Source organism: Ictidomys tridecemlineatus, chromosome 7 (assembly GCF_052094955.1).
Source record: "Ictidomys tridecemlineatus isolate mIctTri1 chromosome 7, mIctTri1.hap1, whole genome shotgun sequence".
NCBI classification, from domain to species: Eukaryota; Metazoa; Chordata; class Mammalia; order Rodentia; family Sciuridae; genus Ictidomys; species Ictidomys tridecemlineatus.
Genome location: NC_135483.1, coordinates 14,032,372 through 14,104,460, shown reverse-complemented (window position 1 = coordinate 14,104,460; position 72,089 = coordinate 14,032,372). Strand labels below are relative to the sequence as shown.

General features: G+C 43.0%; 1 protein-coding gene and 1 long non-coding RNA gene across 5 annotated transcripts; one reads left to right on the top strand and one right to left on the bottom strand.

Annotated features, from left to right (window-relative positions):
- The first annotated feature begins 35,586 nt into the window (after positions 1-35,586).
- Positions 35,587-38,186, top strand: LOC144365410 (uncharacterized). The gene is made up of 3 exons (XR_013423814.1): positions 35,587-35,800; positions 36,085-36,427; positions 36,702-38,186. It is a non-coding gene; the product is annotated as an uncharacterized LOC144365410 (long non-coding RNA).
- Positions 38,187-53,649: 15,463 nt separating this feature from the next.
- Lratd2 (LRAT domain containing 2) lies at positions 53,650-71,832 on the bottom strand. Of its 4 annotated transcripts, none has more exons than XR_001229667.4 (3): positions 58,834-59,276; positions 57,069-58,301; positions 53,650-54,629 (listed from the first exon to the last, which is right to left on the bottom strand). XR_001229667.4 is itself a non-coding variant. In XM_040293668.2 (3 exons), the coding sequence occupies exon 3, from the start codon at positions 58,203-58,205 to the stop codon at positions 57,273-57,275; it is 933 nt and encodes a 310-aa protein (XP_040149602.1). In that variant the 5' UTR covers positions 58,206-58,301; positions 58,393-58,561; positions 58,834-59,276; the 3' UTR covers positions 53,650-57,272. The 4 variants fall into 4 exon arrangements, 3 of the variants coding, with proteins under 3 accessions (XP_040149602.1, XP_013212611.1, XP_077872848.1); XM_040293668.2 differs by adding an exon at positions 58,393-58,561 and having other exon boundaries at positions 53,650-58,301; XM_013357157.4 differs by adding an exon at positions 58,393-58,503 and having other exon boundaries at positions 53,650-58,301.
- Between the last annotated feature and the right edge of the window lie 257 nt (positions 71,833-72,089).

Below are 72,089 nucleotides of genomic sequence, written 5' to 3'. Positions count from 1 at the left end.
AGGTCTCTTCATCATTGGCTTCCACTGTCCTTAATTTTCCATAGGAATCCAGACAAGGAGACAATTCCAGTGAAGACTTGATAAACCAAAGGAAGGGACTGAATGGGAGAGGTCTGGGCTGTTAGGTCCATGGTGAGGCCACGCACTAAGCAAAGAGAAGTTTCCAGAGATAGGAGGAGTTGGGGGGTGGGGGTGGGGACAAACCCTGTGGTCAAGGCCTACCATCAACTGCCAGGAAGTTCATGAAGAGTATTTGTGTCACTGCTACATGCCACAGTCACCTATTGATTGAACACTAGTGATTTTAAAGTCAAACCAGTATGGACCTGCCTCTGACAGTCATCAGGAGTGTGCCAGTGGACCATTCTCCTACCCTTTGGGGTCTATATTTCTTCCTCTATATAATGGCATAGCGGTGTGTACTCTGTGTGGGCTCATGCAATGAGGATTAATGAAGTGAGATAAATGTGGAAAGCACCAAGCACAATTCCTGGGACAAAAGCATGCTGGACTCCTACTACTTCCGCTTCAACCTGTGTGCTTCACGCCGGCCTCTTGCTAAGGACAGATGCCTCGGTCCATCTACTTCCTCTGCTACAAAGTGGACAGGAACCTGAAACCCAGGCCCGTTATGATATAAGGGAATTCCTGGCTATGGCGCTGCCTGGGTGTGACTGGGGACAGAGTCCTGGGTCAGGATACTGAGCAGAGCTTGTTAAAGTAAAACTGAGAAGAACAGGGCCTGTCTCTAAGAACTGCCAAGGGAGCCAGGAACTGCCCATCCCCTGCAGGAAGGATCCGCTAATTGTGTCATTAATAATACTTAGCATTGTCCCAGGGCTTTTCCAAACTAATTAATTCTGCTCCAAATCCTGGAAAACAAATGACTGCGTGTGTGGGAGACAGACCTGTTTCTGAAATAGGAAGGTAGAGATGGGTGTCCTCCACATGATTGGGAAAGAGAAAAACTGCCTTGTCACTACAGCCAAGTTACCCAGGGCAGAGAGAGACCATTGATCCCTGGTGTCACTTACCCCCAACCCCGAGATCGCCTTCAAACAGGAACAATTACCCAAGCAAGCAAAGATACAAGAAGGATCACCTTTGCATTTTCACTCTCGTCAGAAGCCCTGGGACTGGTTGCCCAGAGGTAGCAGGTCTGCTAAATTGGTACCACCACGGACTGGACCTGAAAGCTTATCTGTCGCTTTCCCTGAAACAGCATAATGCTCATGTGCCAGAACATGATCTGGAGTCTGCAGGTCAATTCTGCAGTCATTTCAACTCAGGCTGCTTTCAGGCCAGAATCAGAGACTCGCAAAAATCTATCCATTTTCTTTCTTCACAGCAGTGCAGAGCCAAGTGTGAGATAGAAATGGCGGGTGAACAAAGAGCCATCGTGTAAGAAGAGGCACTCGGAGAAGGAGAGCACCGAGGACCTGTGGGACTTGAAGGGTGAGGAAAGGGCTCTCAGAGAAGAATATATTCAAGTTGTTTGAAAAGATGGTTTAGAGACAACGAAAAAAGGGATGGGGAGATGGTTCAAGTGCAGAGTAGATGTGCAATGTTTAGAATCAAGAAAAAGCAAAGTGTACTCAGGAACTTGAACTCGGTTCCTGAGGATGCTGGGAATTTCAATTTGACTGTGCCTCATTATCACAAGAGAAAGAAAGGCTAGCTTCAGGGAAGGAAGTCTAGTGCAGAGACACACGAGGGTGCAGAATGTGCAATACACCAGAAGGATGCAGAGGATTAAAGGACAGGGGAGCCTGCTCTTCCTTGCAGGGTAACAGCAGGGCGGTGGCTGGCGTACAGAGGAGGTGTTGCTTAGGGAAGGTCAAGGTAAGCGTTTCTCAGGCATGTCCTCACTCGAGCCTCCTACCCCATGAAGTTCTGATTTGGTTAGAGCTCAAGAACCTACACTCTAGCAGGCATCCCAGATGGCATAGGTGGACGTGGGACATCCGTGGATGTGGGACATCCGTGGACCTCATTTTGAGAAGTGCAATAGGAAGGTGCTAAGGCCTAGGCTGGCCTCACCTGCACACACTGTTATGGTTTTGATCTGGACTGTCCCTTACAAGGCCCATGTGCTGAAGGCTGGATCTCCAGTGCAGCAGCGTTCAGAGGTGGGGATGTGAGGAAGTGACTGACCAGGAGGGCTCTCACCTCATCAGTGGATTGATGATTTGATGGTATTATGGGGAGGTGGGATCTGGTTGAAGGAGTGGGTCCTTGGGGATTGCCCTTGGCACTCCATCTATTCTCTGGCCCCTTCCACTCTCTCTCTCTCTCCTTCCTGGTAGCCATGAGTTGAACAGTTCTGCTCTGCCATGCCCTCTCCACCCTGATGGTCTGCCTCACCACACGCCCATAGCAATGGAGTCAGGAAACCGAGCACTGAAACCATGAGCCAGAATAAATCCTTCTACCTGTAAGTCATTTTTGCAGACACCATGTCACCATAGCACAAACACTGACTCCGGTATCTTCTGTCTGAAAAGAAATCCCAGAAACTATAGCATACATTACGAGATGGGTGCGGCATTGCAGGGAAGGTCTTCTTATCTTTAACTATCCCACCTTCTCAAATCCAGGAAAGAAACAATTTTTGAAGATCCTGCCCCTTAGAGCAGCAAGTTCCTACAGGAAAGACACATCTTAAGAAGGCGTATCCCAACTCCTAGCACCAAATAACCGGGTGGGTAACATGTTCCTGTTTATGGAGGAAATTGACCTCCATTTCTTTACTGATGAGGTTCCTATGCAAATGTTAGCAACAGCCATGGTTTTTGTATGGATACAATCTGCCTAAGAGCTTCCCCATCCTTGATCCTCTCTTAAAATAGAAGAACCTGGTCTCTAGATATTCCAGGGTCACAGCTGCATGAGACCAATGACTTCATGTGTTTGTGGTGTTATGTTGCCTGTGTGGGGTCCGTGAGGTCACCGCAAAGTGTAATGGACAGCAGGAAAACTCATAAGTGACTTTGCTACTTGTTATAGAACCCTGGGAATGTGACCATTCCACTCCCTGCTTCAACAACTTCTTTAACAAAGTGGGGGAATCAGACTGTTTATTCATTGGCTCACTCAATAACTATTAATCAGGCACATAGAGTGTACCAAGCCCTGTCCTCGTTGTGGGGAGTGATGGTCATTAAGACACACTCCATCCTCTCCCTGATGAGTAAATGATGAATAATGAGACCATCTACTATCTAGTCACCTGCATCCAAATTTGGGAAGCATCTTGGAACTGCTCTCTTCCTCCCATTCTATGAATCACTGGGTCTAGATAATTCTATTGCCTAAATAACTCTGTAATTAATTCCTTTTTCTCTACCCTGACGGCACAAATGGTGCATCCACCTCCTAAGTGGGTCCTGCCTCTCCTATGACTCATAAATGTTCTTACTCTCCCACCAGCCCCTGCTGAGGTTTCTCAAATGTAAATCTGATTGTTATTAATGTTTATGCCCCTTTCCCTGAAGTCATTAGACATTAGTAATAATAGTTAACAGCGATTGTTTACAATGTACCAGGCACTGTTCTATGGCTTCACCAACTCGGCCTGTTGATCATCTCACAGCCACTACACAAGGTGAGTTTCATTGTTGTCTCCACTGAGGCTGGTTGTTTGTCTGTCAGCTGTCAGTTCCATTAATGTCCTCCGTGTTCTCTCTTCCACTGCAGGGGTGTGGAAGCCTGCAAGCTACATTCCCCGGCTCCTGGGTCAGCTGCCTTCCGGTGAGGCTGTCCAAGTGGGAGGCACTGGGAAGAGGCTGGAAAGCTGGAGGAAGGGAGAAGTTAGTTTCTGGATTGTTTTGCTATTCCTGTGGAGCCTCCACCCAGGACAGCAGTCTGAGCCAGAGTGCAAGTCCTGGCAGGCACAGGGGCCTCCTGAGAGCAGTAGCAGCAAGACTCCTTCCTGGAGAGCAGACTGTGCTTCTGCCAAAAGTGGGTAAGAGCTCCTTGGCTTCTGAGTGTCTCTCTTCTCCCTTTGACTTTAGTAACCCCTTCCAAAAATTACCCGATTACCTGCACTAATCCCTCTCTGCTGGATGTATCTGAAGTGCTCTCTACTTTCTTGACTGGGTATTTGATGGATTCACCATCTAATACATGGGGAAATCGAGGCCCAGAGAGGTTAAGTAACTTGCCCCAAGCTAAATTGCTAGGAAGTAGCAATAAGCACAAATAAAGATACTAAATCCAGTCAAGGCTACTTAAATATGTTGTACAAAGACCTTCATAATTGTTTTCCAATCTCTGTACATCCCATAGCCTAGTTGGAGGGTTATACCTTGCAGGGGATTGGGTTGGTGGCCGGTATTGTCAATGAATGAATGAATGAATGAATGAATACCAAATGCCCCACCCCGGAGTCAAACCCCCAAAAATCTGTGGGTACAGCAGATGTTAGATGAATCTGTGAGAGAATAAATATTAAACAAATAAGCTCCAAGGACAAAATAAATCCACCCGGGGAGCAATCCCCTGTCTCTGTATTCTTCCTACTGTCTGAACCAGAGCCCAGTTTGCATGCAAGAAAAGGACCATTCATATCCTTTGTATACAGCAAGCCCACAATAAGTGCATATTTGTTCAAAGATTAAATCAAATAATAAAATGTGCAATCAGTCAGGTCACTGCCAATGATGTTGAAAATTCTAGACAATTGAAAAATACAAAACTTTCCAGGAATAGGGCACAGAAGAAAATATTTCCTAAAAACAAAAGCATTCAATGTAACAGCCAGCAAATAATTAGGCATCAATGACTGTAACTTAAAAAAAAAAAATGTAACCCAGGTAATCTCAGGGGACGACGTCCTGAATGGAGAGGGAAAAACAATGAGTCATCGATTCTAACCTCCTATTTATAACCCAGCCCGAAGATGATCTGTTGCCAAAGGAGAAAAAAGCCATTAATCTCCCAACTCAGGGAGCAATTTTATATTTTGAATAAAAAACAAAATAAACAGCATCAAGGAGGGAAATAAATCAGATCTGCAGTAATTAGTCTGAGAGAGCCTGATTTGCCAGCACAACCCTCACTTTGGAACTCGGGCCTCATCCTTCAAGGTAAAGCATCTCTGATGCCGTGGAGATCTCACCACCCCTGCAGGTGGAATCCTCAGTTGATCTGAAGGGTGATTTGACAGGACACCAAGGGAGAGCCAAAGGGACAGAATCATGATAAACTGCTCAACAGGGCTTGACCTCGCCCTGGTCTTGGACGGGTACCCTCCTCCATACTGCGTAACCCTTCAGTTGTCCCTTCCTCTCCAGGAACTCCTAGAAGGCTCAAGATTTCTCTCAACAGAGTCTGAGAGGGACAATTTTATTTTCTAACCATCAGCACAGAGACGGTCACTGTCTTGCTGAAGTCTATCCACCAAAATCAGCTGCAGCTCCAAGACCAGATTTCTGGCCCCGTGTGCCCAATCCTGTGCCACAAGACAGCGGTGACATCACAGACAGACACTGGTGGCACTTTCTGGCTCCGTCCCTGTGCGCGCTCTGCTCTCTGCTGCTGCTTGGACACTTTCTCCTCCACTCAGAACACCCTCCAGACTCCTGTTCACTTATTTGTACCTCCTGTTTTCTCTCCCAGTTCCTTAGAATGTCCTGCAAGGAGATGATTTCGGGAACACTTCAGTAACTGATGCAATAGAGGCACAGGTGCAGTAAGTCTCTCCAGATATATTGACGAATTTTTTATTTGTTCTAATTAGTTATGCATGACTGTAGAGTGCACTTGGGCACATCATACATGAATGGAGTATAATTTCTCATTCTTCTGGTTGTACATGATGTAGAGTTCCACCGGTTATATAGTTACATATGTATGTGGGATAATAACGTCTGATTCATTCTAGTATATCCTTCCTATCCCCAAGACCTCTCCCCTCCCTTCACTCCCTTATACCTGAAGTACCTTTATTCTTCCCTAGGACTGCCCCCACCATTGTGAATTAGCATCCACATAACAGAGAAACACTGACCTTTGGTTTGGGGGGGATTGGCTTATTTCGCCTAGCATGATATCCTCCAGCTCCATCCATTTACCTGCAAATGACATAATTTCATTCTTCTTTAAGGCTGAGTAATATTCTATTATGTATATGTACCATATTTTCTTTATCCGTTCATCTGTTGAAGGGTACCTAAGTTGGTTCCATAGTTTAGCTATTGTGAGTTGCGTTGCTAGAAATTTGATGTGGCTGCATCACAGTAAGTTACTGATTTAAAGTTCTTTGTGTATAAATTGAGGAGTGGGATAGCTGGGTCAAATGGTGGTTCCATTCCAAGTTTTCTGAGGAATCCCCATACTGCTTTTCATAATGATTGCACCAATTTGCAGTTCCCCTTTATTATTGCAAGTAAGTTGCAGGTGAACATAGGAAATATATTCCAAAATGGCACTTATTATATGATTCTACTTTTTTTTTAAAAAAAAAAATGCCAATGGTAACAGGTTTTTACTTAAAAAGTAAATAATGATATTTCCAAATATTGTATATTATGTGTGAGATATTATATAATTTTTATATTTTATTTTATAAACAATACATGTATTCCCTTATCAGAAAAGCAACATAAATGTCATTATTATTATATAAAGTAAAACTACACAAGGATTCATCCTTCCTAATTGGAGAAAGAAAGTAAGAAATTATGAGAGGAGTCTCTGTAAATATGTAAATATTGTACTGTTTGTGGCCTCTTCGTTTTCACATATGAGGTTGTGTTGATCAGAACTTTCCAAGGCCAGTGTGGGTATCCTTTGTGCTGTTTTCTTTTTTGATGACTGAGATCTGTCCTTGCCTATGAATGTTCTTCTATTGTGGACAAAAGGAGGAACCAATCATTATTGAGGGTCATTGACATCTCCTGTGTTGTCCTGGGACTTTTTCAAATGCTGTCCTGTGTACCTGCCATCATAGCTTTGAAAAGTACTTGTGGCCCCTGCTTACTTCGGAGTCTCTCAGAGGTGGTGACCTGTCCCCAAGCTCATGCAGGTGGACAATGGCGGTCTGAGATCCACGAGAAACAAGCCCTGTCTTCTCCCAAGCTCACTCTCCATGGGCTGCAAGCTTGGCTGGGGTTGCAGGTTCAACTCTGTACAGGCCCATAATCCCAGCATGGGATTAGTTTAGCTATTGTGAGTTGAGTTGCTAGAAATTTGATGTGGCTGCATCACAGTAAGTTACAGATTTAAAATTTGGAAATCGAGTCCTTACAGTAGTGAGCAAGTGAAAATGAAGCCAGTGAGTGGGCCCTGATCTCATCTAACTGGTATCCTTGAAGAAGAGGAGATTTAGACACAAAGAGAGGGAAGATGAAGACACAGGAAGCCGATGGTCATTACAAGCTGAGGAGAGAGTCTGAGGCAGATTCGGCCTTCCTGGCTCTCAGAAGGAACCTACCCTGGACCTCAGGCTTGTAGCTTTAACCTCTGTGGTTAAAACTCTTCAGGATTTGGTGTTTTGTTATGGCTGGCCCAGCAAACTGTTGGTCTCCTGGTGAATATGTGGAATGTCAGTTTTGATGGTGGGAGGAGGTGCCTTAGGAGCAGAGGGAAATTGTGGTACTGGGTAGAGGCTATGGCTGCAGTGAGGTTGATGGAGAAGAAAGAAATACCCAATAGAGAGAGACCCCACCAAGCTACGCCTTTCTGTCCATGCCCCTGCTCTCAGGAAGAGATCCACAGAAGCAAATTACTCAGAATCATGTGTGTTGAGACTAAAAAATGCATTATTTAATTTTTTGCAGCAGCAGCAGATATACCTTTTTAATTCAGTCTTGTTTTAGGCTAAAATTACAATATTAAATTTTAATATTCAAACATAAGCATGAGTTTGCATTCCTTGCACACCCACCCACCTCTTTCCTTCAGTGTAGGCAGAATGGCAAGAAGGAAGGGGTGGAAAGGGGTCCAGGGTGTAGCTGCTGCTCCTATCTCTGCACCCTAGTGGCCCTGTGACCTTGAACCCATCACCTCCCTCTGAGTCTCTGTTTTTTCAAGGGTGAAGAGAACACAGCTGTTCTTTCAGGTTCCTCTGGCTCAATGTGGTCTCAAGTCTGTGTATCTTTCCATGTTGGAGGGAACCCAGTGGAGGTGAATGGGTGGCTAAGCAGGAATTCACTTGGTGCCGTTGTCTCTATCAGACCTGGGAGGGGCCTGGGAGCTTTGAAACTGAGCATCTCCAAGCACTGATAGGTGTGCAGTCTGTGGTCTCTCTAGATATTTAGGGATCCTAAGCTAAAAAGAGTTCATAGTTTCTGCCCATTATCCTCTTTTGTAAATGATCAAGTGTAAAAATTGCATGTATGCTAAAAGTAAAAGATTTTCTGACTGCAAAATCTTGGATTATTGGTTGAAGCCTCTGTGACTTGATTACTACCGGCATCTATGGAATATCCACTGTTTTTTGGCACTGTCCTAAATATTTGTTTTGTCCAGTTCATAATGGCAGTCGAAGTGCTGGAGAGAATGTAGAGAAAAAGGAACACTTTTATATTATTGGTGGAAATGTAAATTAGTGCAACCACTTCGGAAATTAGTATGAAAGTTCCTCTGTGACTGCTTGTGTCTGATTCTATGGGTGTGCATGCCTATGTGTGAAACTTGCACATGTGCCTTGGTTTCCCTGGTGTCCCAAGCAAGTTCCAAGTCTTCTTTGGGATAGTGTTTAGGACTCCCTTCTCTTCCCCACTCTAAGAACTGCCTCTTAATTTCTCTGTTGGTGAGAGTTCAGGTGGGTGAACTTGGATCTTCCCTACCACCCCCCAAATTGACACAGTCTTTTTGCTGTGTCGGATGTCCTTACTCTAGTCTACCTAAGAGGTGTTCTTTGCCAGAACTTGGAATGAAACTCATAGAGTTCACTAATTTCTCTCCTGGACCCCTTTTTGATCAGCCCCACTAATAAAATCCAGCTGTATACTGCAAAGATACTAAAACTCAGTTCTTTTTGAAGACACGGGTAATGTCCAAGGAGTGTTGTAGCACAGCAAGAGAGAAGGATGTCTTTTCAGCCACATCTACAGTTCCCTGGAAAGCACTCCTGTTGTTAAGCTCTGGGGAGGGACAGCCTTTGCCAGCAAACACAGCCTAACCAAGAGTGTGACCTTCTGTTCCTCTTTGTATTCTAAAGTGAAAAGCAAGTCAGAGTTCTTCACATCTAGGTCTCCCTGAGGGCACGGCTATGACACCAGTCTTCCCAAAAAGACTGGAAGACTTTTGGTGCAGAGCTCAATCTTGCAATGATTTTGAGCCTTTTTCCCAGGTGGTTACCTCCCTGCTACCTCCTTCTACACCATAGAAGCTAAATACTGACCTCCTGGCAGAAAGAAGAGGAAATGCATGAGCAGCGCCTGGCTTTCCACCTCCTAGTTCAACAGCCTCATGGAACCAGGACTTTCTGAAGCAAAGTGAGCAGCTAAAAGAATAATAGACCAGACCTTAAACCATACTACAGTGCTATAGGAACAAAACCAACATGGTATTGGCATCAAAATAGACTTATAGACCAATGGTACAGAATAGAGGACACAGAGACAAACCCACATAAATACAGTTATCTTATATTAGACAAAGGTGCCAAAAACATCTATTGGAGAAAAGACAGCCTCTTCAACAAATGGTCCAGGGAAAACTGGAAATCCATATGCAACAAAATGAAATTAAACCCCTATCTCTCACCATGCACAAAACTTAACTCAAAGTGGATCAAGGACCTAGGAATTAAACCAGAGACCCTGCGTCTAATAGAAGAAAAAGTAGGTCCAAATCTCCTTCATGTCAGATTAGGCCCCAACTTTCTTAATAAAACTCCTATAGTGCAAGAATTAAAATCAAGAATCAATAAATGGGATGGATTCAAACTAAAAAGTTTCTTCTCAGCAAAAAAAAACAATCAGTGAGGTGAATAGAGAGCCCACAGAATGGGAGCAAATTTTTACCCCTCATACATCAGATAGAGCACTAATCTCTAGGATATATAAAGAACTCAAAAATCTTAATACCAAAAAAAAAACCCAAATGATACAATCAACAAATGGGCCAAGAAACTGAACAGACACTTCTCAGAAGATGATATACAATCAATGAACAAATATATAAAAAACACCTCTAGTAATTAGAGAAGTGCAAACCAAAACTACTCTTAAGATTTCATCTCACTCCAGTCAGAATGGTAGCTATTAAGAATACAAACAATAATAAGTATTGATGAGGATGTGGGGGAAAAGGTACACTCCTACACTGCTGGTGGGACTGCAAATTGGTACAACCATTATGAAAAACAGTATGGAGATTCCTTGAAAACCGTGAATGGAACCACCTTTGACCCAGCTATCCCACTTCTAGGTCTATACTCAAAGGACTTAAAAACAGCATACTCTAGGGATGCAGGCATATTTATGTTTATAGCAGCACAATTCACAATAGCTAAATTGTGGAACCAACCTAGATACCTTCAGTAGATGAGTATATAAAGAAAATGTGGTATATATACATAGTGGAATATTACTCAGCATTAAAAGAGAATAAAATCATGGCATTTGCAGGTAAATGGACGGAGGTGGAGAATATAATACTAAGAGAAATAAGCCAATTCCAAAAAAACAAATGCCAAATCTTTTCTCTGATATTAGGATACTGACTCATAATGGGGATTGTGGGGAGCATGGGAGGAACAGATGAACTATAGATAGTGCAAAGGGGAGGGAGGGAATGGATGGGTAATGGGGTAGGAAAGACAGTGGAATGAGATGGACATCATTACCCTAGGAACATGTATGTAAACACAATGATATGACTCTTCTTCGTGTACAACCAAAGATATGAAAAAGTGTGTTCCGTTTGTCCAATATGAATTGAATTGCATCCTGCTTTCATATATAACAAATTCAAATAAATAAAATAAAGAAAAACAATAGAATGATTACCACCTGAACCTATAGAATATTATTGTTTTCTAAGAACTGTATTAAATATTTGTCGTGTCCAGCTTACAATGGCAGTCATTAAGGATGCAAATGATAATAAATGTTGGAGAAAATGTAGAGAAAAAGGAACACTTTTACACTATTGGTGGAAATGTAAATTAGTACTACCACTATGGAAATCAGAATAAAATTTCCTCAAAAAACTAGAAATGAAACCACCAGCTGTAATACTCCTTGGTATTTAACCTAAAGTGTCAAAGTCATCATACTAGGGTGATAAATGCATACCTATGTTTGTAGCAGCACAGTTCACAATATTAACTTTGGTACCAGTCTAATCAATGGATGAATGGATAAAGAAAATGTGGCATATATACACAAAATAGAATTTTATTCAGTCATAAAGAGAAATGAAATTATGCCATTTGCAAGAAAATGAGTGGAACTAGAAACCATTATGTTAAGTGAAGTAAGTCAAACTCAGAAGGTCAAGGGTCATATGTTTTCTTTTGCACATGGAAGCTAGAGAGGAAGAAGAACAGGAAAGGCAGGGTGGGGAGGGTCCCATAAACACCAAAGAGAGATGAGTAGAGGAAAGAGACCAGAAGGTAGGGAGGGAGGGGGAAATGCTGGGGAGTGATACTGGCCAAATCATTGTTATATTTTGTGCACATACAAATAGATGACAACAAATCCGTTACTATGTACAACTATAATGCACCAATACAAATGTGAGAAAAATGATCCCCCCGAACAAACAATAAATAAATATTTGTGCTTTTTCATTAAAGATGGAGGGCTCCTGTTGTCAAACCCCTTTTGTTGATAAGAAACCTGGGATTCAGAACTTGTGCCTAATCTGCATGACTCAAGATTCATCAGCTCTTGGTATGTAATAATAACAAGCAAATCCTTGCAGAATGTTTCCATCCCAGGAACCATTGTATGGGTTCTTCATTTATTAACTTAATCTCCATAGCACTTCTATGAGGTAGGCACAATTATTAACCTCATTTTATATGAAGAAACTGAGGGTCAAAGAGGTTACTTCAGTTGCCAAAGACCAAACAGCTGATAAGTCATAGAGCTAAAATTAACCCTGAACATGTACACCTAGAATTTGGAGTTTTGATCTCTGCTATCCTACAGCTACTACCTCAAGGGAGAAAGAATGTAGTATATCTAACTTCCCAAAGGCTAACACAGGAAATAACCCATAGTAGGACTCTGTACTTATATAAAGAAAAAAATGCACGAATAAAAGAATGAATGGATGAATAAAGATTCTTCATTAAGAATCACCTTCTAGGGCTGGGGATGTGGCTCAAGCAGTAGTGCACTCACCTGACATGCATGCGGCCCGGGTTCGGTTCTCAGTACCACATACAAACAAAGATGTTGTGTCCGCTGAAAACTAAATAAATAAATATTAAAAAAGAATCTCCTTCTATTTTAGAATCAGTATGCTTAATTTTGATGCTATGACCATATTCACTCATGGAAATGGAAGGAAACCCTCATTGTTATACAAAATTACATATAAGAGGTTGTGAGGGAAATGGGAAAAAATAAGGAGAGAAATTAATTACAGTAGATGGGGTAGAGAGAGAAGATGGGAGGGGAGAGGAGGGAGGATAGTAGAGGCTAGGAAAGGTAGCAGAATACAACAGTTACTATTATGGCATTATGTAAAAATGTGGATGTGTAACCGATGCGATTCTGCAATCTTTGTAATGTTTTGAATAACCAATTAAAAAAATAAATAAATATTTTTGAAAGCAACATTTAGTCATTTAGTCCCAAACATTGAAATATAAATACTAGGATTCTGAGCTAGGGGTTTAAATACTAAGCTAACCCAACTGAGTATTTGGTGAGATTAACCAACTACTGTTGTATCAGTTTCCTGTGGTAATTTGCTGTAACAAATTCAGTAGCTTAACACACAATAAAACCTTATGACCTTATGGTTCCAGAATCTGAAGTGGTTATCACTGGGCATATCAAGGTGCCTATAGGGCTGCATTTCTTTAAGCTCTGAGGAAGAATCTTTTTCCTCGTCTCTTCTAACATTTGTAGGTTCTCCACATTCATTGGCTTGTGGCCCATTCCCTAATCTTCTTCTTTTGTGTGTATTTGTGTGTGTGTGTGTGTTCATGAGATTTATTTGTTTATTTATTTATTTATGACAGCGGAAGGCATTACAATTCTTATTAACATAGAGAGCCCAATTTTTCATATCTCTGGTTGTATATACAGTATATTCACACCAATTTGTGTCTTCATACATGTACTTTGGATAGTAATGATCATCATATTCCAGCATCATTAATAACCCATGCTTTCTCCCTTCCCCTCCCACCCCTCTGCCCTATCTAGAGTTTGTCTGTTCCTCCCATGCTCCCGCTCCCTATCCCACTACGAATCAGCCTCCTCAATCAAAGAAAAGATTTGGCATTTTGTTTTTTGGGATTGGCTTACTTCACTTAGCATTATCTTCTCTAACTCCATCCATTTACCTGCAAATGCCATGATTTTATTCTCTTTTATCTTTAAAGCCCACAAGCCCTTCTCACCTGCCATCTGCAGGGTTCTGGCTCCCTGTTTCCCTCTTCCCCGCAGGGACCCTTGTGATTATCCTGGGTCCACCTGAGTAATACAGGATCATTGCCTTGATCTCAGGCCAACTGATCAATGAATTGCTTACATCTGCCGTCTTCATTCTTCTTTGTTAGGTCAAAAACATAATTAAGATAGTAATAAACATGGCCATCTTTGAGGAGATATTATTCTGTGTATTTGCTACAACTGTTAATTTTTGTGGGAAGGGGTGATGGTTGTACTGTATTTATCATTTTTTTTCATCTGTGTCTTAGAGGTACATACTGCATAATTTATGGTAAAGGATATGATGCTTGAAATTTCCTTCAAAGTGATATAAGGAAGGGAAGAAGATGAGCAGAGAGATGAAATAAAATTGGCAGGAGCTGATAACTTCTGAAGCTGTCAGTTTGGCGAGTGGTGGTTCACTATAATATTCTGTCTATTTCTGAATTACATTTAAATTTTTGCAAAATAAAAATAATAGTAACTGAAAAGAGGGGTCAAGTTAATAATAACCCTTAGCTTATTTCATTAATTCCCTTTGCTGGGAACTGTGCTCAGCACCTCCTTTTCTTTGTTTCTCATAACGGGGAAACATTAGCGGTTCATTTATTAACGAGCAACCCACTGCCTTGATGGGCCCCAACTATTCCACGAACCAAGTGCTGAGTCCAGGATTCCTTCGACTTCAAAGTCTATGGTCTTAAATAACATCCAAGAGAAGTCAGCAAACATACATTAAGTGCCTCTGAAAAGCACTGGGAAGGTGACAATTATTTAGATGTGATGCTTGGCCTCAAGGATATTGAGGCTTAGAACATGAGGATTAAATTGTAATTCTGGTCCTTGTTCAATCACTTTCAAACGAGGAGAGGCAAATTATCTCTCCTCTGTGGACCTCAAGCCGTTTCCCTCTATGATGAGATCCTAGGATCCATTCTGCAAATCCCAGAGGACAGTAGGGAAGATCAAATGAAGTCATTTAAGTAAAAGCCATCATGAACAGTAAAGGGCTATCTAAGTACAAAAAGACAAAATACAACAACATGATAATGTGCTTGAAGATCAAAGGCTCTTCTGCTGCACAGAAATAAGGGAATTGTCAGTGCTCTCCATGCAACTCTCCTGGGTCTTGCCTTCAGGAGAGCTCCTCAACAGACTCACCTGTAGAGAGATTGAGCCTAGGGACACCCAGCGACATTGCAGAGAGATTGTGTGAAGAACTGTGGTGGCAAGATGGAAGTCTTTTCCACCCCAGGATCTAAGCTTAGTACATGGAAGAGCCATGGATGGAGAACAGTAGTTATGTTTGATGTAATGACGGGGAAATGATATATGTAATACTAAGGAGGCAAGAAGAGATGGAATCAGGTGCACATTAACCTTGTTATGGATGTGAAATGTCCACAGAGTTTCATGTGCTGAAGGCTTATCCCCAGTGCAGCAGTGTTCAGAAGTGGAGCTTTGAGGAAGTGACTGGATCACAAAGGCTCTGACCTCATCAGTGGATTAATCCATTGATAGCTGAATGGACTACTGTGGGGAGGTGGAAACCAGGCAGCGAGGGCATGGCTGGAGGAAGCAGGTCATCGGGTGGCCGCCCTGGGACTATATCTTACCCCTGGCCCTTCCCTCTTTCCTTTCCTTCTTCTGGTCCTTGCTCAACCACTTTCAAATGAGGAGAGGCAAATTATCTCTCCTCTGTAGACCTCAGACTGTTTCTTCTTTCTGCTCCTCCTTCTCCTTCTCCTCCTCCTTCTTCTCCTTCTCCTTCTCTCCATCCCACCTGCCATTATCCTCAGCTTTCCTCCACTGCGCCCTTTCATCCTGACGCTCTTGTCTCAATGCAGACCCAGAGCAATGGAGCCAGCCAAACACAGACCTTGAAACCTTGAGCCAAAATAAACCTTTCATCCTTTGGGTTGTTTTTCCCAGGCATTTGTCACAGTGGTGAAAAGCTGACTAATCCACCCTTCAACAGGATGCCCGCAGGATCTGGTCTCAACTGCAATGCTGTCCTCTGTCATACCCATGCCCTCGGCATCTCAGGTCTGACCCAAATGCAGTTTGCAGGGGAGGCTTGTCTTTGATTGCCTTCTTATTCATGATTCTCCTGTTGCTGGGACACCTTTCTCTGTCCCTTGCTTAGTTTGTACTCATTCTATAATAATTAAGGCTGGTCCTTCTTGGGAAGGTTTCCCTCATATCCAAGTTGAATGAGAAATTGCTCATTTGACCTTAATGAATAGCAAAGGACTGTATAAGTGAGGACCTTAGGAATAAGGGACCACTCCCTCATTTGGCTTCCATAAACTCCTACAACTTCCAAACCATATTTTTGTTGTCTATTTTAACACTACCCTAAAAACTACTGAAGGCACTGTTTGACTTTCGTGCTTCTATCTCTGGTGCCTACAGAATGGCAGAGCCTGTATTGAGTGATTTGTGATAATTTGTTGGATGAAAGAAAAATCTATGTCATGGGAAATAAATATTATTTTATCTAACTCTTCTTAAAAGAGCAGTTCTTCATCCTTGAAGGGTTCTTTGCTGAGCACTGTATTGGTTATAAGTGAGCAAGTATAGAATCACCCTCCACAAGCTGCGCTGTTCATCATAATGAAGAGGAGAGAAGTTTTGAGGGGCTCAAGATCAGAAGTGGGGTAGAAGAGTCCTCAGAGGCATAGCTATATTAATTTATGCAAGATTATATGCTGTGAGAGATACAGTGGGAAATACCATTGACTTAATACAATGGAAACTGATTTCTCACTCATATGAAGTTATGATCACGTATAAAAAGTTACTCATGTAACCCCCCAAAGGATGATTCAAATGATGGAGGGTAAAGGTTGTAATTTAAAGTTAGGGTTAGTGCTATTGTACACAGACATACTTGGGATCCAGGTTAATGGAGGCTTCAACTCCACCCACATTTCCTTGACTTCACATGGAGCCAGCAGGGGAAGAAGAGAGGATTCATGGGCCAAACCATCAGGAAGTGGTACCCACCTGTCCATCACGTTCCATTGAGTCAACTTGGTCTCATGGATGAATCTACCTTCAAAGGACCCTGGGAAATTCACTCTAGCCATGAGCTCCAGAACAAGAGAAAAGGAACATAGAAATCTCTACCCAGAATCTGAGAGGGAAAGCACAGAAAAGACAGAATAGAGAAAGGGCAGGAGGAAAGGAAATAGCAAAGGACCACTTGAAGGAGTTTGTGCTGGATAGTGTTATAAAGCCTCTAATCCATTGTGCCCACAAAGGTCTTCAGTGTACTGCATTGTTCAGTGGTAGTTGTCCTTGGGTGGCTATATTTGGAAAGGGACCAGAAGAATGAGAACAGAGCTAGCATGTGGGTCATACAGTTGAATTATTTTAAAAATTGCATGCTTCTTCCAATGATGTTTACATTTGTCAAAACATGACTGACACTCCTTTTGGTTAACTGCCTATAGAGCAAATTCTCAGCCTCACAAAAACATTACAGCCTCTTTTTAAAGAAAATGCCTCTTAATGAAGACCCTAGTAATGGCATAGCCAAGATTAAGATGCAGTTAGAAATCCTTTTGTGTGCTCTAGCATTGGAGCTAAATATGAGACGAGAAAAATGTGAGCTGTGAACTGCTCAGGAATTGATAGAGTATCTTCCACTTGTCTGTTACATAGCTGCTCTACCCCCACTAGGTCCCCCTAGCCCCTGAATAAGGTAAGTACCATTTTCCCCGTTTACAGATGAGGAAGCTGAAATGAGCTGAGACACGTAGGTGGTAAGTGACAGAGCTAAGAATAAGAATTCACAGTGCTAACAGTATTGTGAAAGTAATAGAATCACCCACAATGTGCCAGGCAGAAGTCATTGAATTCTAATATTCAAGACAAAACTCTGAGGGTGTTACTAAGTAGTACCTTCCTTTTGCAGGTGAGGAAACTGAAATTAGAAAGGCAAATAATGTATCCAGGTTTTCTCAGCTGTTATACACTAAGCGGGTCTTTGCACACAGGTATTCTAATGACAAGTCTTGAATTAGTGTTGTCTCTTTTCATATATGGTTGAAGCCCATCTCTATCAATTATACATGATTGATTCCTGACATCCCTTTGCTATACATGAAATGAAGGAAACACCCAGAAAACAGGATATACTGGGAAGAGTTTATGTCTCAGGATTTTCATTTTAAGGTCCTTTCCACACTGGGGAGGAGGTCTACTATCCTGGTTTATCTGGAACATTCAAGTTCTAGCTCTTAGAATCACATATCCTGGGAAAGTCCTCAGACCTGCACAAACCAGTACCATTGGTTTCCCTACTTCCAGTTCTTAAATATTTGAGTTTCTACACCTTATGAGACCCTCCTCCTTATACTAGAAAGAGGAGGATCCATTGCACTCACCCTCAGAATTTCATCTCTCTTCATATTGGTCAAAACTAAGTCATTCATGCCCTTTTCTCTCTTGGAGTCGCCTCCTATGTCTGGCTAAGGAACATATGTGCACACTCCCACATGTTGGCAAGAACAAGGATCCATGGACACCCAATGGATTGTGCAGTTTTATCACCTGTGAAGGCCATAACGGGATGGGAGAAATGATGCTTGCTTTTCATAAGTCACCTAAGTAGTACACTTGAAACCAGATGGCATTTGAAACTCGCAAGTCTCTCTGGCCTGTGCTGTTCCCAAACTAAGAGAATGAAGGGAAGCCATGCACTGAAGCTGAGATAAGAAATGTGCAGACTGGAGGCTTAAACAGACCCTGATTTCTCAGAGTTCTGGGGGTGGGAGGTTCAAGATCAAGGTGCTGGCTATTTCTGCTTCTCGTGGAGCTCTGTTGTTGGCTTGCAGATGGCTGCCATCTCACTGTGCCTACCCACGGGGGAGAGAGACAGAGCACTATGAAACCTCTTCCTCTTGTAGGGACAGTGACACCACTGCGGGAGCTTCAACCTCATGACCTCATCTAGACTTAAACACCTCCCCAAGCCCCCTTCATCCAAATATTATCACATTGGGGGCTAGAGATTTAATATCCAAATTTTGAGAGGGCACATTTTTTAAACATACTAATGTTTTCTGTTGCCATAACAAAATATCCAAGACTGAGTCGTGTATAAGGGAAAAAAAGATGGTTTAGCTCATGGCTCTAAGGTTACAAGCATGGCACCACCATCTTTTCAGCTCTTGGGGGAGGCCACATGCTATTCCACGAATAATGGAAAATCAGAAGGGATGAGAGTACATGGAGAAGGGAAGAGAGGATATGTGCATATTTCACTTTATGGAAAATTGCGCTCACAATAACTACCTACTCTGTGATAAATATGACCCCTTCATGAGGGTAGTATCTCTGTGACCTAATCACCTTTTAAAGCTTCCAACACCTTAATAATCTGCCAAGTAGGAACCAAACCTCAACATGAATTTTGCAGGGGACAAACCATACTCAGACATAGCTATTTCTTTTCTGGGTTTTGCTGCTGGCTGCCACCTGCTTTAGGTATCTTGCTCTAGAGCACAGTGTCCTTTCCTCCCTTCTCCTATGGTTCGGAAAGATCTCAATAGCCAAAGAGCACCCCAGCCAACATCTGCCACTGTCCTCTGATCCACAACCTTGGGAAACACATCAGCAGTTAAGGGAGTGGGGCGAAAGGTGTAGTGAGGGGAGCTAACAAGCACCAAATGCCCTTACACTTACACTGGTACCCGTGCATCTGGACAAGCCTGAGCTGAACAAGGGGGAAGATGTAAAGAGGAAGTGAAGTTCGATTTTAACTCAGATTAAACTGGACTTTTTCATACTTGGAAATGGTCAGGAAGCTTCGAAATCTTTTCAATCTGCCATCACAAGAACAGAAGGCAAAAGTGACTGAGTTAAAAGTTGTCGAAAAAAAAAAAAGTAAAACTAATTCCTGACGGTATCAACCAGATGCAACCTATTTCCAGCAAACTCACTTTGCAGAGTATTTGTGAAGAATTGCTAAAATAACATACAGTGTACCCAGCAAATGGTAGTACTTTCAGTACTATTGAATTCAGTAAATTTTGTAGTATATACAGTAGTGCATTCTGGAATAGTAGTACACCTCATTATTATTAAAGACTCTGCTCTGTATGCTGCACATTCAAGTTAATAACACATGAAGTAACCACGTTCTGACTGGGCAACTGTAGAAGGGCAGTTGCTCCCAGTGGGCATTAAGCCAGAGATCTGTTTTTAGGGGACCTTGGGCTCCAAAGTGTCCCGAAGGCTAAGAGCAACACACAGAAGGTTCCCAATTTTACTCACAATGATCCCTAATCAAAATCTGGACCAACCCACTCACCAGTTGGGCCCTGGCATATGGACTGATGCAGCCATCCTCAGACTCTTAAAGCAGCTTAGGAAATATCTTGACTCTGGCTTCCAAACCCACCCATAAGAAGTTCCACATACTTTCCAGCTGCTTCTTCCTGGAGGCTAGCTACATGCTATTTTGGTCACAGATGTACTTACAAAACAATCAGATTTTTTCCATCAAGACCAGAATACCTAGGTTTCTATGTTCTTTTTGGTTTCACTTTTCCCTTAGTGCTTTTTACCAACTCTATTACAGAACTATTACATCTATAAAAGGCAGGTTGAGTGAATAAAATTTATCTGGATTGAACAAACAATGAAACACAGGTTGGGGTATTAAGGGATGTTTTAGTCCGTTTGTTTTTCTCCTGCTTTGACCAAAACACTGAAGAACAACATAGAGGAAGAAAAATTTATCAGGGGCTCATGGTTTCAGAGGTGTTAGTGAATGATTGGCTCTGTTGCTGTGGGACCAAGGTGAGGCAGAACATCATGGCAGAAGGATATGTAAAGGAACGCAGAAAGTCACAGCTGAGGCAGGAAGATTGCAAATTTGAGATCAGCCTGAGCAACTTAGTGAGAGCCTGTCTCAAAATAAAAAAAAAATAATAATAAAAATAAGAGGGCTGGGATATAGGTAGCTCAGTGAGTTCAATCCCCAAGATGGCAAGGAGGGGAAAAAAACAACAACGACAGAGGATCGGTGAATCCAACGCCAATCTTTCTAAGGAGTCCAGGAGGAGAGGGAAGAAGATCAGGGTATCCCTCTGCGTCTTCCTGCAGCATCAAGCAGTGTTGACTAATGATGAGCATCACAGGTAAGTTTGCTTAATCTCATCTAAGATTCATGATTGTGATTCACATTAATAAGGATCATCACAGTGCACAAGGACCAAATAGCTTTCACTTTAAACAAACTTCTCTCTGTAATGTCTCTCTGATTGAAGGAACACGGCTGCATGCCTCTCATTCCAGGGTCCTCCCTCCCCTCCGCCATCCAGATGGTACGGGATGGGGGGACCGCACCTTGGAACCACCATAGACACAGGCTAAGAAGAGCCCCTACCCGGCCTCCTGGTCACACCAGAGGCAGGGATCAGGTAGGGAGCCAGGCCTGAAAGTCACCTTTCCTTCTACTTAACGCCATCATGGTTGATTTTTACCACTACACGTGGATTTTGGAGATATTGGGGGTGGGGTGTATGGAGATGAGAGTGAAGTTAGAGAGCTGTAACGATGAGAAGAATAAAGAAAAACATGATTCTTTTCCAGACTTTGAAATGTTGACTGGCAGAAGGGTGGGGGATGAAGGGAAAAAAATCACAACTCAACTAGAGATGAGGTATTTAATCACCCAGCTCACGGCCCTGTGCCGGGCCCCAGCTCAGGAAGGCTCGGCAAGGCTCAGCCAACCCCTGCAGCAAGAGCTTTTCCTCTGAGAGAACCTGGTGGGTGGCTTTTAAACCTTCCTTTATGACAGAGGGAGGGAGAGGGAGCCTGCCCGTTGGTTTAATAACAGAGGTCACCTTGACTCACAGACAGCTCTCTCATCTGCTCTATTCTCAAATGGGAAGCTTATGACGGTGCGTTGCTTTGAAGGAGCTATGTGGAAATAAACTCCTTCTAACAATGGTGGCAGAGAAGAGAGGTAGGATCCTTCAGGGAGGCTGCCTTTCACCATCATGGTCACTGTCATCTTGTCACTGTGCTTGTCTTGCTGGACACTAAAGTGTGTTGTGCGTGAGACTTTCCAACAACCCACAACTGAGGCAACTGCCATCTTTACCCCATTTCATGTGGGTGAAGTCCAAGGCTCAGAAAGACTCCCCCAGAGCATCTCCTCACTACATGACAGAAGGCGAATGATGTTCCTGACCTTAGCGGATCGCAAATCCCTTGTGGCCCCATTGTCGATATCATTTCCATTTAACTTATATTTGCTGATATTGGCTACCAAATGCCACATGTGACAGTAGGTAGTGGGAGTACCACAATGGAAGATACCCCCTCCAGGAAGATATTTATTTGATGAGATGTAAAATAAACCTTCCCAGGACAGAAGGAAGCTTCTATTTTTGGTCATCACTGTCCCACTCTCTCATGGTGAAGAGCAACTGATAAACCGGATTGGTTGTAGTGTGACTTTTCAAAAAAAAAAAAAAAAATATATATATATATATATATATGAAAAAAATATCTAGGGATTTGCTTGAAACACAAAATAATGAGCTGTTTAGTGGACCTAAGAGTGTTGTCACCTTCACCCATTTCTTCAGGAACTGGGCTTACTTACACCTTTGCATCTCTTTCCCCCACTAAAATGAACTGGAGTGGTAAAGGAAACTTCTCAATAGCCGGGATATTGCTTCTGCCTTTGGGTTTTCTTAACCCTCTTCATCACACTGTAGTCCAAACCCTCCTTGAGTGGTCCACATGTGAAAGTTGACATCTCCCCAGGCCTAAAGGGACATGACCTCCTTACTTTGCCCTGGATACTGAGGCTTCCACCCCGCAAGAGAGGGCCAGAGCTCAGTTTGAAGTTCCTTGCCTTGAGGCTTAAGTCTTCATTGGTAGAATAATTAAAACTAAAAAAGTTTTAGTTAAAATAAATTATGCTGGGGAGGAGAGGCCAGTCCCCAAGAAATAAAGGCAGGGAATCACTAAGTGATTTTAGCCACAGAAATGAGCTTTCCCTGAGGAAAGAGCAGAGGATGGGAACCAGGAACATCTCCAGCAATCCTCTCAGCCCCCCAAACCACACTAATAAAGCTTCCACCCTGTCATCACCCCCAGGTGGCCCACCCAGAGAGTGGATATGGGACCTCAGTTGTTGTGGAGGGCTGCAGATAACTGATGGAAAGCAGAAGTACAATTTTACCTGTAACCTAGAAAAAATTAACCCAACAAAAATAATGCTTTTAAATAAAGAAGGAATGTTCTCTAAACCACGATGCATGGCCAAATTCAAAACTTTACTGTAGAGACTTTTGGTTTCAGCTCAGAAATATAGAGAGCTAGAAAGAATATGTCAATCATATTGTTCTTACTCTTATAATAAGAAAAAAGTTAGACATACTACAAATTAACAATTATTCTTGAACCCATTGAAGAACTGAGGCCATGCCTCTAACCTAAAGTCTGAGGAGAAGCAGACATCTGCAGGGTAAAAACAATACCCAAGCATTTGCTTAATTGCTAGGAAGTTTTGTAAAATCATGTGCATGTGCAATATGCGAACGTCAATGTATGTGTGTTAGTCAGCTTTTCACCACTACGACCAAAATACCCGATAAAACCAACTGAGAGGAGGAAATGTTTCCTGTGGGCTCCTGGTTTCAGAGGATCAGTTTATGGTGGGCTGGCTTCGTTGCTCTTGGTCTGAGATGAGGCAGACATGATGGCAGAAGAGTATGGCAGAGGAGAGCTACTCCACTCTTGGCAGCCAGGAAATAGAGGGAGCCACAGGAAGATGAACCCTGCCAGGCACATCGTTAGTAAGCCTTCTTCAGTCACACCCCACCTGCCTGCAGCTAGCACCCAGCTAGTTCATTCCAACTAGGAAGGACCACTAAGGTTACAGCTCTCATAATCTAAGCATTCCACCACCTCTATTAACACAGGAGCCAAACCCAAACCATAAGCAATGTGGCTGTGATTACACACTTATGTGTATCTGCATATAAAGATATAGGCATATATGAATGAGTATATATTCACATTAATATGTGTTGTATGCATTAATTTAAGCTAAGGGTAAAGTAAAATGTAGTAAGTTATACTATGCCTAGTTCATTTCAAAATTTAGTTATTTTTTACTTTTGTCATTAATTTACTTTTTATTTTCAAATAATTCAAACTTACATAAAATGACAGAGAATAGCCAGGTATAGTGGTACATGCCCATAATCCTAGCAATCCTCAGGAGGCTGAGGTAGGAGGATCATGAGTTCAAAGCCAGCCTCAGCAACTTCGAGATATCCTCAGCAACTTAGTAAGACCTTGTGTCAAAGTTAAAACAACAAAAGGCCTGAAGATGTTGCTCAGTAGTAAAGCGCTCCAGGTTCAATTCTCAGTACAAAAAGAATTTTTTTTTAATACAGATTTTAAGGCAGTCACTGCCCAGATTCAACAAGTGCTGCATATGCCACCTCCCAGGTTTGCTGCTCTTCCCTGTTTCGATGAGGCAGACTCAGCACTTGGCACTCAGCGGACTTCCAGGGATTCTGGGCAAGGCCCACCTCCCCAGTCTGTGCCCCCTTCTCTCTGCACCCCTAGAGTCATAATCCACAATGTCCTCTAGCATAGCCACCTGTGCCCTTCCTCGCCAGTGGAGCTCAGGGTGCTGGGAGACAATATTAAGTTCATTTTTGCTTCCCTGAGATCTGGAGGGTTTTTCATTTTTTATGTATGTAAACAAAAGTATCAGTTCTGAACCTCAGATTTGAAATAGAAATTGGCCCATAACAGAACTAAACTCCCATGATACAGAAGCATTAATGATAAACATTGCTTTTTAAAGCCCTGATAGGCACTAAGACATTTAATGCATTATTACATAAGGTTTCCTTCCTAGTAACACTGTGAAGAGTGTGTGTGTGTGTGTGTGTGTGTGTGTGTGTGTGTGTGTGTACTGGGAGCAGTGAGTCCTGTGTTACTGGGAGCTTCAGAGCTTACAGCTTGTCCAGCTCTTGAGAGCATCATTTATGTGTGTCAGGTACCAAGTTCTAGACCTGCCCTTTTGAAGCAGTGGAGGTACAGTTTGCTTTTTATTTTCAATACCTGAGTCAGTTGCCCACAGGCCTTCTCAGGTGTTTGTGGCCATATTCCAGGGAACAGGTTGTGGGGTCAATGACTTCCAAATTAGAAACCTTGGCACAGCCTTACTTAAATGGAAGGTTTTTTGCAGCAAAGGCTTTAATTCCTAGGTGTGAATTTTTGTTTATTTTTAAATTAAAAGAAAGGAAGGGTAGGGCAGAACTTCTTTACGGTGTGTCTTAGGTCAGTGCCTTCAAAGCGGCACCTAAGTCAGTGGTTTTGGGAGGCTGTGACTCACTGCAGAGGACTCTCAGGAGACAGAAGTGAGGGCATGAAGGAGGGCAGGGAGGGACCTAAAGGGACGTGGTCTCAGCTGGAGTCTGGCTGCATCCTGATTGCACCGAGGGCTCTGGAGCATGAAATACACCTCCTCTGAGACCGGGGGTCTGGCCTGGGTAGAGGGCAAGAACACAAGCCCTTAGCTCTGGGCTTTACACAAGAGCCAGAAAATAGAATCCGGAGAAAGAAGCAACATCCTCAAATATCTGAAGGATTGAATGATGAGGGCCACAGGCATCCATCTGCAATACCATAGAAAGACACAGCAGAATACGTAAAAGGCTTGAAAGGAAACCTAGGAAAACTGACAGTGTATTAAATGGTCAGACACACGGAAGCCGGAGATAAAGCACAGAGCCAGGAAGGCTGATCTTAAGTGGTTAATTCCTTCTATCTTTTTTTATAAAGTCATTCAATTAAAGTAAAAGTGAATTCGGTTGGTAGCTGCCCAGCTTCACAACCTTCTGCTGTTCTTTCTGATGATGTCTTCACTGAGGTTCTATCGCCTGTCACAAGATTGTGAAAATAAAAATTCCATTTACTTTCTGCAGGAGATGACTGTCTATTCCCTTTGAGCTGGGCCGGAGGGAGCATTCAGAATACATTGCTAGAAGTCAATGGAATTTTTCAGCTATTTAAATGGCAATTCATCCCTGAAAACTCCATTTTATCAAAACTTCTGGTTAATAGTATTTTCCATGCCCAGACATTCTCCCCAAGCACCCAGGCAGGAGAGGCAGGAGCCCGTGGAGGGGAGACGATTGCAGGGACAAAGTCCCTTAGAGGCTCAGGAACTACCATCCTCAACACCTGCTGTGTGAAAACAAAACTCAAAGTGGGCTGAGCGGGGCAGTCAAGTGTGGGGCCAGACAGAGGCAATCGAACTTGCAGTCAGGAGGAATTCAGCCTGGCACACTAGCTGTGTGCCTGTGAGCATGTCATAGAATCTCTTGAAGTCTTTAGTTCAAATCTCTAAAATGGGTTTAGGAACACCATTCCTGCCCATCTCAGAGGTCTGTTGTAAGGAATAAGTTGAATCAATTTTGGTGAAAGTGCTACATAAAACAGTGCTTCATAAATAAGATATAGCTGGAAATGGTGTCCATGATACGTGGATGTGTGAAAACCCACAACACCCTATAACTCCTTTCCCTTGGATGTAAGTCTTGTGAATAGGATAGGAGACTCTCATGATCAGGTTGCATAATATATTTGACTCCATCTTAATGGACAAGAGATTTTTCCTGTTGGCTTTGATAAAGGAAGCTGCTAGAGCAAGGAAGGACCTGAGGGTTGCTGGTTATTGTCCTACAACTACAAGAAACAGAATTCTGCCAATTACCTAAATCAGTGTAAAAGAAAATGACCCTGGGCTCTGAAGAAAACACAGTCCTACCAACTTGTAGATTCAGCCTTGTAAGCCTCCAAGGGGGAAAAACAATCAGCTAATCTCAGCCACATCTTTTGATGTAAAAATCGGAGACAATAAATAGATGTATTTCTAGATGCTGTTTGTGGCTCTTTGTTGCATAGCTATATTATATAACTATTATATAATTGACTGTTCTGAAGTAGTATACTAAGAACCTCTGAAATTCACTTGTCCATAAAAGCAATGCAAAGAGTAGTGAAAACCGCAAAACTCAACTTTTTCAAAACACTGGAAATTTGAAAGAGGCTTGCAAACCAATTCTATGACATTTATTCAAGAGAAATGATACATTTCAGTAAATCACAGACTCGAGGCATTTTAACTTGATCTATGCCCATCCTCATCTCTCTAGCTCTTTGCTATTATTGAAATTGAAGAGCTTCACAACCACAGTAGCTCTGAAAACTAGCAGCTTAGTAGCCACTGGATAAAGAAAACATATTTAGAGCTTCCCAGAAGTCTCATCCCCAGAGAATGCTCCCTCTTTGACCTGAGTCTGTTCACTCATTAAAACGTTCCACTTTCCAGGACTGTCTTCACGTGACCTAATCAGAGCTCACTCTTGGTGAAGAAGTCTATTCGTAAGATATTGGTCTGATGTGACAGTGACAATCATTTAACAACTGCTAAAGGAGAGGATACCAGCTGGAGCTAACCAAAGGCTAACCAAAAACCTTATCAAGAAACGCTGGGGAATGAACTATTCATAGGGGCCTTTGAAAAACTCCAGTATATTTATGGGCATCTGGGACCCCATGTACATTTTCATAACTTTGTATATGCCCAGGAAGAACCTGAGACAGTCCTAATCTCTCACCTCTAGTTATCTGTACAAGATGTAAGATAAGCAAAGAATAGAATTAAGAAGAACTTATCAGAGTACTGAAAACAAAACATCCACACATATCATACAGAACTCAGATATTTTAAGAAAATCTCCAATAATTAGCTAACAACTAAGCTCATTTTATAGAACTTTAGTGGCCACACATGACAACCACAGGCTATGGAATTAATCCAGAAAGTCACCAAACAAGGAAATGATAGCAGCAGCCACAGTCAACAACAATAAAAATCAGCTGGGAAGGGGGAAAGCCTGATTTCCAAAGTTTCCAACAACAACAAAAATACAATGTTTACAAAGGAAAGTGGGAAAGGGTGGCCCATCTACACGAGTAAAAATAGCCAGTATTGCTTCCAGCAAAGCCCATGCCTTAGATTGACCAGACAAAGATTTTAAATCAGTTGCAATCAATATAGACAAAGAACTAAAAGAAACTACATCCAAAAAAATTAAAGGAAAATATGAGAACAACATATCACCAAAGGAACTATCAATTGAAAGATATAAATTATTTGAAAAAAAGAACCAAATAAAAATTCTGGAATTGAGAATTACAATAACTGAAATAAGAAATTCACCAGCTCAACAGCAGATCTGTGCAAGCATAAGAAAAAAACAATGAACGTGAAGATACATCAACTCAGATTATTGGATATTGAAACAAAAGAAAAAGAATATTATTATGTCCACATTATTCAGATACAAAAATCAAGCCAAGGCATAACAATAAGATAAAAGCAAATCATTCTCTCATATAAACACAGATGAAAAAAACCCTCAAAATAGCACCAGAAAAACTGAATCTATGAACATATAGAAAGGGTTACACACCAAAAGCAAATTATATTTATCCCATGCAAGTTTGGCTCAATTTTTTAAAAAATCAATTAGGGGTGGAAATATGGCTAAATGGTAAAGTTCAATCCCAAGTACCAAAAAAAGTCAAATTAATATAACACATTTTATTACTAGAACAAAGTTTTACACTGGCATGATCATCTAATAACAAAAATAAATGAATACCCTTTAATAATAAAATCACTAATCAAAAACCCTAATAGTAGAAATTTCCTCAACTGATACAAAAAATCTATGAAAAACACACAATTAACATTTTAGGGATGAAAGATGGAATGATTTTCCCCCAAGATCTGGAATAAGAAAGGATGCCCAGTTTTTTATTTCTATTCAACATTATGCTGGAAATTCTCACTAGAACATTAAACATGAAAATAACTAAAAGACATCTAGATTGAAAAAGAAAAAACAAACCCTTTCTATTTGTATAAAATATAGTCTTTCCAGAAAATTCTAAGACATTGACTATGTGTGCTTGTATTAATAAATGATTTCAACAAGATTGTAAGATACGAGATAAATATGTAAATATCAAATATATATATATATACATTTATAATAAACTATCTGAAAATGAAATTAAGAAAATAATTGCCTTTATAATGGCATCAAAAATCACAAAATGTTTAACAATAAAATTGTCAAAAAAGTATGTTTTGTACATTGAAATATACAAAATGCCAATGAAATAAATGAGTGAAGACATAAGTAAATGGAAAGAGATTCCATGTTCAAGGTAAGATGGCAATATTCCCCCATGTGATCTGCAGGTTCAATGCAGTCTTTGTCAACACTCCAACTGGCTTTTATACAGAAATTGGAAAGCTCATTCCAAAATATATATGGTAAAAATGCAAGGATCCCAGAATAGCCAAAACAATCTTGAAAAGGAAGAATAGAGGAGAAGGACTCACGCTGCTGATTGCAAAACTTACAACAAAGCTACAATAAGTAAAACAATGAGTAACTGGCACAAGAGTAGACATATGGATCTGTGTAACACCACTGAGAGTCCGAAACAATCCCTTACATTTATGGCCCATGATGTTGGCAAGAGTGCTTTGACCATGACGGGGAAATAATAGTGTTTGTTTTCAACAAATGGTCCCATGACAACTGAATATTCACATGCACAAGAATGAAATAATGTTTCTGCTTAAAGGCATATACAAAAGTTAACTCAAAATGAATCATAAACCTCAATTTAAGAGCTAAACTATAGGGGCTGGGGATGTGGCTCAAGCGGTAGCGCGCTCGCCTGGCATGCCTGCGGCCCGGGTTCGATCCTCAGCACCACATACCAACAAAGATGTTGTGTCCGCTGAAAACTAAAAAATAAATACTAAAATTCTCTCTCTCTCTCTTTAAAAAAAAAAAAGAGCTAAACTATAAAATCCTTAGGAGAAAACATAAGAGTAAGTGTTCATAGCCTTGGATTAGGCAATGGAATCTTAAAACATGAGATGAAAAAATAGATAAATTGTTCTAACAAAGTATAAAATTTTATGCTTTGAGGGACACTATTGAAAAGCAGCAGTATTCATAATAGAAAAAGCTAAAAACACAAATTCCATCAACTGATGAATATAGAAGGAATTTGTATTCAACCATGAATTTTACATTTTAAAAAGATGAACTACATGGTACATCAATTATATCTCAACAAAGCTGTCATTAAAAAGAAAAAAGAAAACTAATACAAACCCTACTCATAGAAGAGGTTTACCCTGTTCCTAACAAATCTCGCCTCCTTCATTGTCAGTCTTTTGCCCTTAGTGAGAATTTGGGAAAGGAGGCAACTGAGCAAGAGAAATCATGAGAGTCCTGGAGAAGAAAAATGTATGAATGCCAACTTTTGCACTTGCCTTAGGAAGTTAAAACCAGCTACAAGAAAACAAAACTCATGAGGCAGCCAACACTATCCATCCTAAGACACCTGGACAGAACTGATCAAATATTTACTGAAAGCCTATAAATGTAAAAATCATATTGTTCATCATCTGAACTTCAGAAAGCTCCTAGTCCTAAGGTCTATACGGACAGCTTACTGAAGATGTCAGAGTCCCTTCTACCTTTCCTGTACTCCACCTGATTGCAATGGGTCTCCTTCATACTAGATGTGCACCTTGCCATTTAATTGCCTCCTGAATCTAGGGAGAGTAGGATCTCTGGGCCCATTTTAAAGTTGTGGAAATAGATCAGTCTCTGCCTAGGTCACAGAGGAATGTCTACTCTTGAACTTGGATATTAGAACCCTAAGACATGCTGGGTGCCGTGGCACATGCCTGTAATTCTGGCTACTCAGAAGGCAGAAGCAGAAGAAATGCAAGTTCAAGCCCAGCCTCAGCAAATTAGCAAGGCCCTGTCTCAACATTTAAAAACTAGTGAGGACTTGGGTGCAGCTCAGTGGTAGAGTACCCTGGGTTCAATAGCTAGTACTACAAAAAAACTTGGAAGCAAAGAACAGAGAGGGAGGGATGGAGAAACAAAGGGAGGTAGGAAGTAAGAAAATCTAAGGCACGTGCTTTCTCCACTGCTGTCTCTGATTTTTGTCATTATTTTAGGGTTTCTGTTTGTATTGAAGAGGGATGCAGGATTATAAGCATGAACCACTAGAGTGATGCTTCCTCATGAATTGGTTCAAATCCTGAAATGATACTTCCATAGTATCATGAGTATCTCCCACAGAAAGGCCAGTTCCAAGGATGGGTCTGTTTTCTTTGACATTGGTTGGTTCATACTGAGTAACAGATCATCCTACAATTCAGTGACTTAAAATATCTGTTTCCATGAGTCACCTTCATTTGGGTAGACATCAGACTCCGGTCTGCTCTTTGGGTGCAGGTCTTTGCTACCTGTGTCCACATTCTTCTGGGGCCAGTAGCTTCCAGAGTGTGCTCTTCTCATGGAGGATCATGGGAAAGAAAGACTCAAACAAAGCAGAGAAAGAAAATCCTCTTGTGGCCTTGGCTAACATTCTGTCGGCTGACAATAAATGGGCTAGAGAAATAGACTTAGCTCAGTGCAAGGTCACAGGGCAGAGGGAAGGAGTGAAGAAGAGGAAATAATCAAATCTACTAGCCACTCAGGGAAAGGTGAATCTTAGGTTCTGTAGGTATTATAAGATTCTAGGGTGAATACTGGCCAACTACAGGCCTGAAAGCTAAGGCCAGCCACCATCTATTTTTATACATACAATGCTTATTGGAACATAATCACGCTCATCTAGTAACTCTTTGGATCTAGAATGTTCCCCAACAGCTCATGTATTGAAAGCATGGTTCCCAATGCAGTGTTTCCAATGTACCTGGGATTGCAGACATGTGCCATGGCACCCAGCATGTCTTAGGGTTCTAATGTTCAGAGGTGAGGATTTGGAAACTGATTGAATCATGGGTGCTCTGAGCTCATTGATGGATTACACCAAGGGATTCAGAGCCCAATAGACTTTTGGGAGGTGGTAGAAACTGTAGGTGATGGAACCTAGTTGTAAAGAGTAGGTCCTTGAGGATCTGCTCTTGGGGACTGTGTCTTGCCCTAGCTCCTTCCACTCTCTGGGCTTCCTGGCTGCCATAGGTGAACAGCTTTCCTCTGCCATGTCCTTAAAGCAATAGAGCCATCTGACCATGCACTGAAATCTCCAAAACCATGAGTCAAAATAAACCTTTCCTCTTTCAACTTATTTTTCTCAGGCATTTGGTCACAGTGATGAGTATGACTAACACACTAACATATTATCTTTGGCGGATCTCATGCTCCAATGGCAAAGTTTAGAAGCTGCAACAGAGACTGCATGAATCTTCTGCAAAACCTAAAAAATTTACTATCTATCTGTAAAATTTGCTAACCTCTGTTCAAGGATTCATGGTCCTTTCTGAGGCATTTCAAAATAGCATAAACAAACAAACAAAAAGAACAAATTCATTTTTTTTTCTGAGTGCTTTCTATACTCCCCAACTTCTGTTAGCCAAGAAGCAGGAGAATATATTCTTCCTTAGGCTACTCTGTGCTCTTAGGTAAGTTATGTGAACTGTATGAACCCCAGTGTCTTCATCTTTAAAACAGAATAATAATAATAGAAATACAGTAAAAAAAAATCTGCTTCATTGTGTTGCCATGGAGATTGAATAACGTAATATGTGTTGTTATGTGTTGATGTTTTATTAGATGTTGACTAATGCCCACTATCCCAGAATGTAATCTTTGGCAACAGGATCATTACAGATGCCATTAGCTACACTGAGGCTGTACTAGAATGTATCAGCCCTTCTTCCAATATTACTGGTATCCTAATAAGAATATGGTGGGGTGAAAACTCAAGATGCACAAGGACAGTGCTATGTGGCAATGGTAACAGAGATCGAGGGATGCTACCACAAGCCAAGAGTTAGAAAGGGGCAAGCGGCAAGCCCCCTTACAGGTTTCTAAGGAAGTGTGCCCCCATCATCACCTTCATTTTGGACTTTAATCTCCAAACCTGTAAGAGAATAGATTTCTGTTGTGTTAAGTCACCCAGTTTGTAGTAGTGTGTCACAGTAGTTTTAGGAAACTAAGGTGCATGTGACGCTCTTAGAACGGTGCCTGGATGGTCTAACTCTGTAACTAATGTTAGAAACTATTCTGTCATTTCTGTTTATCTTTATAATATGTCAGTCTTCCCTGACTGCCGTAACAAAATATCATCAACTGGGCAGCTTCAAGAGTAGAACTTGTTTCTCTAGTTCTGGAAACTGGAAGTCCAAGATCACAGGGACAGCAAGGTCAGGTTCCAGTGAGGACCGTCTTCCCAGAAGGCAGGAGCCTGCTTCTGACCAAGTCTTCCCATGGCAGGAAGGCAGAGGCGGGAGGCATGAGCAAGCAAGGTCTCTCTTCTTATAAAAGCACTGATCTCATCATGAGAGCTCCATCCTAAGGAGCCCATCTAACCCGAATAACTTTCCAAAGACCCTACTTCCCAAAACAATCACCTTGGGGATTGGGGCTCTTATATATGAATTTTGTAGGGGATACAATTCAGTTCATAACAGTTGGTATCATTATTCCTATTTTATAAGTAAAATTACAGAGTCTCCATGAGATTAATACACAAGAAAAAAAGTATAAAGGGGTATGGCATTAGAAGAAGAATCCTGTGGACATAAGAATTCCTCGTGGGTATTTTCATAGACAGCAGTGCTGGTTCCTCGGTGATAGTGATAATAGAGGTTCTAGAGTCAGGGGGACCAAGTTCAACTCCACACTCTACCATTCACTGTCACTGGGACCTTGGGCAGATTACTTAACTACTCGGAGTCTCAGTATCCTCACCTGAAAGAGGGATGACTCCTCATCTCATGGAACATTAAATAACAAAATGTTTGTAAAGAGGTACTTAGAGTACCGGGCACAAAGGAGACATCAAATAAAAGTTAAGACTTCAAAGATAAATATACAAAGATGTTCAGTGTAACCATGACTGTTAGGACAGATTTAAACAACTTCAATATCCCAGAGGTAGAGAGAGAAGATGGAAGGGGAGGGGAGGGGAGGGGGGATAGTAGAGGATAGGAAGGGCCACAGAACACAACAGACACTAGTATGGCAATATGTAAAAAAGTGGATGTGTCACCGAAGTGATTCTGCAATCTGTATACGGGGTGAAAATGGGAGCTCATAACCCACTTGAATCAAATGTATGAAATATGATATGTCAAGAGCATTGTAATGTTTTGAAGAACTAATAATAATAATTTAAAAAAAAATAAGTTGGATAAACTATGATACATCCATTTCAAGAAATGCTGTGCAAGCCTAAAACAGAGTGTATTGGTCAACTGTGTCCTACCATCCCAAATGCCTGAACAAATGCAATTTAGAGAGGAAAGGTTTACTGTGGCTTGAGGTTTCAGAGGTTCCAGTCCTGTGGTCCAGTTGGCCCTGACACTTTTGTTCCTGTGCCGAGGCACATCGTCATGTTGGAAGCACATGGTGGGCAGGGCCTACCACTTGACGGTGTTGAGGAAGCAAAGAGAGAAGCAGGAAGAGACCCAATAACTCCTGCACAGTGCTGTCATGGAGATTAACTAATATGTGTGGTCCATATAGGAGGCTTAAAATATTCCCAGACATATAGACACATGATAAGCAGCCATTATTATAATTCTGTTGATCTGAAAGGAAGGGAGGTGAAATGGCTAATTTCCAGCTATTAATTTTTACCTCTGTCGACTGAGGATGGGAAGGAAGAGGGAGAAGGTTTCTATGTTCACTTTAATTCTTCTGAACTATTGGAAACAAACCAATTCCTTTTTCATCATATGATGACTGAGCATTTCTTTTATTGGGGGTACTGGGAATTGAACCCAGAGGCACTCAACCACTGAGCCATATCCCCAGCTCTTTTTGTATTTTATTTAGAGACAGGGTCTCTCTGAGTTGCTTGGGGCCTCTCCAAGTTGCTGAGGCTGGCTTTGAAATTGCAATCCTCCTGCCTCAGGCTTCTGAGCCTCTGGGATTACAGGCGTCTGCCACCGCCCCCAGCCTGGCTGAGCACTTTCTTCTATGGATGGGCAGGGTTGCTTTTCAAGCCAGACATGTGGATATAGCTACTAAATGATTCCCATACTGGGCCGTAAATGACAGAATCCTTGCCCCACAATTCAGCAATGTAAGGGTTAACTCCTGGAGTGCCAAGAGCCTCTGAGATGCTGAATCATAGTGACTGGTTTGTTCTCTGTCCTATTCCAAGTCAGAAAATATGTTAGCTCTCCACTCCTGGTGCCAGGCATTGAGCTCAGAACTGGGCACCTCTTGTATCTGACTAAATTTCTCCTCAAGATAATTATCCTCATTTTCCCAGTGACCAAGTGGAGGTGACTTATCACGTGACTTGTCTAATAATGCGCAGCTGGTGAGAGGAGTCCTCCTGGCTCCGGGGTCGTGTTCCTTTCCGTTGGCTCACATTCCATCTCTTAGAATATCTGTATGTTCTGCTTCAAAAAGTTATTTTCCAAAAGTTTGTTCTGTTAGCTTTGTACTTCTGACTTGTCTCAGCTGTTTAAACTCTGTGAATAATTAACCAGTTAAGTCTGATCTCTGGCCTAAAGTTGACCAGTAAGCTTGACTATTTTCCCGGAACAAAAAGACAAGGAACATTTCTCTGTCTAGGTACTTTTCAAAGCCTAGATAGGCAAGGAAGCCAAAACCATCCTTCTAAACTCCCTCTCTTCCTCCTCTAACCAGTGACATCTTAACCCAAGGTCACCAGGTGTGGAAACAAGTCCTTTGAATCCAAGGAGACTGGACGTGGTTTTGGAAGTTAAATAGTCTCAGGATTAAGTCATTATTAGCTGTGTGACCTTGAACACAGTTGCCTGATTCCCTCCCTCAGCTTCTTCCACATTTGTAAACAAAGGAATTAGTGTTTATACTCACTAAGTTAATATTCAGCCTTGATATGAACATTTTCCTGCAGGTATCAACCTATCAAAATGCTATACACAGCGGCAGCAGGGACCTGGAGGCTGAGATCCACAGGCGTGTGCTGGTTTGTCAGATTGTGAGAATATCCACAGGACCACATGGGAGAGGCTGGATGACCTGTAAGATGGGGTGCTCTGCGGATGAAGGGTAGACTTCACCGGAGCAGCCATTGCTAGATGGCATGGAAATGCACTCTTGGATTAGCAAGTACAACACTACAAATGTAACAGGCTCAGTAGGGGCTTTGCAAGTGGGTTTGCACTTCTAGGGGGATGTGCTCTGTGTCTGGTTCTGTCACTCTGTTGGCCTATTTGGGCTATGCTAGGGCTTCTCTGCTGTCTGTCCCTCAAGGTTTATGGGATGGAAGCTTGGCCCCACGGTGGGTGGTGGTACCAGGAAGTAGTGCAGAACTTTTGGGAGCTGGTGCCTAATGGGAAGCCCTTAGTCCACTGCTGTGGGACCCCACTTACTCTCTGGCTTCCTGTTTCTAGCAATGCTCTCTTCCTCGGTCACCTGCGCTCCACCACGGTGTGAAGGAGCCAAGACGACTCTCACTGGAGCTGAGCTAACGCCAGTGCCTTCCCCTTGAACCTGCCAGATTGTGAGCAAATGAACCTCTTTTCTTTATAATCTCATCCTGTCTCAGTATTTCATTGTTGTGATGGAAGAAGGGCCATTGTAGTAATGAAATATTGCTATAATGAGTCACACACACGGGGTGGCTTCTTCAAAAAAGGAAGAAAAGCAACAAGAACACACACAGTAAGGCACAGTGGTAAATACCTATGATCCAAACTACTCGGAAGGCTGAAGTGAAAAGCTCATGAGATTGAGGTAGTGAGACCCTGTGAGAAAATAAAATATAATATAATACAATAAATAGGGCTGGAGTTAGGGGCAGTGAGTGGTATGTGCCTATAACCCCAGCAACTCTGGAGGCTGAGGCAGGAATATTGCAATTTGAAGCCAGCCTCATCCTCTCTCTCTCTCTCTCTCTCTCTCTCTCTCTCTCTCTCTCTCTCTCTCTCTCCACACACACACACACACACACACACACACACACGCACACACACACACACACACACACATGCACATTTCTTTTTCACAGTTCCTAAGGCAGAAATCCAAGATCAAAGTGCTGGCGTGACTGGGTTCTGGTGAAGGCCCGCCTCTGGACTGCAGACTGCTGACATATAGTTGGACCCTCACATGGAGCAAAGGGGGCAAGAGAACCCTCTGGGGTTCCTTTTGCCAAGTCACTAATCCCATTCAGGAGGAACCTGGCCTCATGACCTAACCACTTCCCAAACATTCCATCCCTTAACAGCATCTCCTTGGTGGGCACAATTTCGTTACAGGAATTTGGAAAGAAGAGAAGCATGCTGTCTACTGCAATCACGACACCGTCTCACCTGATGTCATGGAACTTCATTAACATTCCAGAGCTGTTACTGCATTTTTCAAATGAAGTAACTATGTCTCCAAAAGTTACAACAGCTAATAAGAGGTAGAACAGTGATCCTAATCCAACCCAAGTCAGGGACAACCAGACTTTTTAGTCACAGTGTGAGAAGGAAATTCTGGAAAAAAAAAAAAAAACTTAACTTGAGAACATGGATGGTAAAGAATGAATAAGGGTGCTGACCATAAGGCAATTCAAATGAGAAATTAAAAAAAGCTACTAGATGTATAGGATCCTTGAGTAAGAATAGTGCTGAAAAAATTGATCCCACTTACGCTATACAAATGGAATTATGTTAACAAATCATGATTGGCATAAAGAATAGACAGACATTCTTTCCACTGTGCTTATTCAAACTAGCTTAAAATTAAGCCCAAATAAAACATTTTAAGAAATCCACAGCCTTTTGCAAGCAGAAATTTGTGTGAGTCAGCATGCCATTACTGTAACAAGTTACCTGAGACAATCAACTTAAAAAGCATTTAATTTGGATCGTGTTTTCAGAGGCTCCAGTCCATGATTTGTTGGCCCCATATCATAGATCTGTGGTGAGATAACATATCATGGTGGCAACCATATGGTGGAGCAACCGGAGCAACCTACTCACTTCATTGAAAGCAAGGAGAAAGAGGAGAGGCCAGGATAGCAAAATTCCCTCCAAGGGCCCACTCCCCCAAAGACCTAAACTCCTTCCTCTAGGCCCCACCTCCTAAAGGTCCCAGGAACACCACTGACAAGGTATCAGATCTTCAGCACACAGGTCTTTGGGGAACATTCACGATCTAATCTATAGAAAGGTCCATGGTCTTTGTCATCCCTCAGTTGGGTAGTTAAGTCTCTTGACCCCATTTTTCAGAGTAACAGGAACCACTGAAAAAGATCTCAGTTGAATTCCACCTTTTCAACTTTCAGCAGCAGGGCAAAACTTTAAAGAGAAGCCCTTGGAATTATGAGATTTGGGACATAGAAAAGAGGGGGTGACTGTTAGAAATCACTGGGATATGGGGAAATACTAGGAAATGACATTGGCCAAACTATGTTGTTATACTTGTTGCCCCTACAAATGTGTAACATGAATCCCACCATTAGGTACAATTGTAATACACCAATAAAATATGGAAAAAAATTAAAGATCAAGTCTAGGAAATTGGTAAAGAAAAAAAAAAAAAGAAAGTAATTGCAGTCCACATGGAGCATCAGACCAGGAGTCAGAAAACTGGGAACCAAATCCTGGTTGGTCTGTTCACAGCTCAGTGGGAACGACATCTGTACAATGGGAGTGACATCTGTACAACGGGAGTGACATCTGTATAATGAGAATGGCAATGACAACTTCCCAGGCTACATGGATGATTAAATGAAATAGCATTCAGAAGTTTCAAGAATTGGGTCTAGCATAAAATATATGCTCAATACACATTTGATTTTCCCTTCCTGAGCTCCAACGCATATCCAAGGAGTATAATAATAATATCGTCAGGAGAGGGCACAAAGATCAAATGTGATAACTCAAGAATCATGATTTGGAAACACATCATTTTACAAATGAATGTTATCTTTTCTGCTGGAGACAACCAAGGTGGCCCAAATGTGCTCTTCCCCTAACCACATCCTATAGTTAAATGTATCAAATGGTCTTTATTACTCTAAGGTTACTTCTGGCTTTTTAATTTTTCCAACAATCACACAACTACTGAAGTCGAATCTATACTTCTGGACAGAGTTAGTATTTTCCTAATGTGTTATTAGCCTGGGTTGAGGACACACCACATACTTGGAGAACATTTTTTTGTGGAGATCATCCATTCCCTTCATGCTTGAACCCCTAAATCTTCCCCTTCTCTGCAATATCAACCTCTTTACCCTCAAGCTAATTTCTTCCCTATAGCTTGACTTTATTAAGTCAAAAATCGTCTTTGATTCTTTAATTACCTTCTCTCTGGAACCCTCCTCAGTACCATAGTTCATCTTCGTGTAGAGCATGTATCTCAAATACCTCTACTTTATTTCTCTGTGGTTATCCTACCACAAGTTATTCTTAACAATTGTAGGGCTATCTAAGAAGCCCTTCATTTCCATTATTACACCTCTTACCCAAAATAAACCCTTAGAACGGAGGATGGGATTTTAAAATCACAAACTAGATCAAGTTGAACTCTTTGCACGAGACCCTTTCAATGGCTTCTCATATTTTGTTTAGAATGAAATTTCAACACTGCCAAGGAACCCAGATACCTATAGGGAATGTTCTCCGGCAACCTTCTTTCCCCAACAAATGTGTACTGAATATGTGACCAGTGCTGGAGATTTAGAAGGAAAGCAAAGCAAGTGGAAATCTGTGTTTTCTTGGAGGTATGTTGTTTCCCTATCTCGTTAACCTTGACCCTCAGAAATACATTTTACTTCCTGACCCTGCAAACGCTGAGGTATTTGTAAAGAGGGAGGTACCTTCCTGACTTTATCAGATAAAGTAATAATAAAAGTTTTATCCACCATGCTAAGATATTTATGATGCTCTCTGATATTTTCTTTACCCAATTTCATTACCAAAAAGAGAAAAATAAATAAATAAAAACACAAAAATAGTTACAACAATCTAAATTGATTTCTCAACACCATAGAGAAAACTGCAGTGTAAAAACGCAGTTCTACACAGGTCTGCTGCTACTGACTTTGTGACCACAGGAAAATCACTTAACTCATAAGTTTTATCATCGTTCAACTTATGAGGGGTCCTCACAATTAGGTGAGTTAATTTATTGGGATGCATATTGGCAAAACCCGAAATGAGGAAGAATCTTAGCACATGCCTATACATTTTCAGGCCATTCTCTCATACCCAATTCATTTGAGGTCCTTGAACACATCATCACAAGGTTCTTGGGTTTTGTCCTCCTTGGATTCCTTTCCTCACAGGACATCACCTGGCTGCCTCTTCTCATTGTTTATATCTGAGCTTAAATGTCATTTTCGTGAAAACGCCTACCCCTTTCGGATGACTAATGATGAAGTGAATAGATTGTGTAAGTCACTGTTTGAATTTTCTGTGTAACAGTTACCCAATATTCTCTTGTTGGTTCATTTTCCAACCATCTCCTGGCTAGAGGAGATGACTCATACAGAAATAAGGTCTTTGCCCACACTTTCCACAGCCCTGACCCCAGCACTAAAAATAATGCCTGACAAAACAGTAGGTTTTCAGGAAATACTCATTGGTACACAAGTGGCCGAGAGAATACACACTTGTCAGATTAAAATAACATGCAGATGGAATCAAATGGGAAAGTTTCCCCTAAATCAAACAGGACATTTGAGTTTGAAATTCTGGATTCTAGGACCAGCCTGCGATAGGCTCAGGTGTGGTCTCCCAAATTCATGTGATGAATTTCTCAGAATGTGACTATATTTGGAGATCTAAGGATGCAATTAAGGTTAAATCAGGTCATTAGGGTGGGTGCTAATCCAATGCAACTGGTGTATCTATAAGAAGGGGATGTTTAGACTCAGACATGTACAGAAGGAAGGCTAGGTGAACACACCGTGAGAAGATGACCATCTACAAGCCAAGCTGACAGGCCCCAGAAGAAACCAGCCCTGCCAACACCTTGATCTTGGACTTCAGCCTCCAGAACCAGGAGTGTTTTAGTCAGCTTTTTCACACTATGACTTAAAGACCCAACCAGAACAATTGTAGAGGACGAACAGTTGATTTGAGGGCTTACAGTTGAGGAAGCCTTAGTCCATAGAAGGCTGGCTCTGATCCTCAGGGCTTGAGGTGAGGCTGACCATCATGGTGGAAGAGTGAGGCAGAGGGAAGCAGCTCACACGACAATCAGGAGGCAGAGAGACACAGATCTTCACTTGCCAAATATACATACAAATATATACCCCATAGCCATGCCCCAATTCTCACCTCCTCCAGGCACACCTCACCTGCCTCCAGTTACCACTCAGTTAATCCCACCAGGGTTTAATGCATTGATTAGGTTATGGCTTATAATCTAATCGTTTCTTCTCCAAACCTTCTTGCATTGTCTCACACGTGAGCTTTTGGGGGACACCTCACATCCAGACCATAATAATAAGAGAAGGAATTTCTGTGGTGCCTGCTGCTCTGGTTGTGGGCCTTTGTTATGACAGTCCCAGTAGACAGTGGGAGAATGGCTAATCACCTCTAGCTCTCAGTTTTCCATTTGTAGCATGAAATCATGCAACTGACTTTGCTCATGTGTGAATTGTGTAAAAGCTCAACACAAATCCAGCCATACAATAGAACATTAGCATATGTATAAATTCCCCTCCCAACAAAACTTTTCTTTACTTCTAATTTAATCATAGAGAGAGGTTTTCAAGAGTCCATTAAAACTTTCAAAATTCCATTTTCTAATACTGGTGGTCCACACTGCCCTGTCCATCTTGATAGCCACAGGACCTGGGACAGTAGCAGGTCGGATGGAGGCAGGGCATCTGTGAACCTCAGACCATATACTCATAAGGGCAAGAATTATCACGCATGTTATTTTCATTAGGCAACTGAATTCACAGTTCAAACTCCAAGGTTTCCAAGATGAAAGAAAAGTCTATATTTCTTCTCTGGCACCCTACCCGCAACCAAGGTTTTGGGGAGGTCTCTGAATCTTGGTCACCTTCAGGTCTTATATCCCTGAAACTTCCCTTCTTATGGCACATGGAGATTTTTGGCAAATCAGGACACACATACTCTAGGATCCAGTCTCTAGGACCTCATGAAGCCACTCTGTGACTTTGCTATGTCTCCAGGGAGAGGCCAAGAAGTCATAGTGCAGGGCCACACCCACATATTCCATACCCACATATTCCTTCTGTCCCCAGTGCAGAGAGCCTCCTCTCCCCTCCCAGCTTGAGCTTCTCAGAGTTCTCCTCATTCTAGGTACTCCAGATCCTCAGCTGGGTTTGGGCTTCCACAAAGCACAGTAAGCACTTAACAAAGGATTTTCATCAATTTGAAACATCCCTTTACTTTGATTGCCCCTCCCCTTCCCCACATTCTTAGCCTCTTCTACTAGTTCTGCATACCATCTTCCAAAGCCTGACCTCCACCCTGGGCTTTATCATTTCTTCAGTGCACTGAGAACCTGATGCAGCATAGACTGTTAGTTCATTCTTTCAAGCCCTTTACAAAAAAAAAAAAAATTGGAAAGAAAGATCTAAAACAATTGCCAAATCCTTGCAATGAAATGTAGCACATTCACCAGTAAATAAAACTATAGGATGCAGTACCCAAGATATACCTGTAGTGAAAAAAATATTTATAGGTTTTCTAAAATTAAAATGACTGTGTGCACTGTATTTTATCTGGCAAACTTAACTCCATAAGGATGTCTCTTAAGGCAATGTTTCTGCAACTTCAGCTGCATCGGGACTTCTAGAAGGCTTCCTAGAGGGCTTAAATCAGATGTCGGGAGGATACTCCTGTAGAGTCTGTGATTCAATAGCTCCGGGCCTGGCTCAAGAACTTAACTCACCAAAAAAATTCTCAGATAATATTGGCATTGTTGTTTCAGGAACCAAACACTGAGAATGTTTGTCTTATGATAGAAATAATGGATTTCATATGAGAACATTGAATTTATATGAATATATCAAAGTTATATAAATTTGCTGTGCTTGTATTATACTAACTGTGAGATGAAGAGAGAAATAATAAACACTTCTACCTAACTCTTACAGTTTTCTCCAGGGTTAAATAAATTTGAATATATAGAAATTGTTTATAACCGGATCTTGTACTTTTATATGCTATATAATGGTGAATATTCTTATTATCATTAACATCATCATTATACTGTTTGCTCCCAAAATAAAAAGCTAACAAAATTGAACTTATCATTGATCCTAATTAATAATAACCAAATAGAGTTGTCAAAAAAGTGTTAAAATTATCTGACAGTATGTTCAGTTTAAGAAAACAAAACGCATTACATATTAGAATTCCTTAAGAAAAATGGTGAAAATAATGGTGTAGCTGCATTGCAAAACACTCGGGGGCGATATTCAAAAAGTTAAACATAGACTCACCATACAATCTACCAATTTCACTTTTAGGTATATTCCCCAAACAATGGAAAACAAGAGCTCAAAGAGATAGTTGGATGCCAATGGTTCACGGCATCATTATTCCCAATGCTCCAAGGGTGGAAATAATCCAAATGCCCATCAATAAACAAATGAATAAGCAAAATATGGTATGCACTCATAATAGAATAGTATTCAGTCATAGAAACGAAGAAGGTGGTGACATGTGCTTCAACATGGACAAACCTTAAAAACATGCCAACAGGCTACACATCATATGTCTCCATTTTTATGAACCATCTAGGAGCAGCAAATCTGCAGAGAAGAGAGTATTTCTTTAAATATTATATAGACAGTATTTTTTTTTTTTTTGGCCATGTAAGTTAGCAGATTCACAAATTCTGGGAATTCAAATGTGGACATTTTCAGGGAGGGTATTATTTTGTCTACTACATCATCTTCACATAATTAGAAGCCAGAAAAACTGGTTTTTGGATCTCAATCTCACTTTTTAGTAGTTATGCCACCTTCTCACTCCATCTCCTTTGGCAGCTCTTTTAACATGGGGACCCTTGCAGGGCTATTTTGGGGAATATGAGATGAAGTGATAGGACCTGGCACCAAGACCAACCTCAGTGAGCACTGTTGTTATGACTGACATCTTCTACCCTTTTCCATAAGGGTATTGTAGAGGTTAGACATTTAGGAAACTCTCAGGTGAAATGCAAATTTCTATTTAGATATTGGTTCTGTTTTTTTTTTTTCTTGAAGCAAACAACTTGTACATTTCTTTAATTTTTCATTCACTTCATTCCAAGTCATCTGTGATGAAGAGGTGAATCCCACTATCCAAGCAATCTGGCCTGCAGTCCCTACTACACCACCACACACACTGCCTCTGGAAATAGAATATGCATTTTCACCTTTTGATATCTTATTTAGAGGGAGAGAACCAGGGAGATCCTGGTTAAAAAATTTACTGAGAAAAATTTCTGTGATCAAAAGCAGCAGGGTATATGGAATGTGCCAGACTGTGAAATGGAGAACCAAAAATCTCAAGTGTGTTTAAAAAAAAAAAAAAAAAAAGGCATCTCTTTATTCATTCATAAGCATTTATTGAGCACTTACTATTTTCCAAGTACTATCTTATATGTGGTGCTCAAAGCAAACAAGATCCTTCTTTTTAGTCTCTTTGGGAAAGACAAACAATAAAGGATAAGAAAAGTTATGTGGATAGATGATTCCAATTTTGTCAATTGTAATAAAGGAAATAAACAGGATGTTATGATAGAATAACAAAGTGGGATAGAACAGCAAAGGAGGTAATACTTATGCTGAGACATGGAAGGCTTGCAGAGTAGCCGAGACCTGTCTGTCTTCAGTGGGAGGGAATCTGGTGATCTTTTTGCAAACCCTGGGCCTTGCATTAGTAAATTGTAAGATCAGTCTAGTGGATATTAAGAAGGTTTTCCCCTCCCCCAAATGAAACAGAGGAGAGTAAATCAGAACAGAGGAAACTAGCATCCATCATGGTACAAGTGGAAGTTTTTTGGTGAGAGTTTAGTTTCAGGTACACACATACAAATAGGCACGTGTGGCTGAGTCTGGAGAAACTGTGTGTTTCTGCACAGGTTAGCAGTCAGGGAGTCTGAAAAACTCCACTCCAATGCAAACAGGTCTCCATGTATTTAGGAAAGTAAACACCCAGCTGTGTGGCTGGAAGAGTCCCTGCTAGAGTGATAAGAAGTGAGGTCCATATCAATAGAGGCCAGGTTGCTCAGGCCAACAGGCCAAAGTAAGGGGCCTGGATTTCATTCTGGGCGCTATGAAAACCATGGATGGACTAAAGCCATCTGGCACATTCTGATTTGCATTTCTAGAAGAAGGGTCATTCAGGAAACCTCCTTTGTATGGATCATCTACTTTCACATTGAGACTCTAGAATTCACTGGGCTCACTGACATCCAAATGCTTTGGACAATTTGAAGGTTCACATTAGAAGAAAACTGACGAGTCACTCATTTTCATTCTTGTCAGAACATCTGAGGGCAACTCAGAAGGTAAAACCTGAAACACCCATAGAAATGGGAGCAACCATGAACTCTTTTGTAACTGAGGAGGGGTCAACGTTTTCAAACACTTGAGAATGTTCTTCGCATTACTCTAAGTTTGCATTATGTTTTATAAAGGTCCGCATGGCTGTTCCTATGAAAATTTAAATTGTGCAGGAAACCTTTATCCAGAAAGATAACTTCTGTGAGTAGAGCCTTTAGAAACACCCATGTGTATTCAAGAACAGGTGTGGCAAGACGTACGTGGATTCATCTGTAATTAGGAAAAAAATGGAGATGGTTTAAATGGAGACCAATGAGAGAATGGGTAAATAAGAAACAAAAGGATGTTTATTACTATCCATTACATAGCTGTTTAAAAAGAATGCTCCAAACACTGTATGTACTAATACAAAAGTCCTGATTTTTAATTTTTTTTTAAAAAAAGCAGCAGAGAAATACAAGTAGTATGATATAACTGCATTAAAAAAAAACTTGGAAAAATACATGTGGATGAGCACAGCTGAATGTTCACAGGAAAAAAAAAGTCTTAAAAGGACATCACAGACACCATACACATTTGAGAGGGTGAGAAAAGATGGCAGAAGAGACCCTTGCCTATCATATACTATTCATACACTTTGCATTTGAACTTCTTTTGCATTAAGATCTTGAAAATGTAGCAAAATTGCTGGGTATGGTGGCACAGGTCTGTAATTCCAGTGACTTGGGAGGCTAAGGCTGGAGGATTGCAAGTTCAAGGCCAGCCTAGGCAACCTTAGTGAGACCTTGACTCAAAATAACATAAAAAGGGTTGAAGGTGTAGCTGAGGGGTAGAACAATCCTTGGAGTACACACACACACACACACACACACACACACACACAGAGTTACAAAACAATATTAACAAAAGATATTACTAGGCAGGGCAAGCCAAGAGAAGTGGTAAGCAGGGAGGTAAGAAAATGATCAGGACTTTACAGTGACATCAATGCTCAGAACTTCGCCTCTTGGTTGTCACATTGAGGGAAACCAAAGGTTTGGATTTCACGGTGCTCTTCATTTGCTGGCATGAGCACGTGGGTATGTGCTATGTAGTATGATATAACTATTTATTTATTTATCTATTTAATTATTTATTTATTGATGACATTTCCCAAATGCCTGAGACCAGATGGTTTGAGCTACTACAGAGCTGGGTATGGCACCTTCTCTGACTAGCTCTATTAAACTGTTTGGCTTGATCTGACCCAATCAGAAATTCTCCTGTTAACTGAGTCTGGTACTGAGTGGTGAACACAGGGCAATATTGAGGGAGGGAAAATGGAACACAATAGTCACGGGTCCTTGAGCACACAAGCTCTTGTCATGACTGGTTCTGGTGAATTTAAGTATATTACCACTCACTCCATACCTGTGCACGGTAGTTGACTGATGGTAGTTGACTGACGTATTATTTTCATTTTGCAAATGACTACTTATATCTGCCTGGGTGGCCTAGCAAGGGGAGGGGCTGGGGTGAGCCAAAGAGACAAGTGCCCATCCTTTCAGGTTGGGACACGTGTGCTATTCTGGGGTCAGTTGCATGATATTAGACAGAAGAGGATAATTTTGCTGTAGAAAAATGAAGATTCCTGCAGTTTGTCCTTACGTAACCTACTTGGCTGAAATCTATATCAACAATATGAAAAAAACACAAGTAATTAAGGAACTTGTAAGGCTTACTCTTACGCCCACACCCCTCTCCCAACCACACGCAGAGAGAGAGGTGTGTGCTTCTGTCAAAAGCAAAGAGTTGAAGAGAGGGGAGGACAACAGCCTTGGAGCCTCTTTCTGATCAGACCTGCCCTACCTGCTTAACCCTGCCTAGGACTCCCCACCCCACCATGTGAGATTAATTGTCCCTGATCACAGTCCGGGTGCCTGTCTGTCCCATCATCAGGCTTTATCACCAGGTTTGGCCTGTGTTGCTCACTGTCCCCAGGGCAATGTGGGCAGGTGCCTAGACCACCCAGAATTCCTCTTTCTAGTCCCCATGACAGCCAGGCTGCTGGGTCTCACAAATGCCTCAAGGGTGACTGAACACCATCCCCACCCAGGATGTCACTGGGCCTGGGGAAGAAAGCAGCAGGGCCTGCAGAGAAGTGAGGTAACAGCTGCTAGAAATACCCCAACTCAATCCCCCCCTCCCCCCTCCCTTCCTGCTGATGAGCAGAATCACAGCCTTTGGGACAGGAGTCCCCTGTGTTTCTCCTTTGCTAGCAAAGCAATGAGCCTTCTTTTTCCCAAAATAAATAAATAAATAAATAAAATAGAAAAAAAGAAAGAAAAGAAATAGTACAACTCTCGGCCTAGGGGAAAAGAAATGAAGAAGAAAAGGTCAGATGTAAAACTGTCCTGTAGGCTGTTATAACAGGGAGACCTTCCTCAAAGCCCACAAGGCATGACACACCATGATGAGCCCTCAGGTAAACTATGGCTTCAGATGATGAGGCTGGGTCAGTGTTAGCTCATTGATCCCAACACAGGAATCACGCGGATGCTTGACAGTGGTGCAGCAGGAGGGTACAGTATGTGGGAAGTCTCCGTGAACCTAAAAGCAGTGCTAAAAGATAAAGTTTATTAATTTTTTAAAAGACACTAAAATATATTTGTACAAGGAACTACCACCATTTGATGCTTTATAACTTTATGGACAAACTTCACTTTTTCTGAAATATGAGAAAAAATGGACTTAGAATAAATCATGACAATCCACTGAGACAGAGTTCGTTCTCTCTGTGGGCTGTGACGAATTGGCCAAGAGTGGAGCCAGGTAGCAAACGGAAATGGGCTCTGGCTTGAAGGGGGAAAAGAATGAGTTTTGAATAAAGTAATATTAAAAAATAAACAAAAGATCTCTAAATGCTTTTCTAAGACAAAGGAGACCTGAATAAATTTTATTCCTATCATGATCTTTTTTTTTCTCCATCCATATTTCAGGTTTGGTTTCTAGTATTTCATATAATGACAAAATTTGCCAGTTCAAAACCAAACCTTTTGTGTCTAGTGCCCACTTTTCCCAACAAAAGCACTTCATGAAACTCATAATTAATTAATAATTAATGTATAATTAATTTGTATATGATTAATTTTGTGATTTTCGATTTACTATTATAAAACTTTATAGGAATAGAGTTTAGAGAATGGAGGAAAAACTGTTTGTTAAAATAAATGTAAATTGGGACATCTATGACCATTTCAAATACTGAGGTTACACCTGGGAATCTTGTCACAGACGGTTACTAGAGCTGGTGCCACACAGATAGAACCTAGGCCTAAGCAAGGTAAAAGGGACTTGTTCAAGGGCACTGATCATGTTCAAATCAGAGACGTATGTGGCAGAGCCATCGCCACCCACTTAGGTAAGGGACCTGTGATCCCCGTGACTTATTCATTAGGCTAATGAGCAGCTCTGTGAGTGAATGAATTTTAGATAAGTCAGGGTGACTTAAGGAAGTTACTAACTTGCCACAGTCACAGAGCAGGTCAAAGGCTGGAGCCAGGACATGAGGAGGCCTGTGTTACCTGACCTCCACCTGCTGGTGTGGGGGGAAGAAGGTCACCAAAAGGGAGATGGATGGACGGAGCTGATGGAGGAGGAGCTGTCACTAAATGCTCAGCCACAGGGAGGGAGGGGTAATTCTGGGATGGTCCCTCTTCCCCTGAGGTCTGTTATCTTGATAAGAACCTAAAATCCCCTTTGGCCAAGTTGCCTCCCTTCAGTTCCTGCTCATCTCCCCTTCTAGTCTTGCCTCCTGAGTGCTACCATAAGAGTGACATAGCAATGCTATTCAAGTAACATTGCAAGCAGGAATGTGGGAGCAAAAGAGTTTTCTCCACCGGGTGAGGAGAAGCGCTGGGAGGGGGTGATGGGGCATCTTCCAGTGGAGGAACAGCAGCCTGGGGTTTTGGAGACCACAATTCCTGTTTCAGCCAGAAACTGTCATTTATTAGCTTTGTGACATCAGACCATTTCTCTAAACCTGCTTACTCAACAATAAAATGACGATAATATTAGGATCTGTCCAGAAAGTCTGAGATTATGACTAAAACAGAACAGTATGGGCAAGGGGACATCCTACCTGTTAATGTCATCACTGTAAAATCCTTTCTTATCCTTCCAGGACTATCTAGCACCTACTGCCTTGAACATTCTCAGTAAATAGGTATTGGATTAATGAGTAAACATAATAAAATGTGCAAACAAAGGTAATGGTTCATCTACGAAAGATCAAGGCTCCACAAACATTTCAAACACTATGACACCTGCTAAACAACAGGTGGAGGTCAGGTAACACAGAAATGAGAATCATCTCTTTCATATCTTACTAATTTCTTGTAGCTAGGTAAGAAAGTCTGCAAGACCAAAGGGAAGATTTCCCTCTCCTAGACAGTATCTTTATTTAATAGGGTATTTCTGCGTTTGTGTGTGGAGATTGAACCCAGCGGTGCTCTACCAATGAGCTACACATCCAGTCCTTTTTTATTTTATTTTGAGACAGCGTCTCCCTAAGTCCCTGAGGCTGGCCTTGAACTTGCAATCTTCTGCCTCAGTCCCTGGAATCACTGGGATTAAAGGTGAGTGTCACCCTGACGGCAAAAAAAAAAAAAAGGCTTTTGAGGGCTGGGGGTATAGCTCAATTAGTAGAATGCTTGCCTTGTGTGCACAAGAACCTGGGTTCAATCCCCAGCACCATACAGATGATGATGATGATAATGATGATGATGATGATGATGATAATGATAATAATAATAATAATAATAAAAGACTTTTGAACATATATATGACCAAAGATTTTCCAAGCTAATCATAATGGTTACTCATTTGGGTCTCAAAAGCATTGTTTTATTTTGTCCTTACAACCCCCCTTTTAAAACTCATATGGTACCATTATTTTATTACATATTAATGCTTATGTTGGTTTATGTTAATATGAAATGCTAAATATAGAATTATTTTACAAAAACAACTGAAGTTCAGAGAGTTAAGTGAACTGACCGGTGTCACAAGTACATTGAACAGAGGAGGAAACAGTTTCCGAGAGAGTGGGTAACTGCTCCCAAGGTTCCCAGCCTACGAATCAGCAGAGGCTGGAGCAGAGAAACTCAGGACTTTTACTACAAAGCTCTAGTTACTATTGCTTACTGGGTACCTGTGTATCTACAGTTTAGTTGTAACTGAAAACCCTCCCAGTTGTGAGATTAAAAAGAACTCACTGAATAGCAAGATAACCAGACCCTGGGAGTTGACCGCATCGTTCAAGTTTCTCAGAGGAGGCAGCTCAGGTGGCCACACTTGACCTGGCACTGCACACTGTATGACAGCAGTGGCTTGCCAGCTGAATCACCAATCACAGTTGCAAGGCTGTAAAAGCTCTTGCTGTTTTAATGCTCTTCCCATCCAGTCTGCTAATGCCATCTGTCCACTCACCTGTGTTGGGCAAAGGCCTGAACTCTCACTCCACCTCCTAACCTGGTTGGTAACTTCAGGCCACAAAAGCATTAGCAGGACAACCAGCAGTGCTCAGGGCAGAGAGGACAGAGTCCTTCCCAGCTGTCCCTGTTTAATGCATCCTGAAAACCACTGCTGTGTTCATCCCCTTCGAATCACTGTCAAGACAACCTTGAGATATCTAGGAACTTCCAAGTCAAGCAAAGCTCAACCCCAAATGCATTCACTCACTCAAATTCTAGTGATGGTTTCTGCCTGGTTCTTTGTTAAGCACTGAAGACACATGAAACAAGCTGGACAGGTTGTGCAAGGAAGCCCAGGGGAGAGATGAATGAGCACCAGTAGCTAAAGCAAAAGCATCTGGGGAGCACTTGAGCTTCATAGATTTCCTCCCCAGACTTCCTCCCTTGCTTAATGTAATCAGAGACCATTCCAAAGCAACTGGCTTTCTCCTCCACCTGCCCAAGTCTCCACATAAATACTACAACCTCAGGGAAGGATCCTCTGACTCACCATTAGAGAAATCCTCTCCCACACACCTTGCATATTTCCTCCATTGCATCTATCTCACCCGGGAGATAACTGAATACCTTCTTGTGAATTTCTTTTTGGTGATTAGTGATTAGAATGGAAATGACATAAAGACAGAAACTAGGGATCTAGTCCATCTTTGCATATTAGGCCCTGGGAATTGAGGAGCCTCCCAGTTAAGTACTGAGTGATTAGTGATATCATTTTCTCCCTCATCACCAGTTGCCTCTCCCTGCACGTCTCTGGTCTAATTTCAATAGGACTACACACTCCACGTGGTCATCTACCACCAGTTTTCAAACTCCATATAAACTTACACACACATCTGCTTTATTTGTATACCTATCATCAGCACTTAACAGGGCCTCCATTTATTATAGTCTGTACTATATATGTGAGTGAAGTTGGGTTTTTTTTTTTGGTGGGGGGAGGGTACTGGGGATTGAACTCAGGGGCACTTACCACTGAGCCACATCCCCAGTCCTTTTGATATTTTATTTAGAGATAGGGTCTTACTGAGTTGCTCAGGGTCTTGCTAAATCGCTCAGGTTGGCTTTGAACTCACAATCCTCCTGTCTCAGCCTCCTGAGCTGCTGGGATTACAGGTATGTGCCACTGTGCCCAGCTGATTTTTCTTTCCTTAGAAATAAGTTCAGGGGCAGGATCACTTCTAAAAAAAAAAAAAAAAAATTAAGACCTCTATGTTCTAGTTCCTAGTGTGGAAAAAAAAAAATGAGAAAGTTGGTAGAATCAAAAAAAAAAAAAATGAAGCTGGGCCAGGCATGGTGGTACATGCCTATAATTTTAGCCACTTAGGAGGCTGAGATTTGAGAATCACAAATTCAAGGCCAGCCTCAGCAAATTAGTGAGAACCTGTCTCAAAAAAAAAAAAAAAATTAAATGTATTTAAGGGTATAACTCAGTGGTACAGTGCCCCTGGGTTCAATCCCTAATACCAAAAATTGATAAATGAAATAGGGAGGTTATGAAGGAAGGGTCCTTACATGCGATTGCTTGATATAACTATTGCAAAAGACTCTGCTGGAACCACTAGCTTGCAGAGTCCATCATGACCTTGGACAAAAAGTAATTCTACAAGGACACCTGCCTGGATACTGCCGGTTCAACCTGACTGACACCACTCTTCTTGTTAATCATTGTGGCCAAGGATTATTTAAAAATATCTGATGTGATCCTTCTCATTTTTATCTTCAAAAACTTTCCCTTGCCTCAGCCTCTGCATACGCTCATAGTTCACTCCAGCACCCATATCCCACTGCTATGCTGGACTCTTCTTAATATCACTCTTCCTTGGAGAATCTGATGTTATTTCAGATGGATACTAGGTTGGGGCTCAGCATCCACCCACCTGTCATACTTATTGCAAGAGCAGATGCAGAAACAAGCCAGCTTTTGCATTTATTCTACAGATAAAATTGCTGTATTTGTTTAATAGGCAGTTTTCCTGGTAAATTCAGTAAAAGGAAATAAAAGCCCTCTGCACATATTGTGGGTCTGTTCATTTTTCAGATCCTTTTAAATGCTTTGGAACATATCATTTTCTTACATTAAGCAAGCTCAGTCCACTTAGGAAAAATAGGCACAGCAGCCTCCACCAAAACCACCCAAGAATAAATGCACAGTCTTCTTAGGTTCTCCTTCCTCTGCTTCCGAAATGAGGCCAATGACAAATTAGACTCCCACACCGGGGCTTTCAAAATGACTTCATCACTGCTTGAGTTTCCTATAACCTTCAGCATTCAACTTCCTTATTTAAGATCCTCATAGAAGCCGGTTAACAAAGCCCAGGTATTTGAAAACTCTTGGGATTATGGTGGCTTCAGCCACTGGCATAGGGTGTGCTAAGGCCTCTGGGGTTCCACATCTTCCCCCTACCAACTGCTGGCAACTGCATTGCTGCTTATCATGCCGACAGCACCACGTAATCACATCTGCTCATTGCTGTAATCAAATCATGTGGTGAGCATGCTCCTTTTAACTGGCACTCAAACCACCCACCCAAGACACAACATGGGTTACCCAACAGCATAACTTCTTAGTGTAGACTCCACAATGAGAACATGGGTTTCCAGCAATTTTTGCATTGATTCTGAAAATCAATGTGTATTGAGAATTTATGTTTATAAGATGTTTTTCATGATCGATAGCTTAAAAGCAATGGGTGATTAATTCTTACACCGTAAATGCAAGGTTTTGAGTCACTAAATGAATTCATCAAAATGTTTACTAAGCAATGCAAAGATGATACATACTAACATTCTGAGAAAGTATAGTAAGCTCAATAGCTTGAGCTTGGATCAAAAATATCAGAAAATAGTACAATATACAAGTGGAAAAAAATATGAATTCAGTGTTCCCTAATAGATGGATTATTAGAAAACCTCAAGCATTTTTCAAAAGAACTTGATGGGTTTTATTTTAATAAGACAGAGTGAAGAGGAAATGGCTTAAAAGATATCATCAATCTTTTATTTAACTAAGCACTGCCCTTCATTTTGAAGGAAATGATACAATTTCAAATTGGAACTTCCTTCTCAAGAAGTGGTATAAGAACATAACATTGATTTAACATACAACCTTCAACAAAAAATAAGGTTTATACAGTTTACTGGGAAATAAAATGCATAAGAAGTTCATCCTGTTAGTGTAATTCTCCATGGCTCACAAGAACAAAACAACATAATGAAAAATTGAATAAACCAGTCAAGTTACAGTTATCCTGATTAAAAAAAAAAAAAATTCACAAGTAAAATCTAACTTTCCAAACAAATCTTACGACTGTGATCACACAAGATTGTATTCTAATTTGTAAAAAATGGTTAGACAAGCACACAATATCAAGAGTCTTCAACACAGTGAATCCCATTAAGGAAAAAAAAAAAGAAAAGAAAGAAAGAAAACAAAACAAGTAGTCCTTAAATTTTCTTAGCTCTCCATAGCATATGTCATATAAAATTAAAAGTTTTGCTTCCAAAAAATATGTTCCATGTGGTTGTCGTGTGGTCCAATGGTGCTATTAGGGGCCGAAGCACCAGGGACACAAGAAGTATAACCACTGAAGTGTTTTTCTCATAAAAACTAAAAATTTTCTTAAAGGTCTGGAATAAAGTCTTCTGCTAGGCATTTTAGTGCTACAAAGTCATTTTAAATTAAATGTGGAATAAAAGCTACAAAAACTATGAGTTCTTTTAATATAAAAAGTTGTGTAGCTGAAGTTGTGGGCTTCTTTGACACACATAAGCAGTCTCAATAAAATATTTGCTCAGGTAAGAAAATAGAATTTGTCTGGTTTCATTTAGCCTACGTTCCAGTCGATGTCCTGCTTATCCCTGCCAGAGCTTCTGAGGAATATTGGAATCGATATTTCTTTCCTTCAAAGAGCATCCGTAATTCACAGTACAAAATAGTTTTAAAGTCTTATTCCTAAGGAGAAACAAAAATTATTAAATATATATATATATATATATTTTTTTTTTTTTTCTAAAGTGCCAGATGTAGCCATTGCCAGGGCATTTAAAAAAAAAAAAAAAAAAAGAATCGCTTCTCCACAACACTGCCATCTTAAGAACCAAGAGTTGATCTGACCCTCTTTCTTGGAGCCTTCGCCAGTTGGTTGTGGCTTTTCTTTAAGCATTATACCCCTAAGAAAATTTCCAGTGGAATCCCCTATTCCTAAGTATTACACATTTAGCATCTCTGGTGCCCTGTAGAAACACTGGCACGATGTTCCAGGAAGGATCATCTGGCACAGATCTATTTCCTATTCTAGTCCATTTCCAAGCCATTATCAAAAGCCTCTTCTTGGAGTGGTCTGCTCCTTAACTGAGCACACAGTAGCTCAGCGGGTTTTATAGGTGCTTTTCCTTCAAGTTGAGACTTTCAAGGCATCTCATTTGGAACAAAACACACTCACTGCTACACTCAGTGTGACCAGCAGACAGAGGTGGAGGGGGTGTCCTCTAGCCCAGAGTTGTGGGGCAGTGACAACTTTTTCTTTTATTTCCTACCACCTGGATAGTGGTCCTCCCATCTGTTAGATATAAATTCTCCTAAATGTCTTCACCCAATTTTATCTTGTACTGCTCTTCCATGAGCGAGAGAATATGAATGCAAAGCTGTGAGTATTAAACATGAAAACTAGACCTCCATTTCCAAGGGAGATTGGTTTTCCTTCAAAGTCCAGCAGGGCTAGAGTGTGGTTCACTTTTAACAATCAAAGGAACAGGACCTGTTTGGTGATCATTGTTAAATTAGGAGCACAGCTAATGCCCTATGACAGAAAGGTTTCATGGTGGGATATAAGAAGATCTGGGCATTTAAAAATTATGGCCTCAACTTCTATATCTGAAAAAAGGAAGCAGACAAGAAAATCCTTAAGTCTTACTGCCTTGATTTAGAGCTCTCCAAGCAAAAAGCCCAAGGAAGAAAAGGTGGTTGTGGATTACTCAAGCAGGGTTCTATTCCAGCTGTTAGGAATTAGTTCATAAATGACTTGTCCAAAGTAGTTTATAATGATGCCCAAGATGGAATTAAAAAACAGAAAACTTCAAACTTTACTCATCTTTTGAGATAGCACTGGTAATGGGCACGGAGAAGCACTCAAAATCAAGGGCACACCCATAGGATACAAGGGCCAGGTGGGAAAATTATTGAAAGCCTCTCACCAAAGCACACAGTAGCTCAGTAGCAGACTTGAGTGTATCTGCTCAGGCTGCCACTACCAGATGCCATAGCTACCAACCTATGTTTTAGGGCTGTCATCAGATTCTGTCCTGACTACACCAGGAGGCATCTATAATGGAGGTCACCCCTCTTAACTGCAAAGGCTCTGAAGGGGTGCTCTCCAAGCAACAAGGAGACTGTTGCAGTATTAATAAGACTTTGCCCCTTGAATTAAAATGCATCAAGTGTGGCTGGCAAAATAAGTATCCTCCTAATGAAACAGGTCTCAAGACCAAGATTTTACCACCAGCAGAACAGGAGAGAAGGTGAGGGAGATGGGCCAGTGAGAGGAAAATTTTTTTAAAAAGGAAGAAAAATCACAGGATCACCACCAAAGCTATTTTTGAAAGGGCAGGAAGGAAGTCAAAGAGGAAATTAACTAATTCTTGCCAGGGCAGCACCATTCAGCTGCTTCCCTAGTGGATACTTTATGGGGTGGCACAAGCCAACCCCATCTGTGACCTGTGGACCAGCAAAAGCAGGTTTAATTAGATCACAGACACAAAGGGCTATTCTCTCCTTTGCTAACAAATAACTGCAGCTCTAAGTGCCTACAACAGCAGGCAGAAAAACAAAGGCGCAGAACTGAACCTTAATTGAATCCTTCCCCTGACTGGCCCTTGACAATGATTTACTTGTAACCTGGAAAGGGGCGGGTGGAGCAAGAGACTAAGCTCCGGAAGACGAATTACTTGAGGATGGAGAAGGGAGGTAGTTTGTTCAACTATTTGTTACACTTAATAGGGGGCTGCTTGGTTTTGGTCTGATGGTCACAGACCACGTCATGGTTTCACCAGCCTTGCGCCCCAGGAATCCCATAAAATAAATCACACCAGCCTTCTGGATCCCACTCACAGCTCAGCGGGGGAAGATGATAAGCAGCTCTAGTTGCTGGCCATGGTGGCGCCTCCCCAACCCCCCTCTGGCCTTTGTACCTTTGCTCTGAGCTCAGTGTAGAGGGGGAAGCAGAGGCAATGGCAGGGTTCTGATAGGTACTCTGAACTTTTCTCCAACCTTGCGTGTTTAAGGGTCGATTCTGAACCGAGATTAAATCTATGGTTCAGTTCATCCCACAACAGAAAGGAAGACAAGCCTGAGGGGGCCCGGAAGGAAATACTATCCACTCAAAAGTACTCCTACCTGCTCCCTCTGTTCCCTTCCTCCTTCCCTGTTCACAGCCGGCTGTGTATTTCTCCAACTCTCCATTTTCCAAAGGGCCCAGGAATCCCAGTGGGGCCCAGGTGGCGGCAGAGGAGGGAGGGAGGAAGGGAGGAAGAGGAGATGAAAAGGGGCAGCAGCTGCTGCAAATAGCTCCCTTTTGCAGTGCTGCCCTCCAATCGCCCGTCAGTGTGCCACAGCCTCTCCATCCTCCCCCTCCAAGCCTGGTGAAGGGGTGGGCCTGGGAGGCGGCGTAGTCCGCGCCGCATCGCTGTCGCCCTCGTCCGGCTCCGCTGGGTGCAGGTGCATGGCGAGCTCCTGCAGTACCGCCGCGCGTCCGATCTGGTCGTTTCGCCGCTTCTCCATGATCAAGTCCTCCAGGCTCTGGAACTCCAGCGTGTGGCTGCGCTGAGCCGAGAGCTGAATCTGCAAGCGGTAGGGCTGCTTGCCGATGCGCAGCTCGCCGCCGATCTTGAACTCGCGCTTGCCATAGCGGCACCAGGCGGCAAAGCTCTCTGAATTGCGCCAGCTGAGCTCGCGCTCCTTGGCGCCCACGTGCGCTAGCGCGTTGCGCACCACGGTACTGGGGCTCAGAGGCTTGTAGCGGTACAGATCGTTGACCACACGGCCACGTCGGCCCTGGCTCGCGTCAGTCAGAAAGCTGTTGCTCACCTCCAGCCGGTGCAGATGGACCACCTGGAAGTTGCCCACGTATACCGCCCAGTGCGGGTACTGCGCCTGAGACACAAACTCCACCAGGTCGCCTGGATTGCACTTGTTGAGCAGGTTCTCAGGTGTGTAAGTGCTCAGCGCCGCCGAGCCTGGCGCAAAGCTTTTCTGGTAGATGCACTCGTCGCGATAGAACACTGAGCACTCTACCTCGTGTAGCCGCGGGTCGTAAGGCTGCGGCGGGGGTAGCGGCGGCTGCTCCCCACAGTCAGGCAAGCCACCGCCATCCGGCCCTTGGGGCGGTGGCTGTGGCTCTACGTCCTCGTCGTCATTGGAAAAGATATAAGAGACACCGATGCGGGGGCCGTCGTCCCGGTCCACACCAGTAGGGTCGGCCGTTGGAACTTCCTTGTAACTTAGGTGGGTCAGTTTCTCCACCTGGTTGCCCATCACGCTGTGGACGCACGTTCACACCACCGCGAGGGGAGAAAGCGAAACCGTCACTAGGGTCATTGGCACAGGTCCCCGGACAGGGGCTGCGGCCACCTGTTGGAAGAGAAAGCAAGAAAGCCATATCTGTAAGAGTCCCTCCAGGTAAAAGACATTTTGTCAAGAGAAAAGAGAGGAGACCGAGCACCTGGGGCCATTTTAGGAGAGTCTCGATCGTAGCGCGCGCCTTTCTTCTCCTTTAAGGTCGAGATAACAAGAGATAAGGCAACTCCAGCTCTCCCCTGCCACCAGCATTCACCTGGTCGGGGCAAAAGCCATTGCATCAGTGGCTCTTGCCGCTTCCGCCCGCGCCCTACCTGCCAAGCCCAGGCAGGAGGGAAGAAGGAAATAGAAACTTTACTCCAATCTCCCCTTTGCAACTCCCACTCCCACTGCAGGCCCTAACTGGCCCCGGAGACGTCCCTCAACGCCTTCCTCCCCGGGGAACAAGCGAGGATTCCGCAGCGCGGCCCGGGCAGGTGAGCCACCCCACCTGGCTCACCTGCGGCGCTTCCTCCTCGGGCGCCTTTCCCCTCCCCCGCGCTCGCCCGCCCTCGGCTTCGGCTTCGGGTTACCGGCGCTAACTCACCCGCAGGGAGATGGAAGCCGAGGGAAATTGGGAGGGGCCCCTTGCCGCACCCCGAGACTTCTAGGACGAGTTTGCGGGTGTGGGCTCCGCAGTCCCTCCTCGCCCAGCACCGGCGGCAGCGACGCTGGGCAGGGGGTAGAGAAGCATGTCTTCCCCGCGGCTGGGTGGCGCACCAAGACTTGAAGGTGGGGGGCAATTCCTGTTCACACCGCGCCCCCTCCCTCCCGCAGGCCCTGCTGGCCGCGCTCAGCCAGCTCTCGAGGGACGTGGGGCGCGAGGAGAAGGAGGCAGCCTCGCTTCCCGGCGGCGGTAGCTCCCGCTCGGGCCGCGCGAGCAACAAGCGCCGGAGCGGGAGGGACGGATTGTAGATCCGGCTCCGGGCTCCCGGGCGGGAGCGCAGCCCGTGGCATTTAAAGAGACAGGCGCTAGCTCCAGAGCTCAGGTCTTTCCCACACGGTGCAGAGCCGCCGGGATCCCCACCCCCGCCCCGCCCACCCGGGCCACGGGGCTCCGCCCGGGCCACGCCCCCCTCCGGAGCGGTTTAAATCCCGCTGATAAATACGCAACCCTCTAACTGGGGCCGGCCCCCTACCCAGGCCCCTTGGTGCTCGGCTGCCTCCGTGTTTTTCAGAGCTGGTGCTCTAAGAAGTTGAAAGGCAAAAGCCACCTGCCAGTCTAGAAATGAGGACGAGAAGGAGAGTTAGTGTTGCTTCTTTTCCCTTTCATTTCTTATTTCTCAGTACCTGGAGAGGGAGGAGCAGAGTCACCAGGGCTTTTGCTTATTTCTTTCCTTGTCCAGAACGTTATTTGTCGACCTCAAGATCATAGGAAGAGAATCTTTACTGGCACTTCAGCTCAGAGGCATTTCCAGTACAAGTAGTGTGAACTTTGGGGTAGAAAACAATTCAGAGAAAGGAAAGGGTGTAAAACAGAATGAAGGCAGTTACTGGCTGGCATCTAAAACCGATGCGCTGTTTATTACGTGTCCCTCGAAGTTATACAAAGTTCATTTCATAACCTCTGTTGTTTCTAGAGAGTTACCAGTTTGTTGAGTCCTGAGAAGAGTCATGTAGTAATCGCAGCTTTTCTTGGGGGTGGGGGATGTAGGAATTGCCTAATTGTCCTTGAATTAGAAACAAATTAGCAGAGGCCCCTGGTGGATATATTTCCTTCCTGCTGACTTTGAGAAGGAAGTGACAGGAGTATTGCTTATTAACCTCCACCGCAGAGGACATTTTACCCCCTGCTGGCTTCATTTCTTGTACCTAAGATGTAGGCTACCAAAGTGTGTGTGTGTGTGTGTGGGGGGGTATTTATTTATTTATTTGAAGTAATGGGCCCAGACTGGGGTTGAGAATTGTGGGCTTTGTTTACAATGGACAAGTTTAGGAAGCCCCCAAAACTAATTTCTAAGAATGCAACATAAGACCTATACCCTGTTTTCCATCATTGTTTCTTCTAACTAAATTTTTCCAAGTAATGCTATTATTTATTCAGCATGTATACCAATCCCTGGAAACAGAAATATACTACTACTGTGATCCTTTTCGGTTTGAGAGAATAAAAAAATCAATCTACTTATGTACCTTTAAGCCAGAACAATCAATATTGTCAGAGCTGTGATGGAAGTTAGTCCTTCAGCAAGTCTAAGATCACAGCATAAGCTAGACCAAAATGAAACTTCTGTGTACTGCATGTGCAGACTCAATTGAAATATTTTCAGACTGGCCTCAGACACATGTGACGCCGTGACACTCCTCTGGGCTTTTAAATAACACATTCTCTGGGGCTGTTGCTAACCACCATTGAGTGTGGGTAGCTACCCATTTTATAGGGAAGAGTTAGACTGAGACAAGGGCTAATCATCTCATGTCTGTCAGACTGGGAACCTCTGCTACTGGCAGATGTGGTAGGCCACTTTGCCCCCAGGTGGCACTGAGTGGGTTGACCAGGATCTGAAAATTCATAGAAGGATACCCTGCTGCCAAAGCTCTGAATCAGATCTAATGCTGGAGTAACTAGGCCTAGTTGTCTAAGCTGCCTCTCCTAATTTCTCAAGGCTATCTATTCAGGTGCACAGTGGTTAATTTCTAGAACTGACCAATATAAAGTTTCAGAGGGAAGACACCTACACTTATCAGTTATTCAATAAATGTCTGATGGATGGTTGAGGGAAATTCTTGGCCATGGATGAAGAATTACTGCCTGATATAGCTGGGAGGAAAGAAGTAGTGGTGCACACCTGTAGTCCTAGCAACTCAAGAGGCTGAGACAGGAGAATAGTAAGTTCAAAGCCAGCCTGGGTAGCTTTGCAAAACCCTGCCTCAAAATGAAAAGGTAGTGGAGATGTCGCTGAGTCCCCCTCCCACACATACACACACAACATGGGTTCAGCCTCCAGTACTGAAAAATAATTGCTCTTTGGTTTTATATGATAGTCAGTGAGTAAATGAAGAGATGATGCCTTTTGGTAACCAGGGTCTGATAGATTCTTATATCAATGACCACCTGGGACTCAGTCTCCATCCAGTCACCTTGAGCCCGAGGTCAGAGGTTATAAAATGGCTCCCCAAACATGCTTTGCACGTCTCAGTTATTGTTTAATACATTTTAAGTGTGTTGTCAGCAATTTGAAAACTTGAGAGAGCTTATGAAAAGAATTCAGATTTCTAGCTTTACCTGATAAATCTGAGGCTGTGAGCCCATCAGGCCCATGATCCACAAAGAGCTGGCACTGAGTGACAGTTGCTTTGAGAGATGTGTTCTCTACTCTCCTTGCCTACCTGGGTCCCTTGCGTGGCCACCTTACATTTTATCACTTGATGATAGGTAATTCAGCACCTGATCATATACTGCTTAGTATTATTCTCTAATTCATATATTTTAAATATCTCTTCTAAGGAGAATTTAATTCAAAATATATTTTTTGGATATACTTGGTATTATTATTATTATTATCTCCTACTAGTCTTATTCACTGTGCTATGTATTTTACAATAGCTTGCTAAGCTTTGTAGATATTCCTGTACCCATAGAATGGAACTCAGGGTTGTCGGATACAGAGACTCTTTAGGATACTGTGTCACGTCCTGAGAGAGGGGAAGTAGAGCAAGCTGAGGAGGTGAGCTGACTCTCAAGGCACATGGATAACAGAGATAAATGATGGATAAAGTGCCTGCCATCAGGGGTCCTGGCCTGGTGGGGAAGTGCAACTCTAAGATTAATGATAGCTGCCATTGAGCGAACTCTTGATTCTTTTATAAAGAAGAATAAAATCTAGAGAATCTGTGGCTTCTCCCAACTGGTAAGTGGGAAGGTCACCACAGGTCTGCTTTGCTTCCAGGCCAATGCTTGTAACCCCTTGGTTTAAAGAGAGACAAGCAGATTATAAAATATTTAACAAATATTTGAGTGTCTGGTTTCACTGGGCTCCAGGAGACAGCCATGGACATGGCCGACAAAGACCCTGTTCTTATGGCATTTACATGGTGATGGGACCGAGCAAATGATAGGTAAGAATGTCAGAGAGCAGGCTATGGAAAAGAATAATAGGGTCATGGGATTGAGTAAGTGTCACTAAAGAGAAAGTGATGGGAGGGGACCTACTTTGGATAAGATTGTCAGGGAGTACTCCTAAGGAAGTAGAATCTGAACTGAGAATGGATGGATGGGAAGGGCTGGCTTTGGCATTCTCCCCAGAAGGAAGACCAAGAGCAAAGACCAGAGAGGGAGGATTGGGGATTTTTAGGGAAAAGGAAAATATATGGTAGGTTGTGAGGAGCACAGCAGTGAGAGCGACTGCACTGGGGACACAGGAGGAGAGGCAGGCAAGCCTTTGGAAGGCAAGGCTGTTCTGCTGGCTGCCCTGTGGAAAATGGACCACAGGAGAAAGAAAGAAAGCAGGTGCCACCAAGGGCCAGGTCGGAGAGGACAGGCAGAAGGAGCCTGGTGAGCAAGGATTGGATTTGAATGTTCTGCCCTCTTGCAGCTCTGTCCCCCAGCAGTGACCTAAGTGCCACATTCCACACCCCTCCTTGGAGGAGACCCTCAATAGAAACAAGCCCAGTTGAATGCCAGGTAGTCACCCTCATGGCATTCCTGTTCAGATGGGTGGGGAATCATTGAGAATAGAGGTTCCTACCTGACAAGGCCTGGGCCCCTGTGTTACAGGGGGAGTGGAGGTCTTCATTGGAGTGAATGATCTGCTCAAAGATTGTACGAAACAGGAGCAGGAGGGACAGCAGAGCTGACTAGGCAGTCTGGAACTCTCCCTCTCTCCAGTCTGGGCCCCAGGTCCATGGCAGCAGCCCCCGGCCCATGGAATTGGTTGAGAAATAGGGTTCTCTTCCTCCCTTCCATTGGAAAACTCTCAGATTGATTTAGGCCTGTTATTAATTGCTAGAACCTTAGGTGGTGAGCAGTAAGAAAGAAACCAGATGACCTTGTCCAGCGTTGTGTTCACTGGGCCTCTGAGGGAGGGCTGGTGATCCTCTGTGCCTCACTGTGAATCCCCAGCTAGGAAGTACCTTGTCAATCCTGAAGGCTGCATAGAAGCCAGACACAACTTACACCCCACAGTGAAAGCCAGATGATGATTCTAGTTTGAGAAGTGAAAGGATGACCATCTGTTGTGGGCATCTTCTTCCTCAGTCTCCATACTAATCCTGTGGCATTTCATGGATAAGAATGTCACACTCCCTTTATGTGTAATACGTCAAAATACATTCTACTCTCATGTGTAACTAAAAAGAACAAATTAAAAATTTTTTTTGAGGAAAGGACGTCGAAGTCCAAGGGAGGTCAATATGGGACTCTTGCTCATGGTAAAGGAAGCAGCTAGATTCAAATCCAAATGTGTCTGGCTCCAGGTCTGTTTAGAATACTGTGTCAAGCAGCCTCGAGGATCACCAGCATATGTGTTTGTTTGCTCAGTCAAAAAACTGGCAGTGCGAGTGACCACCATGTCCTGGTTTGCCTGGGACTTTCTTGGCTTCAGCACTGAGAGCTTCATGGCTTGGCCTCCCTGGCCAGGTGCCTTCCTGACCTGGCCCTTTCTGAGCCAAGGGCTGTGGAGCCCAGGGCTGAGCTGGGAATGGCCCTGGGTTAGAGCAGGGAGAAGGGAGGAGAGTGAGGAGAATTGGGTGTTTGTGTCCTCACTCTCAAACAGACCCCTTTGTCCAGGCAGAGACAGTCATCCAGTAAAAGAGAGCACACATATTGCATATGTCACAGCCTGTTTCTGTCTTTCATTCTTTTTTGGTGGTGGTTTTTACACTGGGCTCCTCACCAGGTAAGGGCTGAATCTTTTCCACCTTTGAGAGCTCCTGGCCTGAGACTACTTTGCTTGACCCTCCCATCCCACCTACGTATCCCACCTACGTTGAATAATCAAAGGAGTGGTACCCTTTGGCCCAATTACTATTTGACCTTCAGATTAAGGAGGAAGGCATGCAGATTGCTGGATGAGGCCTTTCTCCTTGTCTTCTGCACTGTTTTTGCTCAGGTCACCAGAGCAGGTTGGGTCAGACAGAGCTGGTCTGTCAGGTGGGCAGGGATGATGAGGAGGGGCCTGGAGAAGGGGCTTGGGCTGTAGCCCACCTCCAGCCCTCAGCTCTCCATGCATTGGTCCTGGAGCCAGGTTTTTTATGCGGAAGCTTGAAACCTTTCCTGGAGGCGCTACACCCATGGAGTCTGTCCTTCCTGGAGGCCTGCTGTTCCTGGAGGCCTCTGCCACTGTATTGTTAATGTTGAGCCCCGGTTTGGTTTGATTTGTGCTCAGGAGTCTGAGCTTGTAGCTGGGCTCCTGCAGGAGACTCATGAAAGATGCATTTCGCCAGGCAGTTCCAGGGGAGAGACTGGCTTAAATTACAGCTCTACAAATCCAAATATTGGCATATCTGCAAATCCAAACGTAGGGATTTTTTTTTTAAAAAAAAAAATCTGAATTCTAAGAATCGTATTCTGCACTTCTTGTGTGAGAAAGGGAGGATGAGATATTCAGACAAGGCTGTCAATAATGAGAGAATCTGCGGCAGAGCAAAACCGACCTCCTGTTCTTTCCCTGGGCATTTTTCATGCTTCCGGGAAAGAGGAGCTCTGACGAGAGAGAAGCCAGCCTTGGTTCAGCATGGCTTTCTGCAGCCCAGGCTTGGGGGACCTCTACCCAGCACTCGGTAGAGGAGGGGCTCAGCAAGCCTAGTTGGTCAATCCATCTTCTTTCCCCCATCTCTAGGCCAGGGGCCAAGGGATCCCCGTGGGTCATTCACAACACTGCAGTCCATTTACAACAGAGCAGCCCTGGGGATCCTGTGGGATTCTGAGTCCAGCCAGGCTGTTCCTCTGCTCCAAGCCCTCCCCCAACTCGTCATCTCCTTTGGAGAGGGCCAGAGTTCCTGTGGTCTCCAAGGCCCTGCCTGACCTGCCCTCACCTTTCTGTCTCTGACACCCCTGTCACTCTTACCTCCAGACACACTGGGTCTTTGTTCTGGCCTTTTCCCCGTGGCATACCAGGGCAGGCATATTGCTTGCCCAGAATTCCAGCATTTACTGTTCCTCCTACCTGGAACACCTCCTTCCAGGTACCTTCATGGCCTGTCCCCTTAAATCAACTCAGATGTCAGCTTCCTGCTAAGCCTGCTCTGGCCACTTCACTTGAAATTGCCCTCCCATACACACTCCTTATCCCCTGATTTGGATGTGGTTTGTCCCTGAAAGATTCCAGTATTAGAGGCTTGGTCTTCTGTGGGGTGTTGGGGCCTTTAAGAGGTGGGACCTACTGAGAGTTGGTTAGGTCATTGGGAGCACAGCCCCTCAGAAGGGTTTAAGGCAGTTCTGGGATCTGGTTAGTTCCAAAGAGAGTTGTTATAAATGAGTGAGCCTGACCTGTCAACTCTTCTCTGGTTTCTTCTCCTGCCATGTCATCCCTCTCTCAGATACTTCCATAATTGTGATACCTTCAATCATGAGGCTTTCACCAGAGCTGACCAGAAGCTGAAGCCATAGTTTTGGACCTCTGAAACTGTGAGATAAATAACCCTCCTTTTTTTAAAAAAATAAGTATCCAGTCTCAAGTATTTTGTTACAGCAATGGAAAATGGACCAATACATCCCCTGTCCTTTTCTATTATCACATATTCTATTAATTTATCATCTTTTAATATTCTGTATATTTTATGAATTTTTTTTATTTATCATCTTTCCCAGGATAGAAGCTCTATGAAGTCAGAGGTCTTTGTTTTGTCACTAGGGTATCCTCAGCTCCAGCAATAGTCCTTGGCACAAGCTAGGCTCAATAAATTTTAGTTAGGTGAAAAAGTGAAAGGGTTTTTATAGGTTGTTTCTCTTCATCTTCACAGGTCTTATTGATAAAGAATTATTCTCAATTTACAAATAAGGAAATTAATTTTAAAACTTACTAAATGCTTGTAATACGCCAGACACGATAGTCTATGCAGTTGAGTCTCAGAGGGTTAAGAAATTGGGCCCAGGTAATAAGGCTAAGTTCATCAGAAAATACAACACTACGCTGTCCCATGCAGTAGCCTCTCTCACAGGTGGCTGTGGAGCATCTGAAATGTCACTAGTCAGAACTGTTTTGTATCATAAATAAACACAAAAATTCACTCTGAATTACGACTTATTGGGTCAAATGGAGAATATTATTAAAATTAATATCATGCTGTTTCTTTTTTACTTTCTTCAATGTGGCCTCTGTAGAAACTTAAATTGCATGTGCGGTAGCTGGCACGTTGGGCTGCACCCTATTTCTATTGGATGACACTCACTCTGCTAGCTATTTGCATTCCACCTTGGTCTCTGTCTTCAAGTGCATTTCCTCTTGGACTCTTGAGGGCAAAAGCTCAGTGACCTTGTCTTTCCTATAAGAGCAAAGATATGCAGAATGCATCAACAAGTCTCAGAGGTCCTAAAACACCTGTCTTAGTTCATGCAGTTATAACAATGAAAAATAGACAAGGTGGTTTTATAAACAACAGACGTTCATTTCTCAAGTTCTAAAATCTGGAAGGCAGAGATCAGGGCACCAGGCTGCTTGGATCCTAGTGAGGGCCATCTTTTGGGTTGCAGACTGCCACCTTCTGGTTGTACCTCGTATGGCAGAAAGAGGACAGAAGAGCTCTCTGGGACTGTTGTCTAAGAACAGTAACCCCATTCCTGTGGGTTCCACCCTCAAAACTTATCACCTCCCCAGGGCCCTACCTCCAATGCCATCACATTGGAGGTAGGAATCGCCATGCCGGTTGGGGAGGAGACGAACTTTCAGTTCATAACAACATCTAAAGAATGAATGTCTCGCTCTAAGGACATCACTTTTAATGAGCAGTGGAAAGAGGGTGGAAGAGGCCTCCAGGTATGATGTGTCTTGTGCGGCTTCTTAATAAAACAGGCAGCCCCTGCACAAACCTGAGAGTTGGTCCTGTGAGGGAGAAATCCCCAGTGATATGGAGGTGAATGACGCTGACAGTCTCAGGGCTGGGCACTCACCCTAGCACAATATTGGGTACATTCTCATTGTCTGCTCCCTGTCAACTGAAAGCAGCTTTCTGGGCAGCATGTGGCTACCTTTATGGACATGCTTCAACAGAATCCAGGTTCAATAATAGCAGCTAATGCTTGTTGAGTGCTCATCCTATCCAGCAGCATTCTGAGAGCTGGGCATGCAATCAGTCCCTCATGCAATCCTCACCTGCAATGTCAACGCGATTCTCAGTTTCCTCACTTTTCAAAGGAGAAAACAGAGACATAACAGACAGCAGGCAATGCCAGGTGGGAGTAACTTCTGCACCCACCTGGCCCAGACACTAATGGGTAGAGCCTAGTCCCTTTTACCCCAGTTTCTCTGAATGCTCAAGTCATCCCCTGGAGCCCGGGGCCCAGTGCCGAGGCCTGTTCTTCACAGGCTTCCCACCTCACCTCCTGCTGGTTCCCCATTGGCCCACCCTGCCCCAGGCCTTGGCTTCCTGACCACAGGAAGCTCAAGGTTGCTGCAGACCTTGAGGTGACTATTTCCTGGACTTGGAGGGCTCCCATCCTGTTATTCCCAAAGCTGAATTCTTTGCATTCCTTATGCTTTCAGCTTGAGTCCTCCAGAGGGCTTTGCCTGCCAGTTTGTTCTCCCCCCATTCTTCCCTGGGCCTTGGGGTGTCTCTGCACAACACTTCCAAGCAGTGACCTTATTCTTATTTATCCTCATTCCTGGTCCCTGTAGGAGCCCTGGCTTTCCCAGGTCACTCTTGGACCCTGTGTAATGACCTCTGCCCAGTAAGTACTTAATGAATACGTGCAGAATAAATGAATCTGCTCAGATGAGCCAGCCTGTCTTATTCTGTTCTCCTTCAGAAAATCATTTTCAGTATTGGTCAGATTTGTGAAACCAAGGTGTTGAGTGGTACCAGGAGAAAGCTGATAAAGTGGAGGTCAAAGAAGAAATAGGAAAAAAAAAATAAAAAGAAACTCTGAGAAGAAGAAGATAATAAGGGCCTATTAAGTAGAACAGATTCAAGAGAGGGTTTTTCTAAGTTTTCATCCGGAGCGGGGCTTGATGGCCTAGTGAAGGATAGGTGGAGTTCTCAGGGTGCATGCCCAGGACTTGCCTTTGGTTAAAGGACAGAGCCTGGCCCTGGGCCCTGTGACCAAAGCTGAGTGTGTTCCTCTGGACACTGCAGTCCAGCTGAGCCTGGCCATCCAGTTCCAGGGGTCCTTACTGGACACTTGCTTTCTGCCATGCCTCTTGCTCCGTGGGTGAGTTGGCATGAGAAGATGACTAAGATGGGATCCCCCCTACAGAAGCTTACATCCCCTCACACCAATAGCACTTTCTGGGTGTCCAGGAAATGTTTTTAAAGTAATGGATTCATGAGTGCAGAGAGTTTGGCCTTTGTCTTTAGGGCCTGGAAGAAACTGGGGATACCAAACAGAATGTTTGGAGACAGAGCTACAAGTTAAGTAGAACAGCTGCGGACTTACCTTTTGCAAATTGGAGTGGCTCTAATCATCCATTCATAGCTTTGAACCAGCAAGAAGATGAAGTTTTGTCTCTGAGGTGGCAGCAGGACTTACTTTGTGACAGGCACTTTGTCACCTGGCAAACCCTCCCTGCCACCTCACAGGGTGTTATGATGCGCCTACCTATTCTATGGCAGGGTAAAGTGGACCTCCATACTGGACTCATCACCATCTGGACTGGCTGATTTTAGGTGTAAACCTGACCAGATTAAGAAACCTGGGAAGGTGGTAAAACAGTTACCAGTCACTTCTGAGTATGGCTGAGAGGTTGTTTCCAGAGGAGACAGTGTGACAGTGGACCAAGTGGGGACAATCAATGGGTACAGGCACCATCTAATGAACTGGGGACCAGATGGCACAAAGGAAGCAGCGAAAGCTGATTCCCCCCAACCCCCTTCTTGCGCTGGGACACTCTTCCACCTCAGACAGCAGAACTCCAGGTTCTGTGGCCTTTGGGCTCCAGGACAAACACCAGTGGCCTCTTGAATTCTCAGACTGAGAGTTGCACCATCAACTGCTCTGGTGCTGAAGCTTTTGGACTTGAACTGGACTACGCCACCAGCATCCCAAGATCTTCAGCTGGTAGACAACTTGTCGTGAGACTTCTCAGTCTACATAACTCGTGAGCATATTCCCCTAATAAATCCCTTCTCATTTACTTACTTACTGTCTGTCTGTCTGTTATCTACCTACCTATCTATCTATCCATCCATCCATCATTTACTGGTTTAGTCTCTCTGGAGAATGCTAATATGCCAGAGCTGGAAACTCCAACAACCAATGGAATGTGGACCCAGGTGGATTGGAGTCTAAGGCCACGATGCACAAGGTCCCTTCTTCATCCTGCTATTTGCACAGACCACAGAAGGAGCTTCCAGGTGAGGCAAAATACCACCATTAACAAAGCCAACGCATTTCTTTTTCCCTCTTCCTTCTCCTCTAAGTGGGGTATAGAGCAGTTGACCAAGGGCTCCAGCTGAGTTGCTTAGACTATAGCATGCCCCTACAGATTTCAGGAGCAGCCCCATAGAGGATGGCCCCACAGGGTATTGGAACCCGAACTTTCTATATAAGAATTGCCCAGGGTGCCAAGGGATGGGGGATAACCTGAAGATCTTGACTAATTTGACAAATGAATTTATTACCAGGGAGGATCTGAGTCATTAGAGCTTTGGGGGCCTGCTAACAAAGAGAAATAAATTGGATTTCAATGTGCAGTACCCAATCGCTGCATCCCTGCTGACACTTAAACACAGCACCAACCTGAGCATGAAGAATTCTTTCTGCCAGTTTGGCAAGGTCAAAAACATTCCCATTTCTACCAGGCAAATTCCCTTCACCTAGTGCTTTACAAATTCCTGTGCAAATTGCCAGGGACTAGATCAACATTTACCAAAGCATCTTTGGCCTGTTTCCTTCCATTGTCCACAAGTCCCAGGGGCTCTGGTTTCCTCAGTCATTATATGGATAACTTTCAGGCAGAATCTAACAGAGATTAATTTGGAAAACTCCCCTCTGAAGGTCTCTACTTAACTAGATTTCTGTTTAACTGGAGGTTGAGTAAAACCTGCCTGGTTGCATCCTTTGTTATTGAAAATCTTTTCAAACTGTGTTAGTTCACACATCTGCGTAAATTTCTGGAGTAGAATAAAAATAATTACATTTTTTGCTCCATGATCAGGCATCTTGCAGTGCCTTGGGGCATTATTCTGCCGATCTGTTAGGATTAAAACTTAACTGCAGTTATAGATAGAAGAGAAATCAGGCTCTATCTGTTCTGAGCTGAAGAGGAAATTCATCCAACTTTGTAGAGAGCACAATGGTCCCTTGCCTTCTCAGTGCCTAGCAGGGTGTCAGGGCCTCATTCTCAAAGATGCTAAGAGTCAATAAATACCTGATATGGCCTTGTCCTTGCAGCTCTCCCCTGAATGGTAGTGACAGTATCTGTTCTTCACTGCTGGTGATTGTTCTGGATGTTGGGCTGAGGACTTCACTAGGTTACATCATTTCTTCTGAATTGCCATCAGTAAATGGACACTGGCGGGCTTCATCTCCACCTTGGAGCCTCAGAGGGGCTGAGTGACTTGCTTCTGGGTCCTCCAATTAGCAGCATGGGTCTCCCCTGGGAACTTATTTAAAAAAAATGCAGGATTTACCTGACCTGCTGAAATAGAACTTTATAAGACAATAGCCCTTTAACAAGACATCCACGTGACTATGGTGTGCGTTAGTACCTGGAAAGCATCAAGTTAGGGACTTAGTCTCTGAAGCCTGCCGCTTGTTTTAATCCAGCACTTTCTCTTTATTTTTGTGCAATCTCAGGCAAATCACTTGGCCTCTCTGTGCTTTAGCCCCTGGTTTTAACAGGATTCACCTCTCTGGGTTAGAGTGAACTCCAAGGTAATACATGTGGAGGGTCCAAGGAAGTTGAGGGCACTGTCCTTGCTCGTGCATAGAAGGGGCTCCCTGGCTATTGTTGTTGATGATTTTGTTTTAAATGTTCATCTTCCCTGGGCCATTCTTGTTGTCTTTGAGGTCTTGGTACCCAGCCCACGATGTTGAGTTTCATGGTTATGTTATCTGTTATCCTGATGGAAGGCTTCTGCTCCCTTGACAAATCTTCATCATTTAGTGCTGGGGCTCCGCTTGGACAGGTTCCTCTGGGGCCTGGGATCATCTGCTTGCACCCAGCATTCTGTACAGGTGAGTCCACCAGAGACCCTCCGAGGTGCCAAGTGCAGGTTTTCCAGGCTCTCAGACAGAGCTGTTCTGGTGCTTGGTCCTTCTGGGAGCTGGAACCACTGCAGTTCAGCTGGGAGAGAAGACATGCCTGGCTGGAGGGGGTTCTGTGGCAGCAGTGAGGCTGGCTTCTTTCTCCCTTCTCCTTCTGTCACCATAGATGAAAGCCAATGTGTCCACCAGAGAGACTGATGATCCCCCAAGCCTGCAGCCAGGAAAAGGCAGCAAGCAAAAGTGAGCCACCAGCCTAGCAGCATTGGCTAGAGATTTATATGAAACCTACCCATGAACAGAAAGCCGAGGGATTGATAACAAGTGCTGGGTACTTTGTTCTTGTGTGCTGAGATAAGGGTAAACAAATTTCAGGCTGTGATGTAAGCACCTATCTGTAGACATTGGGACAGGTCCTTTGCCCTGTTGCTGGGAGCTGGCTTGACAAACTGTCCCAGAGGCCTATATCTCAGAGACTCTATCAAGAGGTCATGCTGGGGCCC

Excerpts from the sequence above, each read along its gene's own strand:
- Lratd2 (XM_078016722.1), bottom strand. The coding sequence starts at position 58,205 with ATGGGCAACCAGGTGGAGAAACTGACCCACCTAAGTTACAAGGAAGTT.